A 71707-nucleotide genomic window follows, 5' to 3' on the forward strand; every position below is an offset into this window, starting at 1 on the left:
TTTCCTTGGTTGCCTTTCCAAAATGTAATTATATCTTATGTGAGGAGTTGTTTCATGTGGTCATTTGATGATTTTCAAACATTCATTGAAATCTTCACTGTTTGCAAGGGGTCTTGTATTATCTAGGCCAGAGATGCTGAAGCAAGGGGAGAACCTCACCCTGCTATGTAAAGTGACAGGTTTCTCCATATGTACTAATACTTATGCCTGGCACTGGATCCGCCTGCGGCCTCGTAAAGGCCTGGAATGGATTGCAAAGATACTGGTAGCCTTCTATGGCATAATATACCTAGGGGGATTTGTTTGTTCAGAATCAAGTATACACTTTCAATAGGTCTACTCTGAGTATGACGTAGTCCTGTGGGGTGGTTTTCAACTAAGCTTTACTCAGAAACCAACCAAGACCTGTTTAGCAGTCCTCACAATTCTCACAATGTAGGGGGTAACACATGGGGAAGGGAGTGGGGCTCATACATACGCTGGAAGCTTCTGTCACTTGGCTTAAATTCTATACGATAAAGATGGTTTGCAAAAGATCAGTGGCGTAGCATGGGTTGCCAGCTCCAGGGGCTGCATGGAGGGGTGGGAAGGAGGGAGGGAGGGAAATGGGCTACACTTATACATTAACAGCCTAACAGGGTCTGTGTTACCCAGGACAACCACCCTTGTGGGAGATAACAGACAACGGTGAACAATTCTGTTTTCTGACTCTGTGGATCCTGCCACCTGAAGCAGTTTCTTCACCTTGCCTCTTGGGTGGGACAGCCTTGAAGCCTCCTTGCAATGAGGGCTTTTCATGTCCTTGGTGCCACCCAGCTGTTCTACCCCATGAGCAGCAGCCCTGCCTCAGTCATGACGCAGCATCACATGCCTAAACTATTTCAGTGACAAACCCAGACTTGACACGGTGCGATGCAGGAGTGGGCAACTCAGTTTAAGCTCCCTTGGGCCATGTTGACACTGTATTGTGTAGAAAAGTCCCTTATTTCACCTTATAACATACAAACTTAAAGGAGACATGGTTACCCACATTCCTCTCTTTCCCTGAGAGAACAAGAAAACCTACGGAATGAATTGCCCCAGAAGACTTGAATCATTGAGCCAAGCCACAGGCAATTCCCTTTCCAACCAAACTTCTACTCAAGATTCCACATGTCTGAAGGCTTTTCATCCCATATTAATACTGTCAACTCTTACACCAGCAGATTTATGCAAAGCCGAGTTTGTTTTCTCTTCCTACTTAAAGCCCCAAGTCTCTCACCTCACACAGACTTCCTGGCACGGCACTCAGAGCTCCATTCAGACCCATCCCACCACTATGCCTTCTTTCTTGCTGATGCTCCTGGCACTGGCTGCCTCCTCTTCAAGTGTGTTAAGTCTTGCATTGTAGTTCATTACTTAATTTTGAATTGCTAAGATAATATTTGGCTGATGGTTTCTCCCTTCTTTCCCTCCGCTACCAGGTGTGCTCTCACAGGTGGCTCTGACCCAGACATCAGATCCAGTCTTGAAAAAACCTGCAGAATCCCATAAACTGAGCTGTGCCACTTCTGGATTTGATATTAACAGCTACTGGATGAGCTGGGTGAGACAGAAACCTGGCAAAGGACTGGAATGGCTTGTTTGGTATTATGGTACCCAATCAGGTCAGAGTTATTATTCCTCTGCAATCCAAGGGCGATTTACAGCCTCGAAGAGTGGATCAAACTTCTATCTGCAAATGAATAGCCTGGCAGCAGAAGACACAGCCGTGTATTACTGTGCGAGAGACACAGTGAGAAGCTTCCCGTTGGACCTTAGGCAAAAACCCTTCATTGCATTTCTTTAGTGGGGATTCCAGAGGGGGCACCAAAACACCACAAACCAGAAACTCTCAAAGCAGAACAGACAAAACAAGGGAACAACAATAGCTGTTACTACAGAGAACATCTGTTCTTCTTTGGCCCATCTCCAGCCTATTGGAAGTTGTCCCATGATCTTCTTGTTCTAACCCAAAAGGTCTGTTCAAAGCAATTTCATCTGGCCCATTCCTTTCTTTCTCTCATAGGGCTTCATACTTCCCTCAAAATTTCTATTATTTCAAAAATTCTGATTACAGTCTAAGATATTCAGGAGCATCTTCTGCCACCACCATGTTGTGGTCCTCCTGGACTGGGAATAAAGTATTCTGGAAATACTATGCTCATTTCTTGAGACTCAGAGAAACTTATGTTCTGGTCTAGATAAGTATACGGCAACAGTAATTTAGAGTCCGTCCTCCATCACAGCATAAAGCCCTGGTCTCCTTCATTGTTCCCCCCAGTATGACCCACATAAATCAGGCAGGTAAACCTCCTCTCATCCCAGCTCTTTCCCCCTTGCAGACAAGGTTCTTCCTGGTGAAGTGTGGTGCCGTACATGCTCATCACTCAGCACCCAATTCAGCAGGCTCCCTGCCTGCCTCACCTGCAATAAAAGCTGGTGATGACGGGTGGGGCTTGAATTATTAAAGGGGTCAGAAGAGAATCCCCAATGAGTCAAGCAGATAAAACATTAGGAAAATTATTATACAAGAGATATTAATAAGATGTGCAATTATTTGGCCCAGCACATATGACCATTCCTGTAGCTCATATTTGTTTCTGTCAAGATTCCCTCAATAAGGTGCGTAGCAAGGGAGGGGCGGAGACGGGGCGCCCCTAGCTCCAGTCTGGCAGGGGAAGCGCATGGGGGCAGTGCTGCCAGACCCTGGCCCGCCCCTCACGTCCTCCTGCCGAGAGCGCCAGCCGCCGCCCTCGCCACCGCCCTCACGCGCCACTGTGGATGGACTGTGCATGTGCGGACACGCACATGCGTCACGACGTCCTTCTAGAGCAAAATATACATAGGGGGATTAGTTTGTTCAGAATCAAGTATACACTTTCAGTAGGTCTACTCTGAGTATGACGCAGTCCTGTGGGGTGGTTTTCAACTAAGCTTTACTCAGAAACCAACCAAGACCTGTTTAGCAGTCCTCACAATCATCACAGTTTAAGCTCCCTTGGGCCATGTTGACACTGTTTTGTGTAGAAAAGTCGTCCCTTATTTCACCTTATATCATACAAACTCAAAGGAGACATGGTTACCAACATCCCTCTCTTTCCCTGAGAGAAAAAGAAAACCTACGGAATAAATTGCCCCAGAAGACTTGAATCATTGAGCCAAGCCACAGGCAATTCACACTGCATTCCCTTCCCAACGAACCTTCTACCCAAGATTCCACATGTCTGAAGGCTTTTCATCACATATTAATACTTCCCCCTCTTACACCGGCAGATTTATGCAAAGCCGAGTTTCTTTTCTCTTCCTACTTAAAGCCCCAAGTCTCTCACCTCACACAGACTTCCTGGCACAGCACTCAGAGCTCCATTCAGACCCATCCCACCACTATGTCTTCTTTCTTGCTGATGCTCCTGGCACTGGCTGCCTCCTCTTCAAGTGTGTTAAGTCTTGCATTGTAGTTTATCACTTAATTTTGAATTTCTAAGATAATATTTGGCTGATGGTTTCTCCTTTCTTTCCCTCCACTACCAGGTGTGCTCTCACAGGTGGTTCTGACCCAGACATCAGATCCAGTCTCAAAAAAACCTGCGGAATCCCATAAACTGAGCTGTGCCACTTCTGGATTTGATATTAACAGCTACTGGATGAGGTGGGTGAGACAAAAACCTGGCAAAGGACTGGAATGGCTTGTTCACTATTATGATACCCGTTCTGGGAACAGTCATTATTCCTCTGCAATCCAAGGGCGATTTACAGCCTCGAAGAGTGGATCAAACTTCTATCTGCAAATGAATAGCCTGGCAGCAGAAGACACAGCCATGTATTACTGTGCGAGAGACACAGTGAGAGACTTCCCATTGGACCTTAGGCAAAAACTCTTCATTGCATTTCTTTAGTGGGGATTCCAGAGGGAGTATCAAAGCACCACAGACCAGAAACTCTCAGAGCAGAATAGACAAAAAAAGGGAACAACAATAGCTTTTACTACAGGAAACATCTGTTCTTCTTTGGCCATTCTCTAGCCTGTTGGAAGTTGTCCCATGATCATCTTGTTCCAACCTAGTAGGCCAGTTCAAATCAAATTCATCCTGCCCATTCCTTTCTTTCTCTCACAGTGCTTCATACTTCCCTCAAAATTTCTATTCTTTCAAAAATTCTGATTACAGTCTAAGATATTCAGGAACATCTTCTGCCACCACCATGTTGTGGTCTTCCAGGACTGGGAATAAAGTAATCTGGAAATACTATGCTCAACTTTAAACATGAGGACATAGCCGCACATTACTGTGCGAGAGAGACATAGTGAGTGGAAGTGAATGTAAGCTCAGCCGAAAACTTTCATCTAAAGTCTTATTAGCTTTTCTTTCCTGTTTGTGGGGAATGAACTGGATGGTTCAAGCAAAAATCTGAATAGGGAATTGACACCTTTTCCTAGCTTTGGATTTGAAGTGTGCTGGGGAGGGGAATAGTTGTGAAAACATAACGACCCTCTTCATGTGTTTTTAAACCCTTCCCATGGAATGCGTATAGAATAATATGTTTTCTCCCGAATCTGATCTTCCCATGCTGAGCAGAAAAGTCTGAAGTGGGATTGTAACTGCATTTGACATAACATATAGCATTGGATCATGTATCATTTATTGTGATTGTTACTCACCTTGATTCTGAGGTTAAAGGTCAATCAGCACCCATCCTACATTCATCCTAATTTGTATGTGTGTGAGGGGTGGTGGTGTTGAACACACCTTGCTCTTAAGCATTTGTTCATCCCATATTTTCATGACATATGGCTTCCTCTGCCTACACTCTGCATTTAGACTGAGAGAATAATGTGAAGACTGTGGCTTTAGCAGCAAGCCATATTATCATTTCTTGCTTGCTTCATCTCTCCTTTGCTTCAGAGTCCAATAATATCCGCACGACCCCAACTCTGACAGGGATGGAGTTGACTGAAATAATCAACACACATCGAGGTCCACTACTCCACATTTGTTTTGGGTGTAGCTATATGCATGGTGCTGGTTCTTTCTGTTCAACATCTGTGGAAGGACAACTTACTAGAAAACAAACTCCAAGAACTCTCCTCTTCCTCCTCCTGTTGTAGTATATACTATACCAAATGCCATCAACTGTGACTGAAATAAAATGGTGATCTTACTACAGTTGGTGGCTTCATCCGCAAGGCCAATTATTCCCTCAGATGTTTCCTTGCAAACTATCACTGTATGGGCCCCTTGAGACTTGAACTCCCTGAGGGACTTTCTCACAGTTTCCCTCTCTTTTGGAGGGATCACAATTCATGGCAGAGGGAAATGTAACTGGCCCACACACTTTCTGGCATATAGATTGATGGCAATAATTAAAAAAGCAGCATAAATCCAAGACATGGCAATTGGACAAAGGGCAGGAGCACATGACATTTTGTTCATACATCCATGGAGAAGGCCATGTCTGAAGAAGCCACATGCAGTATTGTGTGCATCTATATGTGTCCAGAAATGGCCTCAGTGGCCTAATTCTCTCCCATTTCAGTTTTTGTTATACCCAAGTCAAAAGTGTGTTCCCCCTCTTTTTTTATCCATTATTTCGTGAACAAATACACAAAAAGTATATATTTAAACTGTACGGTTGTTGTACTTATTAAAACATTTTAAAATTCCTGTGCATTTCAATATAGCCTTTCCTCATAAAATATGTTATTTGTATGTATTTCTTTTCATGTATTTTCTCTCTCTCGACTGTTAAGCATAGTAGGCTGCAGAACAAGATCTGACTGGGAGTTTACCCAAGCATCACTTTTCCCTTCCACTTTCCCCTGGCAAAACCCATGGTTTAGTGCTGAATCAGAACAAATGGCAATCGGTTTTTCTGCGGATTGCTCTTTCTTCCAATTTAGTGCTCAAGAGCGTGTTTTCCAGGGGAATGTGGTATGGCAAAGAAAATACCTCTTGGACACATGCCTGGAAAGCAAGGGATAAACAAAAAATTGCTCAGGCACATGCTTTCAAGGAACAGAGTTGCCTTCTGATCCACAAGCAAATACAGAACATCGGTTTGGTTGAATGATTCTGAAAAGTAGACAAAACAAATTCTTCCTCCATCTCTGCTTCAGCCTCCAGAGATATTGATCATGGGTTTTGTGCAGAATAAATTTATTCTGCATAAACATAGGTTAATTCAATGCCTGGTTCCAGTGAACATGACTTCTCTCTCTATCTTTTTTGCCAATTCTCGCATTTTGCTCTTTTATCCTGAGAGGGATATACAAACCTACTGTGGTAACAACTGCTAAACTGCAAAGAAGCAGCTCATTAGATAGACTAGGCTTGCGTTCAGAGCTATAGTTTGCTAAAGAGCTGTAGTGATGTTTTTACCTTGATACGTATGCAAATTATCAGAGATTGCTTCCTCTTTAAATCCGTCAGACACCCTCCCTTCCTCAGGCACAGGACCCTGAATACCTGGGGCCACAATTTGCTCAACCCTCTCCAGGCATTAGATGGCAAAAATGATCGTTTTGCTTCATCTTGTTTTCTTTTCAGCTGTTTTTGGAGGTATATCTATCCTTTCAAATAAACAAGAATTGGGCAGCCTGACTACTAATAATATGCAGAACATCTAATTGATACCTCTTTCTTTCTAGGCATCCAATCAGAGGTCCAACTGGTTGAGTCTGGAGGGGATACTAAAAGGCCTGGAGATTCCCTCCACCTCTCCTGTCAAGCCTCCGGGTTCACCTTCAGCAGCTTTGAAATGAACTGGGTGAGACAAGCACCTGGAAAAGGCTTGGAATGGGTGGCATACATATCTGGTGGTTCATCTTCCATTTATCTGGATAAAGTGAAGGGGCGCTTCACCGTCTCCAGGGACAATTCAAACAGCCAGCTGTATTTGCAAATGAACAACCTTAAACCTGAGGACACAGCCGTGTATTACTGTGCAAGAGACACAGTGAGAGGCTTCCCATTGCACCTTAGACAAAAACCCTTCATTTCTTTCCTTTAATGAAGTATCCAGAGGGGGCACCAAAGCACCACAAACCAGAATCCCTCAGAGCAGAGCAGAAAAAACAAGCTCCAGGGGCTGCATGGCGGGGTGCATAGCTGCCAAGTCTTCCCTTTTCTCATGAGGAAGCCTATTCAGCATAAGGGAATTTCCCTTTAAAAAAGGGAGAACTTGGCAGCTATGCAACCACCCTTGTGGGAGATGAACAATTCTGTTTTCTGGCTCTGTGGATCCTGCCACCTGAAGAAGTTTCTTCACCTTGCCTCATGGAGCCTAGAAGCCTCTTTGCAATGAGGGCTTTTCATGCCTTTGCTGCCACCCAGCTGTTCTATCCACATGAGAAGCAGCCCTGCCTCAGTCATTACACAACCTCACATGGGAAAACTATTTCAGTGACAAACCCAGACTTAGATACAGGTAGGAATTTTTTTCTATTTTGCTTAAACCCAGACTTGACACAGTGCGATGCAGGAGTGGGCAACTCAGTTTAAGCTCCCTTGGGCCACGTTGACACTGTATTGTGTAGAAAAGTCCCTTATTGCACCTTATAACATACAAACTCAAAGGAGACATGGTTACCCACATCCCTCTCTTTCCCTGAGAGAACAAGAAAACCTACGGAAGACATTGCCCCAGAAGACCTGAATCAGTGAGGCAAGCCACAGGCAATTCACACTGCATTCCCTTTCCTACCAGCCTTCTACCCAAGATTCCACATGTCTGAAGGCTTTTCATCCCATATTAATACTGCCCCCTCTTACACCGGCAGATTTATGCAAAGCCAAGTTTGTTTCCTCTTCCTACTTAAAGCCCCAAGTCTCTCACCTCACACAGACTTCCTGGCACGGCACTCAGAGCTCCATTCAGACCCATCCCACCACTATGCCTTCTTTCTTGCTGATGCTCCTGGCTCTGGCTGCCTCCTCTTCAAGTGTGTTAAGTCTTGCATTGCAGTTCATCCCTTAATTTTGAATTTCTAAGATAATATTTGGCTGATGGTTTCTCCGTTCTTTCCCTCCGCTACCAGGTGTGCTCTCACAGGTGGTTCTGACCCAGACCTCAGATACAGTCTTGAAAAAACCTAGGGAATCCCATAAACTGAGCTGTGCCACTTCTGGATTTGATATTAACAGCTACTGGATGGGCTGGATCAGACAGAAACCTGGCAAAGGACTGGAATGGCTTGTTTGGTATTATGATACCAAATCGGGGAACAGTTATTATTCCTCTGCAATCCAAGGGCGATTTACAGCCTCGAAGAGTGGATCAGACTTCTATCTGCAAATGAATAGCCTGGCAGCAGAAGACACAGCAGTGTATTACTGTGCAAGAGACACAGTGATAGACTTCCCATTGGACCTTAGGCAAAAACCTTTCATTGCATTTCTTTGGTGGGGATTCCAGAGGGGGTATCAAAGCACCACAGACCAGAAACTCTCAGAGCAGAGCAGACAAAACAAGGGAAGAACAATAGCTTTTACTACAGGAAACATCTGTTCTTCTTTGGCCATTCTCTAGCCTGTTGGGAGTTGTCCCATTATCATCTTGTTCCAACCCAGTAGGCATGTTCAAATCAAATTCATCCTGCCCATTCCTTTCTTTCTCTCATAGGGCTATTTCCCTCAAGATTTCTGTTCTTTCAAAAAATCTGATTACACTTCTGCCACCATGTTGTGGTCCTCCTGGACTGGGAATAAAGTAATCTGGAAATACTATGCTCAACTTTAAGCATGAGGACATAGCTGCACATTACTGTGCAAGAGAGACATAGTGAGTGGAAGTGAATGTAAGCTCAGCCGAAAACTTTCATCTAAAGTCTTATTAGCTTTTCTTTCCTGTTTGTGGGGAATGAACTAGACTAATACAGAGCATCGGTTTGGTTGAATGATTCTGAAAAGTAGACAAAACAAATTCCTCCTCCATCTCTGCTTTAGCCTCCAGAGATATTGATTGTGTGTTTGGCACAGAATAAATTTATTCTGCATAAACATAGGTTAATTCAGTGCCTGGTTCCAGTGAACATGACTTCTCTCTCTATCTTTTTTGCCAATTCTCACATTTTGCTCTTTTATCCTGAGAGGGATATACAAACCTACTGCGGTAACAACCGCTAAACTGCAAAGAAGCAGCTCATTATATAGACTAGGCTTGTATTCAGAGCTATAGTTTGCTAAAGAGCTGTAGTGATGTTTTTACCTTGATACGTATGCAAATTATCAGAGATTGCTTCCTCTTTAAATCCATCAGACACCCTCCCTTCCTAAGCCACAGGACCCTGAATACCTGGGGCCACAATTTGCTCAACCCTCTCCAGGCATTAGATGGCAAAAATGATCGTTTTTCTTCAGATTGTTTTCTTTTCAGCTGTTTTTGGTGGTAAATCTATCCTTTCAAATAAACAAGAATTGGGCAGTTTGACTACTAATAATATGCAGAACATCTAATTGATACCTCTTTCTTTCTAGGTGTCCAATCAGAGGTCCAACTGGTTGAGTCTGGAGGGGATACTAAAAGGCCTGGAGAGTCCCTCCACCTCTCCTGTCAAGCCTCCGGGTTCACCTTCAGCAGCTTTGAAATGAACTGGGTGAGACAAGCACCAGGAAAAGGCTTGGAATGGCTGGCATATAGTTATTCAACTACCATTTACTACTCGGATAAAGTGAGAGGGCGCTTCATCATCTCCAGGGACGATCCAAACAACCTGCTCTATCTGCAAATGAACAACCTTAAGCCTGAGGACACAGCTGTGTATTATTGTGCAAGAGAGACACAGTGAGAGGAAGTGAATCTGAAGCCAGGCTAAAACCCTCTTAAATCTGAGCCCTGTCTGTGTATGACTGTACAAGACCTGCTTGCTGGATCATCATCTTGTCATGGTGAGTGGGCTTGTGCATACCTATGACCCTTGTGAGTGAAGCCGTTGGGAGTCTCGTACACCCAGCAGGGTCACCCAAGGCTGTAAGATCAAAGGGGAGGAGCTAGACAAAAAATGATCCAAGCAGTCCTCAAAGGCAGAACAGGTGGGACATAACAAGCAGTATGTTACAATGGCTGTGAAGGTGGATGAAGACTTCAGCAGTTAAGAATCTACTAGTTGTCATGATACTCATGCAATTCGACTGGTGCCTTACTGTGAAGTGTGTGCGTTGGTCAGTGTTCACTGATCTACACACATAAAACAAATTCACACAGAGACGTCTCCCAAAAACCCACCCCAAACCCAAAAAAGTCCAATGGCGAATGGGAAATGGTAATGGGGGCAGGCCCATGAAATCTGGAAGCCCCTAGTCATGAACCAGCACATGAGCGGTGGATACAGACACAGTCATTCTGACGCAAGGAATGAGGCAGTTGAGTAGCTTGACAGCTGTATCCATGACTGAGCAGACCTATTTAAGATCCACTCTGCTCACCCCAAAAAGGGGAAGGGGGCTAGAAAAGGTGTCCTAAATGTAGTCTGCCTCCTTTTTCCCCTGAATGGATTACTGCACCCAGTTGGATCACCACCCAGCGGTCATAAGGGACAATTGAACTTTGGAACATGGAATATACAGACTTTGTTGAATAACATAATGCACATCCCGAGCGCAGGACTGCCATCATTGCAAGAGAGTTGTGACATTTTAACACTGATATTGCAGTGCTTCAAGAAACTCAATGAGGAGGAGAGGGACAACTGAAGGAAGGAAAAGGAGGCTACACATTCTACTGGAAAGGTCTACCTGAACAAGAACATCAAATACATGGTGTATGCTTTGCTATCAAAAAACGATATTGAAACAAAATTTTAAAAATCCTTCCAGTAGCACCTTAGAGACCAACTAAGTTTGTCATTGGTATGTACATGCACATGAAAGCTCATATTAATGACAAACTTAGTTGGTCTCTAAGGTGCTACTGGAAGGATTTTTTAAATTTTGTTTCGACTACAGCAGACCAAAACGGCTACCTACCTGTAACAAAAACAATCTTGTGAAGCTCTTGTCAGAAGTCCCTACTGGCATTAATGAGCGACTTTCAACCCTTCAAATAAAAATCGCCCCAAACCAACAGGCCACTATTCTAAGCACTTATGCACCACACCGGATGTCGATGAAGACATTAAATAAAGAATTTACCATGTTTAACACCTGATTCCACTGTGAATGGTTCACAGCAATCTGCAGAATACCTGAATTGACATTTCCTCTGATTGCACACCAAAGAGCAGCTTTCCACAGGGAAGGTTCTGAAACAAACAAACAAAAGAGCACTGAGATACAAACCTTATGCTTGGAGACAGTGGGACAAAAGAGAAACACAGATAAGGGTAGATCACTCTGTTTCTAGGGTTAATTGCTATAAATGAACCCCCAGCTAGGCGGGGTACAAACCTGCTATCAGAGTGAAAGAAGCTCCAGGAAAAGGCCTGGGATGAGTCGGATATATTTACAGCTCATCTTACATTTACTGCTCAGATAAAGTGAAAAGACGCTTCATTGTCTCTGGGGATAATTCAGTCAGCTTGGTGTACAGTGCTATCTCGATTTACAAATACAATTGGTTCTGGAAGTCTGTACTTAACCTGAAGCGTACTTAACCTGAAGCGCACTTTCCCATTGAAAAAGTATCTGAAGAAGTGTGCATGCACACGAAAGCTCATACCAAAATATAAACTTAGTTGGTCTTTAAGGTGCTACTGAAGGAATTTTTTTATTTTGCTTCGACTCAGACCAACACGGCTACCTACCTGTAACTTTCCCATTGAAAGTAATGGAAAGTGGATTAATCCATTCCAGAAGGTCCGTGGAGTACTTAAACTGAAGCGTACTTAACCTGAAGTGCAATTTCCCATTGAAAGTAATGGAAAATGGATTAATCTGTTCCAGACGGGTCCGCGGAGTATTCAACCTGAAGCGTACTTAACCCGAAGTATGAGTGTAATTGGTTCCGGAAGTCCGCACTTAACCTGAAGCGTACTTAACCTGAAGCGAACTTCCCCCTTGAAAGTAATGGAAAGTGGATTAATCCATTCCAGACAGGTCTGCGGAGTACTTAAACTGAAAATACTCAAACCGAGGTGTACTTAAACCGAGGTATGACTGTATTTGAAAGTGAACAGCCTGAAACTGGAGAATGCTGCTCTGCATTACTGTGCAAGGCATAAGCTGAAAGTAAGGGAATCTAAAGTAAGAGAAAAAGCATCTTTTTATCCTGGCAGCTCTCAATGGACCTCTAGGAAAATTGATTTGAGAAGAAGGCACCTAACAGAATAAAGAACAAAAAGGAAGCTGCCTTTAACTGAGTCAAAATATGGGTCCAGTTTGCTCAATAATATCTACGCTGACGTAACCCTATTAAGCATCCCTTAACTCTCTCTCTCTCTCTCTCTCTCTCTCTCTCTCTCTCTCTCTCACACACACACACACACACACACACACACACACACAGGAAAATGCATGAAACATTTATAACACCCTCCCCTGAAGAAAAAGATCTGCCTCTGAATTTTCCCCTGATATTGTGAACATAAATGGGAAGTCTTCTGCTCTGTTAATTTAAAAATGCATCTTTGTGACTTGATATACCCCACATAACAAATTTCTCCTAGGAATATTCGAAGCTCTAAGAAGATAGGCAGACATTTTGTTTTGATCTTGTTGCCGCTTTCCCCTGCCCAACTTCAATGTAAATCTTGAATTAATGTCATTTTGCACATTAAATATCTTGCCACAAAGCCAGGCCTCAAAACTCTCTCCTCCTCTTTCTCACTAGGGGGCAGGTGTGGTCTGAGGAACACAAAACCATCCATAACTGAAATAAAATGTTGCTCCAAGTACTCTTGGTGGTTTCATCTGTGAAGGTAGTTATTTTCTCAGACGTTTCCACCTGAACCTAGAATGTATGGAGACTTTGGCTTCCTGGGGGATTTCATTACAATTCTCTTTGTTTCCTCGGCTCAATTAACTGTAGAAAAATGAGTTGATTCCCTTCAGAATCTATATGGACTACATAATGAAAATGGAAATTAAAAGCAGTATATATCCGGAATATGCGAATTGGACCAGGGGTGTGATCATTTGACATTCTCTTACATCTAGCAGTGGATAGCTCAGTTGATTTGAGTGTGGTTCTGATAATGCCAAGGTTGCAGGTTCGATCCCTACATATTCCAACTCTGCATTTCTGTGATCATTCATGTAGAAGGTGATGTGTGAAGAAGCTATATAGAACATTGCTTGTCCTTCTTTCCTTCTAGGAGTGGACAGAAGGACTCAGTAATAGGTCTGTTCTCTCCCGTTGGGACAGGTTTCTGGGAAGGTTCATGAGAAGTCCACGTTTATATTGGAGAGAGAGAAAGAGAGAGCTAACATATTTCTTTTCATGTGAAATTCATACTTTTCTGTGGACTCTGTACGAATTTCTCTCCACAACCTTGTTAAGAAATTGTTTGTGACATTCAACACCATCTGTACTGTGAATGCTAAAAGGGAGAGAAATTGCAATGGTCTGTGTTGCATTTTTTTTATCCTGAGAGGCATATAAAACTCTTGTTAAGACGTGCTGATTTTATATCGTAGCAAAGAAGCAAAGTATTACAAACGCCAGACTTCCTTCTAGTTAGAGATCACATGAAATCTCAGTCGGTTCTTTTATCCAGATGGGTATGTAAATCTTCAGAGAGGTCTTCCTCTTTAAAGCAGTCAAACACCCTCCTATCCCCTGCATACTTGGGACCACTTTTTGCTCATCCATCTCAAAGCATTGGACAGAGGAAATGCTTCGATTTCTTTTCTTTTCAGCAGTTTTGGGAGGTAAATCCATCCTTTTAATTAAAGGCAGCTGGTATATTCTGGGTGTTAATAACATGCCACAGGTCTCTTAAAATGCCTCTTTTTCTAGGTGTCCAATCAGCGGTCCAGCTGGTGGAGTCTGGAGGAGATGCCAAAAGGCCTGGGGAGTCCCTCCGTCTGTCCTGTCAAGCCTCCGGGTTCACCTTTAGCAGCTTCTGGATGGAGTGGGTGAGACAGGCTCCTGGGAAAGGCCTGGAATGGCTGGGAGAAATAAATGCACCTTCATCTACCATTAACTACTCAAACAAAGTGAAGGGACGATTCACCATCTCCAGGGACAATTCAAACAGCCTCCTCTACTTGCAAATGAACAACCTGGAAGCTGGAGACACGGCTGTGTATTACTGTGCAAGAGGCACAGTGAAAGGAAGTGAATCTGAAGCCTGGCAAAAACCTTCTGTTGCTCCCAGCTGCTCTCTGGGTTGATTTCACTTTACAGTGCTCAGTAAAAGTATACAGATACGTGAGACAATAATCTGATCCCTCGTAGAATCATAGAATCATAGAGTTGGAAGAGACCACAAGAGCCATCTAGTCCAACCCCCTGCGAAGCAGGAAACACCATCAAAGCATTCCTGACAGCTGGCTGTCAAGCCTCCGCTTAAAGACCTCCAAAGAAGGAGACCACACTCCTTGGCAGCAAATTCCACTGTCGAACAGCTCTTACTGTCAGGAAGTTCTTCCTAATGTTTAGGTGGAATCTTCTTTCTTGTAGCCCTTTACCAGGGCTTCCATTGACAAAGAAAGAACCACCCATTCAAAGAAAGAGCCACCCTCCTGCCGAGGAGCCCCCAGCGTCCCCTCCACAGGCAGGAGGAGCGCGAGCCAAAAGGAGAGCTCAGCGCCCTCCCGCCCACGGTGGGGACGCTGTGAGCTCCCCAGCGGCTGCAGCGAGCAAGCGGCAGGACATGCACTACATGCATCACATATATGTTGTGATGATCAGCACAACATATATGAACCAGACCATCAGTAATACAAACAAACGTTTGCAATTTTTTCACACGTTTACATTTTTAAAACACACTTGTTCCACCCTAACACAAGTTTTCATGGTTGTCCTATTTTTGAAAATCTAATGGCCAGCTCAAGAGTATTCACGTATATTTTCTGCACTGTGGTCATTTTCAGCTATTGAGGATTTGCATAGTTTTGAATTCAATTGTGACACTACCCCCAACACTTCAATATTATTACACCAATGCATAAATATGCATTGCATAAATATATATTTAATTACATGGAAGTTGGATGCAAAATTAATGTAAGTGATATCTAGTTAAGTCATACTTAGAATTAGACTCATTGAAATCAATTTATTTAACATCTCTGCCAATTTCAACAGGTCTGTTCTGAGTATGACTAACAAACCATATCACCATAAATAGCTCATTCCAAACACACTTCTTCAGTAAACAAACAACAAACAAAAAAACCCTCCAACCTTCCAAGCAGAAATAACTGTGATCATGGGAGAAGTGTGTGTCTGTGTCTGTGTCTGTGTCTGAGTGTTTGCAAATGCAATAGAAATAGAAGAGTGATTGTGAATGCACCATTTGAACCCCTCAATGCCAACCCTAAACATTGAGAGGATGTATCTTTAGATGTGTGCATCATCTTTCAACTTGTTTCATTATGCATGGCAATGGTACATTGATGATGGGGGGGGGGAGCTAGCCCCTGATACATTCTTTCAGTTTGTGGACCTAAATCCTTCATTAGTTGTTTGACCAAACTCAGATGAAACAGAATGAACAGAATGCATACTCTGAAATCTCAAACAGCTTCTGAGATGGGTGTTCCAGGAATAATAGTTCATCAGAATAGTAAATGATCTGGGAAGTCATTCCACCGATGAGGAGGCCACCTGGCTGGTACCACTCATGTGGAATGGGGAACGGATCAATTGCAGGGCACTTCACAATATCTATTTTGCATGTGTTTTCAGGCAACAGAAACAGGAGCACCATTGGCCACAACATCATGGCAACAATTTTTTGCTTTTATTTCACACTCTCCTATGCCTTGCCTACAACAACATTCTGGCTTAAGCATGCTGAACAAACTGCATATTCGCTTCGTGAAAGGAAACTCCCCAGGCTTACTTTCAACATCCAGAGAGTTACAAATACTCACAGAGATGGCCAGCACTCTGATTTGAAGCCTTAACTAATCACACAGAAAGTCAGCAATGTAATTGACAGAGCCCTGCCAGCTTCAGGCGTCCAAAGGCACAAATATTTATTTATGACAACTTTTGCTTATTGACGGCATGTTCGTGCTTGAAAGAAAGCCCTGGAGGTTTCACAAGACGAATAATTGGATAATTGCAGGGTGAGATAATGATAGCTGTAGCACTGAGATTTAATAGCAAACACGTTGGTTCTTCTCCAACCCCCAGTCCTACGAGTTCTACTCCATGGTGGGTCAAGGAATGACTTCTAGACTGAGCAAATACCAACAGGAAAGTGGGGGCCTGAGGCAGGGGTGGCCTTTCAGGTATTCTTGAACTATATATTCAATTCTCATTGATGGACCATTGGTTATGCTGGCTGGGCTATGTTGGAAATGAGTATGCAACACCCCAAGGGTCACAGGTGGTGAAATAAGGGTTGTTGTTGTTGTTGTTGTTGTGTTGGGGGAGGGTAACATGATTAAACTTGGAAAAAACCTTGCTGATAACTTGAAAGGGAAAAAAATCTGCCCCTGGGAAATTTAAGAAATTTGTCATTCCATCCCAAATTAGTGCATCTTCTCCATGAGAGAATGTGAAGGTGCGAAGGCAGTATTGTGTTTGCACTATTTCAGCACAGAATGACAGGAGTTTATTCTGTTTGTCTCTTGTGTATAAGTATTTATTCAAATAATACATAGTTCCGCTATGGGATTCAAACCCAAAAGAGGCAGAGCTAATCACCAACTTGGATTACTTTAAAAGATTATTGGACCAATCCGCAGATGATAAGATTAGGCAATATGCATACAGTCGTACCTGGGAAATCGAATGGAATCCGTTCCATAAGTCCGTTCTACTTCCAAAACGTTTGGAAACCAAAGTAGAGCTTCTGATTGGCTGCAGTTGTTGGTAATGTACTAGTTGTTGGAAAAGTACTACCGTAGTTGTTGGATAGGGCAGGAGTGGTGTTTGCAAGCTCTCCCATAGGTGCCTAATTAGCCACTGTAAGATGTTCCTTCAGGTGTAAAGGGCATCCTATCCCTTAATTTGATAGCATATAATAATAATAATAATAATAATAATAATAATAATAATAATAATAATTTATACCCCACCCATCTGGCTGGGTTTCCCCAGCCACTCTGGGCGGCTTCCAACAGAAAAATAAAATAATCTATTAAACATTATAAGCCTCCCTAAACAGGGCTGCCTTCAGATGTCTTCTAAAAATCTGGTAGCTGTTTTTCTCTTTGACATATGATGGGAGAGCGTTCCACAGGGCAAGTGCCACTACCGAGAAGGCCCTCTGCCTGGTTCCCTGCAGCTTGGCTTCTTGCAACGAGGGAACCACCAGAAGGCCCCCGGTGCTGGACCTCAGTGTCCGGGCAGAACGATGGGGGTGGAGACACTCCTTCAGGTATACTGGACCAAGGCCATTTAGGGCTTTAAAAGTCAGCACCAACACTTTGAATTGTGCTCAGAAACGTACTGGGAGCCAATGTAGAACTTTCAAGACCGGTCTTATGTGGTCTCGTCAGCCACTCCCAGTAACCAGCCTAGCTGCTGCATTCTGGATTAGTTGTACTTCCTGGGTCACCTTCAAAGGTAGCCCCACATAGAGCGCATTGCAGTATATTATATATCATATAATATATTGCAAACATGGTTCCTGTAACATAAAACACTACATTACACCATTCATTTGTACATTTAAATTTCAGTCATAGGACTCTGCTGTGTTAATAGTTAACTAAATATGGCAGTAGTTAATATGGATTGATGGGTAAATGGAGCAGCAAAAGAAACTTGATGGGGAGACATGTATATAAAAATGATCTATAATAAGTGTTGTTGTATAACAACTTTACCCCTACTAGCTAAATTAATTGGAGGCAGATTATTTAATTCTTTGTCCTAATTAGTTGGTCTCTGCTGTTCAACTCTGGCCTGAACACAACGATGTAGTATTTAGGGGAAAATATGCAACCCAGTAACCCAGCACTGGAGGCCAAGATGGAGAAGATCTCCACAGCAACCATCTGTTTACCTCTTGAGCTCAGGTAGGTTGGAACAAAGGACAACCAAACACTGCAAAATGCAAGTATGCTGAAGGTAATGAATTTGGCCTCATTAAAACTATCTGGTAACTTGCGGGCTAGAAAGGCCACAATGAAGCTGACGATGGCCAAGAAGCCCATATAGCCCAGGACGCAATAAAACATGGCAGCTGACCCTTCATTACATTGCACAATGATTTCTCCAGCTACCGAGTGTATGTCTAAATCAGGGAACGGAGGAGAGGTTCCCAGCCACCCAATACAAATACTTGCTTGAATAAGGGAACATGAAAGGACAATGGCTTGACCCAATCCTTTGCCCACCCACTTCATCAACCTGGAGCCTGGCTTTGTGGCTAAGAAAACAAGAACCACCGTGATGGTTTTAGCCAACACACAAGAAACAGCCACTGAGAAGATGATGCCAAAAGTAGGTTGACGGAGAAGGCAGGTCACTTTCCCAGGTTGTCCGATGAACAGCAAAGAAGAGAGGAAGCAGAGCAGGAGGGAGACCAGGAGAATGTAGGTGAGGCCTCGGTTGTTGGCTTTGACAATGGGAGTATCTTTGTGCTTAATAAAAGTTCCTAGTACCAAAGCTGTGATTAGGGAAAAGACTAGGGCAACTGAGGCTAAACTGATCCCTAAAGGTTCCTCATAAGAAAGGAAATTTCTAGATTTGAGGATACAGCCATCTCTGTAATTGTTTGGATATTGATCTTCTGGGCATTTGAAGCAGTCAACCATATCTGAAAAATAGAAAAAGGTTAAATTTCAGTGTCAATCCATGTAATTTGGGGAAGCATTACTTTGCCTGAAACACATATGTTTCTGTAGGTGGTCATATAAAAATGAATTTAATAGTCTCTTTATCCAACTGATTGGCTAAGGGTGAAGTGTGACAGATGTGTGTGACAGTTATAGAGAAATGAGTTCTCAAGGGAGAGTTAAAGTGTAGCTCGTGTGAGAGTTGAGGAGTTGTTAGGCAGGATAGGATTAGGAATAGGACCAAAGGCATGGGCACATGTTAAGACATATAAAATATGCAAACATTGTTACTGAAACAAATATTTCAAGCATATAGTTATTAACAGATATTTGTTGAATCAAACCACATCTCATAATTTGCCAAGCTATCCAGGCTGTTAGAAAGTCAGCTAGAAATATTAGTGTCTTGTTGGCAGCATGGGAAAAACTATGAAAAGATGACTTAAAATTTACAGCATCTTATACACTGAAAGAAAATTACATGTAGATGATGTACCGTTGGTACTTAACACCCAGTAAGTAAGCAAAAATGTATAGTACAAACTCAAATGTATGTTGGAAATGTAAGGAAAAAGAGGTCACCTTTTATCATATGTGGTGGAATTGTAAAAAGATAAAAGTATTCTGGCAAATGATATATAATGATCTTTTTAAAATGTTTTAAAATCATTTGTTAAAAGACCAGATGCCTTTCTCCTAGGAATTATAGGTGCAGATACAGGTGAAACTCGGAAAATTAGAATATCATCGGAAACTGCATTTATTTCAGTAATGCAACTTTTTAATTTTTAATTTTTCTTTTAATTTTTACAAATGCTTTCTTTTGGAAATTCCACAGTAATAAAACAAATAGTTACAATAATACAAAAATAAACATCGCTATTACATTTCATTAATTACATTCCATTTATAATTGACCCACATAATGACAAATAATTACAATTACAACAAATAAAGGCTTGACATATCTTGCTTTGCATGTCATGCATCTATCTCATATACTGGTTTCACCTTTTAAGTTGCATTACTGAAATAAATGCACTTTTCGACGATATTCTAATTTTCCGAGTTTCACCTGTATACCGAAAGATTTGAGAAGACTTTTCATGTATGCAACTACAGCTGCAAGATTGCTGCTTGCCCGGCATTGGAAAATCAGAAATCAGGAGGATCAAAGCTTCAATAGGGAACGGGACAAATATAATTGCATTTAAAACAACACTGTAATCATTTGAGTTCTTTGGCAGGCTTTCAGTAACTTGTAACGTTAAAAAGACTTTGGATATCTTGGAGGACCATGATGTGGAATATCTATAATATGCAGTTGATTTAGACATTTAAAGGAGCCATGGAGGGGAGGAGGGAAGTCCTAAGATTCGGAAGAAATTTATTTTGTAAAAATCAATAAAAAATATTTCAATAAAGGAGAAAGATTAGTGTCTATATCAGGCACCCCCAAACTCAGCCTTCCAGATGTTTTGGGACTACAACTACCATCATCCCTAGCTAACAGGGCCAGTGGTCAGGGATGATGGGAATTGTAGTCCCAGAACATCTGGAGCACCCAGTTTATATGGTGCCTGAACCAGACTGGGGAACCCTATAAGGCAAATGGGAACCAAAGCAGGCATAGAGAACATTTACCAAGCAAAAGAGATTTCAAATAAAGTACTGTCTTATTCCTAAGTGGTGAGTTTGGGCAGGGATATATATGACACAAGGGCATTCCACCGTGCTTGGTCAGTGATAGAAAATACCCATTTTCCTGTCCCAGCCATGTGATATTCTATAGGCTTGGTGTGCTGTCATGAATTACATTACATAACAGTATGACCGCTTGGCCAAGTGGTTACATACATGGTGTGGGCAATTTATCACTGGTCATAGGGCACAAAATCTGAATTAATCCTGGGTGTGTGTGGGGGGGGGGGGAAATAGATTTCTACATCACCTACCATTCTGTTTTGACATCTTCCCCTCTGGGCATGGAACACAATCATAACAGCAAAATTCCCCCCCTTCCTTCTTTTTCTTCTGTTGACCAGGGTGGCAATGTTCATTGCACACAGAGACAGGCCGCACCTATCCAGGAAAAGCGGGTTGGATGATTATAAGTACACATTCTGTCTGTAAAGCCACATATACATCCATACATCCATTGTTGGTTTACACCAGCATAGCTGAGTAAGGCAGATCTGCTATGCTTCCCTATTAAACAATACATAGACCTACATTGTTCAACTATGGAGCTACGGATCAACAAGCAATTACCATATGCCTAGAAACAGAGAATGTCAAATTGTGCTCACTGAGGAAATATTATGTGGATTTATCCAGAGCTCTGCCATATTTAATAAATACATGCTTAATATTTATAATATATACTGAAAAGATGGCTTTCAAAAAAGGAAGAAAAATATTCACCACTTGAACTTGATTTTATACAAACTCACTTGAATGATTCATCTAGAGCAGGCATGTCCAACAGGTAGATCACTGTACGTCTGTGGTAGATCACCGGTAGATCAGTGGGCTCTCCCCAAAGAAGCTAAAAAACTTTGGTTTCCCTAAAAAAAAAGCTCAACATCTTTGCCCTGCACCCCTAAAATGACCTGAACCACCCAAAACAGGGCTTTCCTTCCTAAAAAAGAGCTCAATGTCGCTTTCCTCTTCCCTAAAGAAGTTCAACAACTTTTACATGAACTCCCCTAAACAGGGCTTTCCTTCCTAAAAAAAACCCTCAACAACTTTGACCTGAACCCCCCAAAAGGGGGTAGATCACTGCCAGTTTTTAACTCTGTGAGTAGATCGTAGTGTCTTGGAAGTTCGCCACCCCTGATCTAGAGCAGTAGTTTTCAACTTTTTCAGATCCAGGACTCGCCTCTCCCCCACGCATGTAATCTGGCACCCAATTCTTAATACCTACCATACTTTTGTAGCATCATAGTGCTGCTGTTGTGACCCACCTTTGTTTAGAGAATGACTAATGAGCTGACCCATCAGTAGAAGACTAATGATCTAGTGCTGAGAGTAACTCCCAATGATACTCTAAAATCTCCACCTGGTTGAAACCTCTGTGCCACACAATTATGTCTTCATTAAGGGTGAATCCATTTCCTTGAAGAGCTTTGAGATCCTCCATTCTTCCAACTTTCACTCTATGGAAGGATGTGTTTGGGAATATGACCATGTTCATTATTTCAAATCCACCACCCATTTCCTCGTTTCCGTTAAAGGACATCATTTCTGCAGCCGAGTTGTTGAATGAAATGCTTTTAAGAATCAAATGGAGCTAATTGAAAAAGCAAAAGAAATAAAGGGTTTTGAAACAAACAAGAAAGGGATGGATACATTGTTTTGAACTTAAAAGTGTGCTCATGGGTAGTGGAAAATATGGCGTTGGAAATTTCAGCAGCCAATTCAGGCAAAGAGCAGTTATATCCATTCACTCTTCTTATCATCTCAAGAATATAGTTTCTGCTTGTCTTTCCCACAATCTGTGATTGGGTCAACTTGATCAGTACAAATAAAATTATTTCATTGTGGAGGAAGAAGTTCACCTGTCCTGTATTACAGAAACCTGAGTGGAGGGAGCTCTTTTCTCCTACATCAGCCCTCATTAAAATTCAGTGAACAGGGATCAATTTGGTCTATAGAAATCCAATTCCCCACTTCCAGGCTAACTATCCATTTGAGTGCCAGCCTTGAGTGCTCTGAGCACACAGGAAATATTTGGAAATTTATGGTGAGCCCTCTATCCTGCTGATATCTCTGCTTCAGGTAAAGGAGCAGCTCTTTAAATGTTCTTTAAATGTGTGGGTGTGGCCCGAGAAAATGTATCTATGCAGTGATAGAATCTAATTATAGGACAAATACAATTTGACAATGAACAACCTCACAATTTCATGCCAGTTATAAATAAATTGTTGTTGTTGTTGTTTATTAGAGTTACATACCACCTTTCATCAAAATATATTAGGGCAGATCACCTGATAAAAATGCAAGATAAAAATGCATATAAATAGTTAAAACAAAAACAACAAAACAGTACCCTCACTGTCAGAGGGTCGTCGTGGCTACTCTAGAGTAACTCCGCCTGAGTCCAGTTTGTCTTCAAAGAAGTTTGTTGTGCTATCTATTTACAGTGTAGAGACAGCTTAAAACATGACCTCTCATCCCAAATCAGAATCCGGCAATGGCGTACGTCTGTTCCTTCGCCAGCAAAGTAGTCTGGGCACCCCAAAGAGCCGCCCCCTTGACCTGCGTTGTGGTGCTCTCCTCATTTCTGGCGCCGGAAGGAGCGACGCCCTTTCAGTTTCCTCCCTCAGCAGTCGGTTCCCTGGCTCTGCAGTATCCCCAAGTGTCTGCCTGCATCCCTCCACCTCCGAGCTTTCCCATTGTTCCTCACTCTGATTTCTCTCCCCCTCCGAGTCTCTCCCTCCCCCTCTGGATGCTTCAGAACCACTGGTGCTCTCTGTACTTGATGAGGTGGATGTTAGGATGATGGGGGCTGGCTCCCTGTAGAGAGTCCCCCTTACACTCACAGACAACAGCACGTTTAAAAGGCTGTAGAATATTAATCAGCCAAAGACCTGGTTTAAGAGGAATGTTTTCACTCAGCACCTTAAGATATATAATGAAGGTACTAGACAAATTTCTCTCGGGAGAGAATTCCACAAATGAGGAGCCTCTGCAGAAAAGCCCTGTTCTTGTGTTGCCACCCTCCAAACTTCACGTAGAGGAGGCACATGAAGAAGGGCCTCAGAGGGTGAGTCCAGGTTGTTTTATATGGGGACAGGCGGTCCTTGAGGTATTGCTATGATTGATTATAGATTCATCTTGTAGCATTTTTACAGTACTATGTAAAAAGCATGCTTAATTGCAGAACCATTACCTGCCAGGGCTGGATATCTTGAAGATCAAATCTTCTGCTGCCCACCGTTGCTCTGTGCTCAGATCTTGTTGAGTAAATGGCATGCAAAGCATGAGCAACAGCATAGACAGCATTATAGATACTGTAGCTGTGGCCAGTCATGTCCATCTCAAACAATTGCCTGGGAAGACTATCTAGTTTCTCATCTCCACTACACGTCTCATTGTCTTGCACTGTCATGTTTATATCTGGAAATGAACAGTCAAATGCTTGCGCCCAGAAATCCTTGAGGAAACCATCTCCTTTGTTCCATCGAGGTTTTATGCTCTGAAGAAATTCCTCGAATTCTGGAAGCTCTTTTGTGTGAATGGTGAAAGAAATGGCGCCTTGGAAGAGCTGGAACCCCCAGTTTCTTTGAATGCCTGTTGCTAAGAAATCAAGCTGAGTTGTCATAATCCATACTTTGGTAAATGATAGCATCTCTACATTTCCTGGGTTTTGCATAGTTATACATGCTCTCAGCCATGCTAATGTCAAGGACTCTCCATTGATGATGCAGACATTGGTTCCATAATCTTTGAAAAATATATGAATATTTGAGAATAAATCCATAATTCCAACAAGGTCATCCCAGTGGGCTTGCGCTGGAAGCCTTAGTGTGAAAGCTGAACAGATTCCATGCTGGGAAAACAACGCTTCCAGGGTCTGTAAGAATTGTTCTCCACTATCATCATCTGCAGCAAATAGGCCTACCCATGTCCATCCGAAATGTTGAAGCAAGTGGACAATTCCACTGTACTGATGGGCTTCATTTGGGACCATGCGGTAAAATGATTGAAACTGTGTCGTCTGTTTGTCCTCTAGAGGAAATGAGCCATAGGTGAGCTATAAAGTAATATTCGCATTTAATAGAGAGAACTTAGGTGCCATCCATGTGCATGACTATAAAACAAATATATGGTGAAAGATTTTGTAGCTTTGGAAAGATTTAGAGTCAATAACTCTTCTGGGTGGTTTTTCTCAATTTATTGGCATGCAGTATATTATATATCTTTTTGGGATTTTTGGGATTTTCCTTCAGGAACTTTGCATTCAACTGTGTTTATTCATAGAATCATATAGAGTTGGAAGGTACCCGAAGGATCATCTAGTTCAACCTCCTGCAATGCAGGAATCTCAACTAAAGCATCCATGAACATTAATTTCATTGGTTCTACTCTGAGCAGGACTGTTATTTGTTATAAATCAGTATTTAGAAACGGAAACCTATTCCTGGGAAAATAAACAACAGAAGAAGTAGTAGAAGAATTATTTTTATTAATTATACCTCAGCAATCTGGCTGGGTTGCTCCAGCCAATAAGTTATGAATTATGAACAGACTTATTGTTTCTGCTCTTTGATTATGCAATTCTTTCAATGAAAGATTTGACAATGGTAATCCATTTGTTAACAAATTGCATAATTATATGCTACAATGCGGAGTGCGACAAAGTCACATGCTACAAGGCTGAATTATTAATGTCTGTAGACAAATGCAGTTTAATTAAGCAACAACAGATTAAAAACCAGTAATTTATTTATTGAAAAATTGACTTAATTTGATATGAATTGGTGTAGTCATTATTAACATCATTTCAACACCAAGTAAACTTAGACTCTGTATCTAGCAAGCAACTAGTAAGTTGAAAAGTCACTGTATTACTAATGCACAACTTTGTACTCCATGTTCGTCTTTTAATTTCCCCTCGCCCATGCAGAATTTTATTCTAACCACTGCTGACCCACACATTCTCTCCCCCCCCCCTGAATTTGGGCATCCCCAATGCAATTGATGTAGCTCTCCTCTTCGGATATTCCGAATCTCATATCCCTCCTAATTGCCTACACGCGGGCACACACACCAAAGAACAACAACTTACTTTCATAATTACAAGAGAAGAGTGTAGCCGGTGGATGTCTCCACACTCCCTTCTGCATATCCTACCTGAGGAATCTTGTAGAGACCTAGACTTTCTGTCATGAGAAAAGAGGTGTCGAAGCCAAGCCCCCCAATGACAGCCATGAGGTTTTTCTGGGTGTCACATTTGTAGTTGGCGACAAATGTGTGCGATTTGAAGAGCAGGTCCAGAGTGGCACGATAGGTCATCCTTGGATTGGAGTAGCTGTCAAGGATGTGGAATCCAAGTGTGACATTGGTCAGGATGTTGGGGTTCTTGTTGATCTCGTTGATGGTGTATGCCAAGGCTAGGGCATGCTGGTAGAACTTGATCACCCAACTGCCAATAAAGTGAAATGACTATTTAGGAGGACAGCTCTTCAAAGGAATGAATTTCTTATCATTTGTTTATCACAACAATTTATACAACATTTAATGCCATGGTTTCTAAGTTCTGTAAAAGCCTTGTTCTGTGCCCAGTAAGCACAGGACGCCTTTGCCCAGCGTCGCTGTTGCCCATAGATTACAGCAAAATACTGGGCAAGGTTTTGCCCAATATCTTGCCTGTGTGATGGGCTCATGGGAAAAAGCTGTCCCATGAGCCCTTGCAAAGGAGAGGGGAAAGCAGAGAAAAGCTGCTTCAACTTAAAGACATTTCTCAATCCTCAGAAAGATTCATATGGTGTTATATTTTCAGTGGGAGACAAAGTCCTTTTTTAAAAATTTACCCAAGCCCTTTAGAGGGAATTCACTCATTTTTAAATTCTTCTTCTGTGATCTTGTAGTCTTTTAGTTTATTATTACTGTTTATTGTGATTATTCTTTATTAATACTGTTATTTTTGGTTACATATTAGTTGTTTTATTTCTTCTTCTAAGCCACCCTGGGAACACGATTGAAGGGCCATGTTAAAATACCTCTGTTGAATACCTACCTACTTACCTACCTACCTACTGAAACATATTTTTTCAGAGGCTGTGCAGCATCTTTTAGCCACTACAGAAATCAGAAGTGCACTTTGGAGGTTTGTGGAAGCTTATGGTACACTTTATTAGTTTTGCTTAGTTGGGAAATCAACAGATACAGAAAACATGGAGAGTGCACTTTCTGGTTTTTAAACCGTTTCTCCCAAATTTTCAGTTTTGGGCACTGAATCACAATGTGTACTGCTGCACCATAGACAGACAGCAATATACAGTTCGGTGCATCTAGCCACAACATATAGAATTTTTAAATTTTGTTTCGGCTTTAAAAAGGGTGGTAATAGTACCACTGTATTCTGCTCTGGTCAGACCTCACCTGGAGTACTGTGTCCGCGGACACGGAGCAATGGATTCAAACTACAAGAAAGAAGATTCCACCTAAACATTAGGAAGAACTTCCTGACAGTAAGAGCTGTTCGGCAGTGGAATTTGCTACCAAGGGGTGTGGTGGAGTCTCCTTCTTTGGAGGTCTTTAAGCGGAGGCTTGACGGCCATATATCAGGAGTGCTTTGATGGTGTTTCCTGCTTGGCAGGGGGTTGGACTGGATGGCCCTAGTGGTCTCTTCCAACTCTATGATTCTCTGATTCTATGACCAGCTGCTGGAAACCACGGGAGGGGAGAGTGTTTTTGCGCTCAGGTCCTGCATAGGCATTTTCTTGGCTACTGTGAGAACAAAAAGCTGATCCAGTAAGCTATTCTTAAATTCACAATGAACACAATTATCTCAGGCTCATTGATCTCAGTAGGTGTACTCTGACCAACTCCATGTCATACCCACTGAAGTAAATTGCTTTAATGCACTTAAGCCCGTTTCTGTCAATGAGTCAGCTCCAAGCACAATCAAAACTGAATATCACCCCAAATCTCATACTCCTCTTATTTAAAAAGAAATACAACTATGCAAAGAAATAACAATTACTGTTATGGAAGAACAACAATCTGAAACGATTGTAATCTTAGTAACATGCACAAGACTGAAAAAGCTATTGAAAGCGCACCAACGCCATGTCCTCGCACTAATTCAAACCCCTTAATTGGTTGAGAAGACCAGCCCTAAACACTGAAAGGGTGCATCAATAGGTGTGTACACCACCTTCCAACATATTTCACCGTGCATTTCAATGATGTCATGATAACAAGGAGGGACTAATATGTGGAGCCCCAGAAAATCCTTGATTTATTATTTCATTGGAGGGGGGCAGGGGGTTTTTCACCTGAACCTCATATTAGTTATCCGTCTAAGCTCAGATGAAGCAGAAGGAACAAAATCCATACTCTGAAATCTCAAACAGCTTCTGAGATGGGTGTTCCAGGAATAATAGTTCATCAGAAGTGTAAATGGTCTGGGAAGTCATTCCACCGATGAGGAGGCCACCTGCCTGGTACCACTCATGTGGAATAGGGAAGGGATCAATTGCAGGGCACTTCACTGTTCCTGTTTTGCATGCGCTTTGGGGTAATAGGAGCAGGAACGCCATTAGCCACAACATCCTAGCAGCAAAGCTTCTCCTTAACTGCAGGCTCTCCTGTGTCATTTCTAAAGCAGCTTCCTGGGTTTTAGAAAGGTAATCAGAGTCTGCATATTCACTTCCTAAAAGGAAACTCTGCGGTCTTACTTTCAACATCCAGAGAGTTACAAAGGCATGCCTTGAATACTAGCTGGGATGGCCAACACTCTGATCTGAAGTCTTAACGACACAGGCTGTCGTTGATTAAAGTGACAGAGCAATGCCAGCCTCTTTTCCCTACTCCCAGCTTCCAATAGTGTAAGTAATTATTTATGACAACTTGTTGCTGATTTACGTGCCTTCTGCAAAGCCCTGGTGATTTGGCCAGGTGAATAATTGAACAATAATTGCAGGGTGTGATAATAATGTCTGCAAGACTGAAGGTCTCTGTAGCATTCTTTGCAACAAGCATCTTGATTTCTCTCTCTCTCTCTCCCCCACCCCCTGAATTGTATCACATGCCTGCTCTGCCTCTTAGTGGGTCAAATCAATGATTCGTTTCCAAGAATCCAAAGGAAAGTGATGTCCTGAGATGGGACAGGGGAACCTGTGCACCACCAGTTGTTGCTGGGCTACAACTCTCATCATCCTTCACTGACCATTAGCTATGTTGGCTGAGGCTGATGGGAGATGGGAGTCCAATAATTTCAGGAAACCCTGATCTCATTGTGGAAACAAGAATTAATTTTGACAGGAAGGTGAGGCCTACATAAGTGTTGAGCTAGCAAGGGAAGTCATATTTTCCCCAAGCATACCTATTTCCACACATGAATTGTTGCGTGACTTGACCTCAGAGAAGAGTAAAAAAAAAATGTTCCCCATGGGGGCAAGACAAACAGCAAAAGATATTTTTTTTCATTATCTACATATCTATAGATATACAGTGGTACCTCTACTTACGAATAACTCTACTTACGAATGTTTCTACTTACGAATGGAGCTCCATCTGCCATCTTGGATGTGGTTTAGATAGGATTTTTTCTACTTGCGAATTTTTAGATAGGATTGCTTCGACTTACAATTTTTTTCTCCCAATGCATCCCTATGGGATTCTACCCTGTTTCTCATATTTTAAGACATACCCATAACATAAGCCATAGCAGGATTTTTAAGCATTCAAGGAATATAAGCCATACCCCGAAAATAAGACATAGTGATAGGCGCAGCAGCAATGCCGGCCACAGCAGGAGGAGGAGGAAAAAAATAAGACATCCCTTGAAAATAAGCCATAGTGTGTTTTTTTGAGGAAAAAATAAATATAAGACGTGTCTTATAATATGAGAAACACATTTTTTTTTACTTACGAATGTGTGTTCAGAACGCATTAAATTCGTAAGTAGAGGTACCACTGTATGCATGTATGTGTAGTGGAGTTCATCACAGTCTCCCTGTGCGCTTCTTCATTGGTTCAACACTTTATGACATAGCTGCCAAGTTATCCCTTTTTTACAGGGATTTTCCCTTATGCTGAATAGGCTTCCTCGCGAGAAAAGCGAAAACTTGGCAGCTATGCTTTATGATAGAAACTAAGGGTCAAGTAGTGTCAGATAGGAGCTGCCTTTGCTTTCTGAGCCACCTTCTCCAAATATTGACTGGAGAGAGAAAGAAAGGTAGCTTCTCTTTGACCACAGTAGCTCTTTGCAGATATACCTCCAGCTCCTTTGATGACCCATGGAAGAGGAGGGTGCATTCTAATGCTGCATGTATGAAGCTTCATAAGGTGAGAGGTGGGACTGGGTCTCTCCTCAATGCACATCTCCTCTAATGCCTCCTGAGCTATCTTCCCTGAGCCTTTGTCATTATGGTCAAACAAATGAGCCACAGGTTTAAGGGAAGACCTGGTTGGAGTGGGGAAGCTATATCCTGAGACCAGCTGCTGCCACTACTGGCTATTCTCCTCTTCCTCAACAAGCCTGGAGACACACTGTTGTCACCACAGTCCAGGCAGCCAATTAGGATGAAGGAGTAGTAGTGCAGAGATGAAGAAGATGGCCAGAAGTGGTGTTCAGCAAGCCTGCTGATCCACAGGACAACTGCTGGAGACTTATCCTGCCTGTTCTTCTGTTGTTTGCAAGATCTATGGCTTGGCCAAGGAGGTGGTTGCATGAGCAGAATTAAACCACAGCTGGATGGAGGCAGGGAGGCAGTCAGGGAGGAAAAGAACTGCTCTAGATGAGCAAGCTTAGATTTTCTGCTTCCCCAGCATTCCTATTGTCACAAGCAAGTGGTGCATAACGTAGTAGAGAAGGTATCCCCGTTATCCCCCACTATCAAGTGAGCAGAAGCAAAGTCCATGTAGCTGGGAGCAAAAATTAGAAGGAAGTGTACAGCCCCTCGCCCTTTGAGGCATGCATAACACACAAACAGTTCTTTAAAAGCATGGGGGGGGCAGTAGACTGCCCAAAAGCTCACAAACACTCTACTCCACAGTAATAAAGGGAGAAATAATGCAGCTCCGTAGCATAAAGCAATGCGCTGCTTCCCTGATCGGCTTATGTACAGGTGAAACTCAGGAAATTAGAATATTGTCGAAAAGTGCATTTATTTCAGTAATGCAAGTTATGATTATTTTTTATTATTTTAATTTTTCCAAATGCTTTCTTTTGGAAATTCCGCAGTAATAAAACAAATAGTTACAATAATACAAAAATAAACATCGCTATTACATTTCATTAATTACATTCCATTTATAATTGACCCACATAACGACAAATAATTACAATTACAACAAATAAAGGCTTGACATACCTTTGCATGTCATGCATCTATCTCATATATTGGTTTCACCTTTTAAGTTGCGTTACTGAAATAAATGCACTTTTCGATGATATTCTAATTTTCCGAGTTTCAACTGTATATTAAATAAATTGAAAACAAATACGGTAGATTCTTTAATTCTTTCTCCGTATTAGTTGTTCTCTGTTGTTCAGCTCAGGCCTGAGTACAATGATGTAGCATTTAGGGGCAAAGATGCAGCCCAGTAACCCAGCACTGGAGGCCAAAATGGAGAAGATCTCCACAGCGACCATGTATTTCCCTCTTGTGCTCAGGTAGGTTGGAACAAAAGACAACCACACACTGCAAAAGACCAACATGCTGAATGTAATGAACTTGGCTTCATTAAAACTATCTGGTAGCTTGCGGGCTAGGAATGCCACAATGAAGCTGACAATGGCCAAGAAGCCCATATAGCCCAGGACACAATAAAACATGGCAACTGACCCTTCATTACATTGCACAATTATTTCTCCAGGTACCGAGTGCATGTCTAACTCAGGGAATGGGGGAGAGGTTTCCAACCACACCAGGCAAATACTTGCTTGAATAAACAAGCATGAGAGGACAACCAATTGGGGCAGTTGTTTGCCCAAGTACTTCATCAATCTAGATCCAGGCTTTGTGGCTACAAAAGCAAGAACTACAGTGATGGTTTTGGCCAAAACACAAGAAATTGCCATGGAGAAATTAATGCCAAATGTAGGTTGACAGAGAAGGCAGGTCACCTTCCCAGGTTGTCCAAGGAATAGCAAAGACGAGAGGAAGCAGAGCAGGAGGGAGACCAGGAGAATGTAGGTGAGGCCTCGGTTGTTGGCTTTGACAATGGGGGTATCTTTGTGCTTAATAAAAGTTCCTAGTACCAAAGCTGTGATTAGGGAAAAGGCTAGGGCAACTGAGGTTAAACTGATCCCTAAAGGTTCCTCATAAGAAAGGAACTTTCTAGATTTGAGGATGCAGCCATCTCTGTAATTGTTTGGATATTGATCTTCTGGGCATTTGAAGCAGTCATCCATATCTGAAAATTAGAAAGAAGTTCCATTTCAGTTTCAATTCATGTGTAATTCAAGGGAAAGTGTTACCTTTTCTTGAAAACAGGGGCGTAGGAAGATAGGGGTGGTAGGTGCGGGCTGCTCCCAGCAGTGGACTCCAAGGGGCGCCATTGCGGGCGCCCGCCCCGCCCCCAAAACCTGTGCCGTGCTCCCAGGAGGCGCACCCTGGCCCTGGAACATGAGCCCCTCCCCTCTGGGAGGTGCACCCCATCCCCAGAACGGGCACCAGCCCCGCCTCCGCCCCCGGTGTCGGAGCATGAAGCTCCACCACTGCTTGAAAACATACGTTTCTGCAACTATTCACATGAAAATGAATTTTAATAGTCTCTCAATCAAACTTATTGTCATGATTATTGGGTTCTGTATAGATTATTGTTGTTTTTTAAATTAGATCATGCACAATAATAACCTTTCATGACTTCCTGATGACAACATCTGAAGGCTTCGTCTATGTCGAGGAGAAATTTAAATGTGAATTAAAGGAGAATGTAATGATAACTTCTGTTGGTACAGATTTACAAGATGTTGCAAGCAACTGGTGCTTCATATGCAGGAGATGAAAGGGCATTTTACAGCTCTGGGGCAATGGCAGAAAATGCCCATTCTCTGGTCACCACTCTGTGGTATTTTATAGGTTGGGAGTTTTGCCATTAGTAGAATTGCATGACAGTATTATTGTTTGGACAAGTGGTTACATGCACACTGGGACAAATTATCACTTATAATAAGGATAAGGATAATTTTACAGTGGAACCTCTACTTACGAATTCAATCCGTTCCCAATGCACATTCATAAGTAGAACCATTTGTAAGTCGAAACAATGTTTCCCATAGGAATGCATTGGGAATGGATTCATTCGTTCTGGGGCCTTAAAAAAGGCACTTTAAAGGCCGGCGGGAGGCTTCCGGCGGCTGCAAGGGCCCGATCCGGCATGAGGCCAGCAGATGTAGCGGCGGCGAGCGTGGAGCAGCGAGGCCGGCAGAAGGCCTGCAGAGCAGCGGCGGCAGCGGTGAGGGCCCGATCGTAAGTCGAATAAATTTGTAGCCGAATAAATTTGTATGTCAAGTTGTTCGTATGTCGAGGTACCACTGTATTTATACCCCGCCCATCTAGCTGAGTTTTCCCAGCCATTCTGAGTGGCTTACAGCATATATTAAAACATTCCCAATTAAAACTTCCCAATACAGGGCTGCCTTTAGATGTCTTCTAAAAGTTGTATAGTTCTTTATCTCATTGACATCTGAAAGGAGAGTGTTCCACAGGGAGGGCGCCACTACCGAGAAGTAGTGATAGGGCTGAGTGATAGGGTGGAGATGCTCCTTCAAGTATACTGGGCCAAGTCCCAATGATCATTGGATATGAAATCTGCATTAAGGTTGTGGGTTAGGAAAATGGTTTCAACATCACCTACCATTCTGTTCTGAAATCTTCCCTTTGGGGCATGGAACACATTCATAGCAACAAAATTTCCCACCTTCCTTCTTTTTCTTCTGATGGCCGGGGTGGCAGTGCTCATTACACAAAGAAACAGGCTGCACCTATCCATAAACAGGAAGGGGATTGGGGCAGAAAAGATATGTGCAAGCTCTCACTCACTCTCTCATTTATCTGTCCTTTGATTCACACCAGAGTAGCTGAGAAAGATGGATGCTGAAATGTTTCCCTATTAATTTTTTTGCTTTTAAAAATGAATCTGTTTTTCTCAGTCACTGTAATAGATAGAGATAAATATGTAGAGCCCTACAGAAACTGTACTTATTATTCAGCTGCTCAAGAAACTGATATCTCAAGCAATTACCATATTCTATACAAGCAGAAAGTACCAAAATATGTTCTTTGGGGAAATCTTACATGGATTCTTCCAGAGCACTACTATATTTAAGTATTCTTAAAAGGGTACAAAAAACTTTGCTTTCAAAGTAGGAGTGGAAATATTTAGCATTTAAACTAATATTATAGATCTGGATAAGCCACTACAACCTCAGATTAGTCATTCACCTGAATGATCCATGTAGAGAAGATTTTTTTTCAGATCAGAGATGCACCTTTAACCAAACATGGATCTTGGTACCCATTTCTTGATATTCTTAATATTTACCATGTTTTTGTATGGTGGTAGTACTGCTGTTGTGACCCACCTTGGAATAAACAGTGACTCAATGGTGGACCTGACCCACCAATAGAAGTCCAAAGATCTAGATAAGAGAGCAGCTCTCAAGAACACACAGATACCCCCACCTGGTTAAAGCCCGTGTGCCACACAATTATATCTTCATTAAGAAAGAATCCATTTTCTCCAAGAGCATTGGAATCCTCCACTTTTCCAACTTTAACTCTCTGGAAGGATGTGTTTGAGAATGTGATCATATTCATTATGTCAAATCCACCTCTCACTCTTGTGTTCCCATTAAAGGAAACAGTTTCTCCAGCTGAATTGTTGAATGACGTACTTTGAAGAAATAGATGGAGCTAATTGAAAGGGGAAAATGCAGGAGTAGATATGTGGGTCATTAGCATATTGCCGACAATGTACAGAACTCTGGATGTTCTCACCCAGTGGTTTCATGATATGTTAAACAACATAGTGGATGAAACTGATCCCTGAAGAACCCCACATTGAAGGCTCCATGGGGCTGAACAGAACTCCCCAAGTATCACCCTCTGGAAGCATCCATCCAAGTAGGACCAGAAGCACTCCAAAGCACTTCAAATCTTGATTGAAAAGGATCTAGAAATTCAGTTTCCTCCAAGTCAACACACTCAGCTTTAAAACATTAGAGAGTATAACAGATGTAACTTATTTCTGCAGGCCATCAAATTGTCATATAAACAGGGTTTATATATAAATGAATGAATGAATGAATGAATGAATGAATGAATGAATGAATGAGAGTGTGCTTTGGATTTTGGAAGTGAGTAACAGATTGGAGTTTTAAATGGGGATTTTGAATGCTGGTGAAGTTGCATTTGGAGTAGAAGAGTGTTGGAAAGGTTGTGGCAGAGTTAGTGAGACATAGTGGGGTCAGCAGTATTGTAATGGTGCTGCTGAGGCTACTCTTGAGTAAAGACGCCCAAGTCATCTCTGCCTTTAAGAGTTTTATTGTGCATAGTATTTACAGTGCAGAGATAGCAGAAAACATGACCTCTCAGTCACTCGCAGAATCCGGGAGTGGACGTTTCCTGTTGCGTGACCAGCATAAGAGTTTGGGCACCCTGAAACGCCTCCTCCCGACTTTACGTTTGGTGGCACACCTTAAGGGGCTGGCTGTTCCCCTCCACCTCTTGGTCATGGCAGTGCAAGGGCTCTCCAACATCACTGAGCCCTGACACCTCCGTTCCGCTAACTTTCTGATTCCCTTCACCTGACCCACTGCTGCTGCTCTCACTGGGTGAAGTGCTGGTCAGCAAGAGGAGGGAGGTTCCCTGTAGGAAGGTCCCCTGACAATTATTAATGGTAAATTATTTAGGACAGGGTGGCCAGCTCCCAAGAGGCTGCAATCTACTTTCTGAATTAAAGTCTGGCAGTGATCTACCCCCATCTTTGGGGGGTTCAGCTCAAAAGTTGTTGAGCTTTTTTTAGGGAAGCCAAAGTTGTTGAGTTTCGGGGGGGGGGAACCAGTGATCGACCACAGATGTCCAGTGCTCTACCGGTAAATCATTATCTAGCTGTTGGCCACCCCTGATTTAGGAAAAATTTTGAGGGAAGATTTTGTTTAGGTATATTCAGAAGAGTAGAGTAGGTAGGAATGTTTCTATGAACAAAAGTAGCATCAAAAAGTATACAATGGAAGCCATATAATTCTGTGCACTGAATAATTACTTAGGCTTTCAGTGTTTCCTCATACCCATATGCCTCTCACTCTAGAGGAATTAATCATTCAGAGACTTTGCATTTGTGGGGTCAGTGAAGGAAGTTTAAAAATCCTCTTCCACTAGTGCCATGCCTCTCACTGACAGGCATTAGTGTGTTGTGGAGGGGGGAGTGTAGCAAAAGAAGCCATATTCTTTAAATGTAAGGTGTTGATGTCACCATATAAAAGGAAGAATCTATGCAGTGAGAGACAAATCATCTCCACCCCACCCCCCACCCCCACCCCAAAATACAGGATGAAATAAGATTCCACAGTTTCATCCCCATTCATAAAGGATTGTAGTCTCAACTTTTACAACATTGTATCTGTACAAAGCTATACAAAAGTTTAGATGTGGAGATATTACCTGCCAAGGCTGGATATCTTGAAGGTCAAATCTTCTCCTACCCACCATTGCTCTGTGCTCAGATCTTGTTGAGTAAATGGCATGTAAAGCATGAGCAACAGCATAGATGGCATTATAGATATTATAGCAGTGGCCAGTCATGTCCATTTCAAACAGAGGTCTAGGAAGACTATCTAGTCTCTCATCTCCACTACATGTCCCATCAGCCTGCACTGTCACCTTCGGATTTGGAAATGAACAGTCAAATGCTTGCTCCCAGAAATCCTTGAGGAAACCATCTCCTTTGTTCCAGCCAGGTTTTATGCTCTGAAGAAATTCCCCAAACTCTGGAAGCTCTTTTGTGTGAATGGTGAAAGAAATGGCACCTTGGAAGAGCTGAAAACCGAAGGCTCTCTGAAAGCTCGTTGTTATGAAATCAGTCTGTGTTGTCATTATCCACACTTTTCTAAATGTTGATGTCTCTGTATTTCCAGGATCTTGTACAGCAATAAAAGCTCTCAGCCATGCCATTGTCAAATACTGTCCATTGATGATGCATGTATTGGTTCCATAACCTAAGAAAGATGCATGGATACTTGAGAATGTAGCGACAACTTCATCCAAGTCGTTCCAGTTGTTATGTGCTGGAAGCCTTAGTGTGAATGCTGAACAGATTTCATGCTGGGAAAACAACGCTTCCAGGGTCTGTAAGAATTGTTCTCCACTATCATCATTTGCAGCAAATAGGCCTACCCATGTCCATCCAAAATGTAGAAGCAAGTGGACAATCCCACTGTACTGATGAGATTCATTTGGGACCATGCTGTAAAATGATGGAAACTGTGTCATCTGTCTGTCCTCTAGGGCAAATGAACCATAACTGAGCTACAAGGTAATACACATGTTTCATAGAGGTAAGTTTCGAGTCCACCATTAAATTAAATTAGAGTCCATTAAATAAAATATGATAAAAGACTTTAAAACTTTAGAACAATTTAAAGTTAATAACTCTTTTGGATGAATTTTTCCGAAGTTATTCACATGTGGTAGAAATTTAGTATTTTGCTACTTACTCATATTCCCTTTCAGAAACTTAGCAATATTCCAGAATGATAATTAAAATTAAGGGTTGCAGCCAAATAAGTTTACTTAATATAGAGCCATTAAAATCAACAGACCTATCATTGTCATAATGACCATTTGTTTCCATGGCTCTACATTGAGAAAGCCAGTATTTGACATAACCCAAAATGCAGAAATTAAACCTACTCCAGAAGTAATAGATGAACCTAGACTTTTGCAGGTCAGCTGCATCTGCAGGAGTTCCAGACAGATGTAATTAAGTTCATTTTCTATTAATATTGTTGGCTCTACTATTATTATTATTTTTTGTTTTTTGTTTGTTTTTCTGTGTATTACTTATGTCAAAATTAAAATAATAATAAAAATTAAACCACAACACAAGAACAAGAACAGTTTTCTCTCAGAATTTCAAGAGAACATGTAGCTTGGAAATGTCCCCACACCGTCATCTATATATCCTACCTGTGGAATCTTATAGAGACCTAGAATTTCTGCCATCAGAGAAGAGGTGTCTGGATTATATCCCCCGATGACAGCTATGAGGTTTTTCTGGGTGTCACATTTGTAGTTGGCGACAAATCTGCGTGACTTGAAGAGCAGGTCCAGAGTGGCACGATAGGTCATCCTTGGATTGGAGTAGCTGTCATGGATGTGGAATCCAAGTGTGACATTGGTCAAGACATTGGGGTTCTTGTTGATCTCATTGATGGTGTATGCCAAGACCAGGACATGCTGGTAAAACTTGATCACCAAGCTGCCAATAAATTTAAAATACTATTTCAGAGGACAGTTCTTCGGTATCAGAGGGAAGGATCTTTGCCAAACCACAATTCTTCTCCAAAGAGGATATAAAGTGTATTGTTCTGGGGAGGACGTCTGAAGGCAGCCCTGCATAGAGACATTTTTAATGTTTGATGTATGTCTTAGTGTGTTTTTATATTTTGTTGGAAGCTGCACAGAGTGGCTGGGGCAACCCAGTCAGATGGGCAGAGTACAAATTAGAAAAATATGGTGGTGGTGGTGAGACAACCTAGAGACCCACCTCAGCTAAAAGCTTTCTCGGTGATAGTGTTTGAATTTGCTTTTGTATAGGGAAGTTTTTTTTAATGTTTGATGTTTGTTATAAGAATTCTAAGGTCTCAAATATGGAATAAATATCCACAAATGCTCACATATATAAATATATAAACCATGTGTCTGAAATAGTACAGGAGAGCAATCCTGAAGCCATTTTGACTCCCAATGACCTCAAATATTCCTCTGCAGTAAGGGAGGCAAATAGGAAAAGCTTTCCCATTGTTTTTTCACTTACAAATCCTTCAAATATTGTCTTAAGGTCATGTCTGTGTATGAATAGGGCGAGTCTGTGACCTGGATTCAGGAGCTAAAGTATTAACCATCACACAAAAAATGGTGTCACTGCACTGGTAATGCAATCAGCGACCACTACCGGTATCAGATATCCTGTCAGACAGGATTTCCGTTGTAGACCGCCTCCTATGATGTATGGATGATGTTTTTGAGGTGGTTTTTGGCTAACAGGCTTGGGCAATGTCAAAAGTCTTTAAAGGCTCCTGCACACTTTTGTTAAGGGTCTCTCCCTCCTTGGAAGGAGGGGAGGGAACTCTATTGCAACAGAAAAAAATAAATACCTGCCTTGCTTTCCACTGGATCCGGCCTCCATCCTTTCTTCTCTGACCAATCATGGACTTAGGGGACTCAGAGTCCCATGTAGAGTTGGACAGCAAAAGCCAAATCCCAATCCAATTTTTACATCAGAGGTCAACAAACTTTATCAGCAGCGGGTGGTCCACTGTCCCTCAGACCTTGTGGTGGGGCTGGCCTATATTTTTTGGGGGGGGGGGGATGAACGAATTTGTATGCCCCACAAATAACCCAGAGATGCATTTTAAATAAAAGGACACATTCTACTCATGTAAAACATGCTGATTCCTGGATCATCTGCAGGCCAGATTTAGAAGGCGATTGGGCCGGATCCTGCCCCCGGGCCTTAGTTTTCCTACCCATCATGGCCTATTGTGTTTTTGATAATCTGTTGCAAGCTCTCCAGAGTGGCAGGGACAACCCAGCCAGATGGGCAGCATATTATTATTATTATTATTATTATTATTATTATTATTATTATTATTATTGAATACCAGCAGCTGGAAACCACAGGAGTGGGGAGCTCTTACTTCTGGGCTTCCCTTAGACATTGGGTTGGTCAATGTGAGAAGATGTCATTGTTCTGATCCAGCAGGTCCTTTGTATATTTTTAATTGGCATGGTTAACTTAGGTTCATTAATCTACTCTGATACAACCCAAAGTTGTAGCCATTGAAATTTATTGATTTTACTTAAGTATATTTCTTTCAGTGGGTATTCTAAGAGTATGTCCAACACTGGATATCATCCTAAATCTATCATCCATAATAATAATAATAATAATAATAATAATAATAATAATAATAATCCAACTTCTAAATTAGAAGCACCAATCATCAGGGAGAATGACATATTAGTTATCTCTTCAAGCAGACATGGAACGAAAATAACAAAATTCATACTCTGAAACATCAAATAGCTTCTGAGAAGGGTGCTCCTGGAAGAAAAGTTCCTCGGATATGTAAATGATATGGGAAGCAATTTCACCTATGAGGAGGCCACCTGGCTGGTACCACTCATGTGGAAGAGGGAAGGGATCATTTGCAGGACATGTTTTGCATTCTCTTTTAGGCAACAGAAGCAGGAGCACAATGAACCACAGCATCCTGGGAGCAAAGCTCCTCTTTGTGTTCTCTCTCTCTCCTGTGCTGTCTCTCCTGTGGCTTATTTAAAGCAGCATCCTGGCTGGAACAAGATAAACAGACTTTGCACATTTACTTCCAAAAAGGAAACCCTGCAGTCTTACTTTCAGCATCCAAAGACTTTCAGATGCATGCAGGGATGGCCAGCACTCTGATTTGAAACCTTAACTAGTTACATGGACTGCCGGTAAGAAAGCTGCAGAGCCCTGTCAGCCTCTTGTTGCTACTCCCAGCTTCCAATAATGCTCATCTGGAGAGCCCTGGAGGTTTGGCCAGATGGATAATTGCAGGAGGTGATAATGATACCCTCAGGGCTGAATCTCTGAGTAGCACTCTGAACAGAAAACATGTTGGATCCTCCCCACCTGCTGATTGCAGCACAAGCCTGCGCTGTCCCTTAGTGAGACAAGGAGTGGCTACCAGGCTGGGGAGGGGGGGGGGAAATCAACAGGAAAAGGAGGCCCTGATACAGGGGTGGTTAACCTGTGACCCTCCATATGTCGCTGGACTACATCCCATCACCCATGACTGACTATTTACTATGCTCACTGAGTATCATGGAACAATTTCACTATCAGGAAGTAAAACATTTGAAGTTTTGTGGGAGATTTTAGCTTATTTCTGTGGTTCCTTGCATTTATTTTTATCCTTTCCTGCATACTCCAAATTGTCTTAACTTATTCTTTTATTCGTCTATTTTGATATATCTCTCATATGTATATATTTAAACCTGCAGGTTTTTTACAACAATCCTGCCAATGTCTTGATTTGTTTACAGTTTGTTTGGAAATACACAATAAACCACTTCAAGAGAAAAGCTTATATTTTTTATGAATGTTATCTTAAATATCTTTTTCAATTCATTATATTATATATAATTTCCCAGTAAGCTTTTCACCTTGTTACAAGACCACCACATGTGAAAAAGGTGCCTTCTTCTTTCTCTTTACATTTCCAACACTTATTTGGTTTTGATTTATACATTTTTGCCATTCTACTACGGTAGGTGTTTGGTACCATCTATATAACATTTTCATATAATTTTCTCTTAAACCATAACATGCTGCAGAACTTATATCTGTATTCCGTAATTGTACTCATGCTTCCATTTCTATATTATGGCCAACATCTATCGGCCAGTGTATCATTGAAGATTTCACATGTTCATCCTTTGTCTCCCATTCCGAGAACATTTTGTACATTGTAGACATCACTTCAACATTACTATTTAAAAGGTCTTTCTCTAACATTGAATATGTTAATGATCTGAGGAGGAACCCCACTAATAATAATAATAATAATAATAATAATATTTATACCCCATCCTTCCCAGTCAAGACCGGGCTCAGGGCGACTAACAACAAAAATATCAACACAAGTATAAAAGAAACAATTCAATTAAAATGCAGATTAATACAATGTTAAAATTCATTTTTAAAATTAAAAATCTACAAGTAAGATAAAACCATTATAAGATAAAACCTTAGGGGAGGGTAACCCCGGGGTCAGACTGCGTCAGTCCAAAGGCCAAGCGGAACAGCTCTATCTTGCAGGCCCTATGAAAAGATGACAAATCCCGCAGGGCCCTAGTCTCCTGAGACAGAGCGTTCCACCAGGTCGGGGCCAGTACTGGTCCTGGTCGAGGCCAGCCTAACCACCTTGTGACTCGGGATCTCCAGTATGTTATTATTTGTAGACCTTAATGTCCTCTACGGGGCATACCGGGAGGCGGTCCCATAGGTACAAGGGTCCTAAGCCGCATAAGGAGCGCACATGGCTGGTACCAGTCATGTAGAATAGGGAGGGGCTGATTTATACAACAAACTATTTTGCTAACTAGGGGAGGTAGCAGCAGCAGCAGCAGCAGCAGCAATGCTATTAGCCACAGCATCCTGAGAGAAAGTTTTCACAAAGATGTGTCATATGTCCACCTAAAGCAGCTGCCAGCCTCGAGGAGTTTATATTGGATGATGTCTGTGACTTGTGAAAAAGAACCTTATTGGTCATACTTTTAGCATTAACATGGTGACAAATGCATGCCTCAAAAATTAACTGAGGTTGCCAAAGCTGCTTTTGAAATCTGGTTTATAACATGAAAAAGCGGCTCTGGGGCAAAGTCTGGCCGCTCAGGAGCTGGTTTGGCCAGCAAAGCGGGATGGGGCTGCCTGTAGCCCACCAGCTAATAGAAGAGAGGCTGACTCATCATGATCGCTTCGGTGCTGTGCTTTCAGAGGGGGGCGCTGGAGGGAAGTTTGTGCCGCGGCGCTGGATGGGCGTAAGACGGCCCTGACTTCTACACTTGCTGATTGATTGTTTCCATATATATATATATAAATTTTCTGTTTTACAATTTAGAATACTCAATTAAAAATCCTTAAAATATCAATGACTTCCCTTCTTTTCTTTCCATGGTTCCTTTTACATATTATGAATCCCTGCATATTTTACATAATAATAATACACAAGCACTTGACAATATCTTCCAATATTTTATTTATTTATTACAAATATAGCTTTTTCAAATAATATCTCTCACAATTCAGACGAAACATTCACAAACATATAAACCATAAACAATATTAAAGCCAGGGTAGAATCAAAGAGCTCATCAGAGCAGAGGAAGGAGTATGGGGTGGAATTAGGCTTTCCAGGCCTCTATATGTTCCTAGGTCACACTCTTCCCTGACCCAACTCAGAACCCCAAGCGCTTTTGCCCTTCGGCATTTTACCCTTGAAGTTCTAATAAGTCCTCTTGCTTGGATGGAGGATAGACAGCAGCCTAAAAGTGTGTGTAGAAAATAGCCTGCTATACAAATATCAAAATATGTGCTTAATGTGCATAAAATGTGATGTTTGTAGCATTTTGCAATGACTGGAATACAGACAGCTTTTCAATAAAACCTATTGGAACAGATTCTTGTGGTGGAGCCTACTACTCATGTCTACTCTGCAGAGGGTCTAAATCAAGAAATTCATCAGAAATAATTAATGCAAGTGGCTATGTAAATATTTCCCCACCTCAAAAAATTGCAATATTAGTAAAACCATCACAAGCTATTATGACTATGCCAGAAAAGAAAAGAAAAAGGTCACTGAGTAGCCATTAAATGCAGCAGTAAGTAGGGAGGTATTTGGGGGGATGCTATATTAGTAAAACCAGCACAAAGTATTATCATTATGCCTGAAAAGAAAAGATAAAAGGTCACAAAGGGGCCATTAAATGCAGCAGTAAGTAGGGAGGTATTTGGGGGGATGCTACTAAGTATGGTGTAGAGGTAAGGGTCTTGTGGAGGAGGGTCTTCTCATCTGGGCAGCCCATGAGTTCCATATACACTGCCCAGGCTTATGCCCCAGAGAGGTTACATTGGTGCTACAAATACAGCAAAAACAATGAGGGAGGCAACAACCAATCCCCTCCTAGCAGAAGGAAAACAAGGAGGGAACCAATCTAACTTTTCTATGCCGGAATTTCCAAAGTCTGTGAGCAGCCACCAAGAAGGCCCTGAATGGAAAAGTAATGTATTTGCTCCTACACTAAACATCCAGGTGGAGAAAGAGAACTATATTATTATAAAATAAAAATAAAATAGAAAAATTCCTTCCAGTAGCACCTTAGAGACCAACTAAATTTGTCATTGGTATGAGCTTTTGTGTGCATGCACACTCCTATTTTTCTATTTTATTTTTATTTTGTTTCGACGGCAGACCAACACGGCTACCTACCTGTAACTATATTATTATCTCTTCCGTAGTTGCTCCTTGCTGTTAAGCTCTGGCCTGAACAAAATTATGTAGCATTTCGGCAAAAATATGCAACCCAGTAAACCAGCACTGGAGGCCAAAATGGAGAAAATCTCCACAGCCACCATGTATTTCCCTCTTGTACTCAGGTAAGTTGGAAGAAATGAAACCCACACACTGCAAAACGCCAGCATACTGAAGGTAATGAACTTGGCTTCATTGAAAGTATCGGGCAACTTGCGGGCTAGGAATGCCACAATGAAACTAGCAATGGCTAGGAGCCCCATGTAGCTCAGGACACAGTAAAACATTGCAGTGGACCCTTCATTACATTGTAGAATCATTTCTTCTGTTACTGAGAACATGTCTAAATCAGGAAAAGGGGGAGAAGTTGCCAACCACATAGTACAAATACTGGCTTGAATAAACGAGCAGGAAAGGACAATAGAGTTGGACACATTTTTCCCCACCCATTTCTTCATTCTGGATCCAGGCTTTGTGGCCATGAATGCTAAAGAAACAATGGTAGTCTTTGCCAGCAAACAAGAAACAGCCACTGAGAAGACGATGCCAAAAGATGGTTGGCGAAGAAGGCAGGTCACTTTCCCAGGTTTGCCCAAGAACAGCAAAGATGAGAGGAAGCAGAGCGAAAGGGAGACCAGGAGAGTGTAGGTGAGGTCCCGGTTGTTGGCTTTCACAATGGGGGTATCTCTGTACTTAATGAAGATTCCTAATACCCACAGTGTAATCAGGGAAAAAGAAATAGCAAGGAAGGCTAAACTGATCCCTAAAGGTTCTTCATAAGACAGAAAGCTTTTTATTTTGGGGATGCATCCATCTCTCTTCATGTTGGAATATTGATTCTCTTGGCAGCTGAAACAGGAACTTATGTCTGAAATATAGAAACAGATCCTATTTTGGTTCCAATTCATTTATATGTTATGGGTATTTCTCAATCTGCATTACTTTTGTTTCCTATGCAGACTTGTACCTGCTAGTTTGAATTGTAATGGAATTACATTAAAGGATTGGGATGTATAGCTAGCGAGTCCCACAGCCCGTTGCCCAAGAACATAGAAATACAAGTTATGTTCTTACCGTCCTCTTTTTATTCTGTATTTACAGAGAGATGTTGTAAAATCCACCCTCTTGGAAAATGGTGTTGTCCCGCGTGAATCTCCACCACACACCCCACCTCTTCCACTTCCTACTTCATCAAGCTCTATGTCTCTGAGAAGTTCCCTCTGTCTTTGAGCTCTTTGCTCTTCTACTTTCAAGGCTCCCTGGGTTCTGGGAGGGGGGGGGAGGCTGGAATGCTTTCCAAAGACTCTGTGTCCGTCAGCTCCCCCCCCCCGTAGTGCTTCCTCTTCCTCCTCCTCTCTCATTATTTCTCAAACCCCCCCACCAGCCTCTAGGTTGTGAACTCCATCAAAACTGTCTTCCTCTGGCCCGGAAGGGTCATTCCTCCTCTGCCCAGTTCCTGACGATGACAGAGTATTATAGGGAAATATTGGGAACATCTGGGAAGAAGGGCAGGGAGTCAACTTTTAATATTTGCATTAGATCTGAAATAGTTTTATATTGATTTGTTAAAAAATATGAAAATCAATAAAGATGAATAGTCAAAAAATGAATTGTACCCATAGTGATTAGGAAATCGAGTTACACTTGCAATTATCATTGTTATCTCTTTTAAATCAGAACCAGTGAATGTCCTGTGTGAGTGTCTGGAGGCGGTTGGAGGATGGATGGCGGCTAACAGATTGAGGTTGAATCCTGACAAGACAGAAGTACTGTTTTGGGGGGACAGGGGGCGGGCGGGTGTGGGGGACCCCCTAGTCCTGAATGGGATAACTGTGCCCTTGAAGGACCAGGTGTGCAGCCTGGGAGTCATTTTGGACTCACAGCTGTCCATGGAGGCACAGGTTAATTCTGTGTCCAGGGCGGCTGTCTACCAGCTCCATCTGGTACGCAGGCTGAGACCCTACCTGCCCGCAGACTGTCTCTAGTTATTTCCTGCTTGGACTACTGCAATGCGCTGTATGTGGGGCTACTTTTGAAGGTGACCCGGAAACTGCAATTAATTGAGAATGTGGCAGCTAGATTGGTGACGGGGAGCGGCCGCCAAGACCACATAACACCGGTCCTAAGAGACCTACGTTGGCTCCCAGTACGTTTCTGAGCACAATTCAAAGTGTTGGTGCTGACCTTTAAAGCCCTAAACGGCCTCGGTCCTATATACCTGAAGGAGCGTCTCCACCCCCATTGTTCAGCCCGGACACTGAGATCCAGTGCCGAGGGCCTTCTGGCGGTTCCCTCACTGCGAGAAGCAAAGCTACAGGGAACCAGGCAGAGGGCCTTCTCGGTGGTGGCGCCCGCCCTGTGGAACGCCCTTCCATTGGAGGTCAAGGAGATAAACAACTACCTGACATTTAGAAAACACCTAAAGGCAGCCCTGTTTTTAATCTGTAATATTTTAATGTATTTTTACACCCGGCCAGATAGGTGGGGTATAAATAATAAATAATTATCTCCAAATGATAATGGGCTGGTGTTAAATAATTTTTGTCTTTGGTTTCATAGTAACTTAAAGTAGTCTCCCCCAATTTGGTGCTTTTGTGCTACAACACCCATCATACACAGCATGCATGGTCACTGGACATCTAGAGGTCACCTGACTGGGGAAGGCTAAACCAAAGCATAATTAACAGCAATCAAAATTGTAACTTTACTCATATGCCTCACTACATTAAGTGGATTTTCCTTGTGTCAAGTAAGTTTGCCTTGGTCTGAATGCTTCTTGTACTCTGATTTCTGAAAGATTTCTGGAAACAGTCTGATTCCATGACTGACTAGCTTGCCAGGGCATTATATTCGTAACAACGATAATTTAACCATTGGAAATGGTGTTCCAGAATTGTTCTGAATTATTCAACCCTGTACAATGGAAAAAGTCACCTACCAATCTGGTTTGAAATCTTCCCATCAGGGCATTGCTCACAGTCATAGCAGCAAAATTTATGCCCTTCCTTCTTTTTCTTCTGATATCCCGGGTGGCAGTAGTCATTGCACACAGAAACAGGAAGCATCTATCCATGAACAGGAAATGTGTTAAAATTGAATTTTAGAAACAAACAAACAAAACATCAAAACGTAAATAATCTGAAATTGTCTCCTAACTGAGAAAAGTGGCTGGTGGGGCATAAAATGTTTGCATCTAGGTCCCACTGAACCCAACTACAGTGGTACCTCACAAGACGAAAATAATTCATTCCGCGACTCCTTTCTTCTTGCGGAAATGTCACCTTGTGAAGCGCAGTTACCTGAAATTGGGGGGAGGGGGTGGAAAAAAACCCGGCAAAAAACCTTCATCTTGCAAAGCGTGGCCACAGAAACCTTTGTCTTGCGAGATGCTTCGCGCAACGCGCAACGCAAAACGCTTTCGTCTAGCGAGTTTTTATATCGTGTGCGGCATTCGTCTTGCGAGGTACCACTATATATATAATATATATTCAAAGTGTACCCAAACATCCCACCTGCTTAAATGTTCTGTGCCACATTATTATATCTTCATTAATGATGAATTCTTTTCCTCCGAGGTCTTTGGGGTGCACATTTCCAACTTTCACTCTCTGGAATGACCTGTTTGCGTATATGACCATGTTCACAATGTCAAATCCTCCTTCTACTTCCCTTTCATCATTGAAAAACATTGCTTCTCCAACTGAGTTGTTGAATGAAATGCCTTGAAGAAATGGGTAGAGCTAACAGAAGGAAGAAAAATAATAAATTTTGAAGAGATGACAATATTTTGGAGACTTCATGCCAATATTTGAGGCCCGGGATTTTCAACTTGAGCTGTAGATGACACCTAGCTCAATTTCTCAGGTGAGACCAGTAGAATTTGGAACATGAAACAGGCCTCTGTGATTTACTTTGACAAGGGTGAATACATAGAATCTGAATCCCAATAGGGTATTTTCAGGTTTATAAGTAGGATGGGACCCTATTATATTCACTCTTAGAGACCTGCACAAGCTGCCAATTTGTTACCAGCTTATACCTGAGATTTTATAAATAAGATGTAAAGCTATACAGATCTTTGGACCTAGGTTCTTGAGGGACACCCTCTGCCCATTCAAGTTGTTTGTGTGTGCCTTTGCAATAAGTTCCTGATTTAATATGTAATCACATATTGCAATAGTCCAGTATACCTAAAGGAGCCTCTCCACCCTCATCGTTCTGCCCGGACACTGAGGTCCAGCTCCGAGGGCCTTCTGGCGGTTCCCTCATTGCAAGAAGCCAAGTTACAGGGAACCAGGCAGAGGGCCTTCTCGGTGGTGGCGCCTGCCCTGTGGAACGCCCTCCCATCAGATGTCAAAAAGGAAAACAGCTACCAGATTTTTAGAAGACATCTGAAGGCAGCCCTGTTTGGGGAGGCTTTTAATGTTTAAGAAATTAGTATATTTTAATGTTTCTGTTGGAAGCTGCCCAGAGTGGCTGGGGAAACCCAGCCAGATGGGCGGGGTATAAATAATAAATAAATTATTATTATTATTATTATTATTATTATTATTATTATTATTATTATATATTACATTCAGTGAAATGATAATAAAACAAACAAACTTTGAGACACTACCTGCCAAGGCTTGAGATGTTGAAGTTCGAAACTTTTGCTAGCCAATATTGGCTTGTGATTGGATTTAGATTTGTAAATAGCATGCATTGCATGTGCTATACTATACACAGCATTGTAGATGCTGTAGCTGTGGCCTGTCATGTGCATTTCAAAGAGAGCATCAGGAAGACTCTCAAGACCTTCCTCTCCCGTACAACTGTTTTCTGTTGGTATGCCAGGATTGGGAAGGGAACAGTCAAATGTTTGCTCCCAAAAATCTTTGAGAAAACCATCTTCTTTGTTCTTGTATGGTTTAATGTTTTGGAGAAATTCTTTGAAGCCTGGGGGGTCTTTTGAATGAATGCTGAAGGAAATGGCACCATTGAACTGCTGTAAATCCATGTTTCTTTGAAAGCCTGATAATAGAAAATCAACCTGGGTTGTCAAAATCCAAACCTTTCCCAACAATGTGGTTTTCCCCTTGTGGGGGTCTTCCAAAAAAAAGAAAGCAGTCACCAGCCATGTAAATGTTAAATTTTCTCCATACAAAATGAAAACATTAGCTGTATGTTTCATGAAACGTGAATATATATCTAAGGCAAAATAATAAAATTCATCCGTGAGCTTCAGATTTGCTTGTTCTGGGATTCTCTGTGTGAAGGCTGAACATATTTTATTCTGGGAAAAGTAATATTCCAGGGTCTGCAGGAAATTTTCTCCAGTGGCACCATCTACAACAAAGAGTCCAACCCATGTCCATCCGAAATGCTGAAGTAGCCAGACAATCCCCATATATTGTGGGGCTTCAGGGGGGACCATGCGGTAAAAGGAGGGGACGTGACCTGGAGTACTCTCTTCTGGGTGATATGTGCCATACATGAACTGAAAGAGAATTTACAAAGAGAGATATTTTAGGACCAGTGTTTAAATGTTAGGTGTTTTTTATGCAACAAGTAATTGTTGAAGGTATTTGTAGGTTTAGGAGACATTTTCTCCTCCAAATATTAAATCTAATATTAAATATTAAATCTGATCAAGGAAGGAGCTCACTTACATTAGTACAGTCATATCTCGGTTTAAGTACACCACGGTTTGAGTACTTTCAGATTAAGTACTCCGCAGAACCGTCTGGAACGGATGAATCCACTTTCCATTACTTTCAATGGGAAAGTTCGCTTCAGGTTTAGTTCACTACAGGTTAAGTACGGACTCCCAGAACCAATTACACTCATACTTCGGGTTAAGTACGCTTCACGTTGAGTACTCCGCGGACCCGTCTGGAACAGATTAATCCACTTTCCATTACTTTCAATGGGAAAGTTCGCTTCAGGTTAAGTACAGACTTCCAGAACCAATTGTGTACTGAAACCGAGGTACCACTGTACCTGCATTATGTTCTTGGTCATTCTCTGTGATAGGTGGCAAACTTTATACCCCTAGACCATAACATTTGGATGATGTGATCCTTTTGTGCAAGCCATGCTGACCCACTTTATAGTCAACATCATATATGATGCCAGTGGTGTGGTCAATATAACCTGGATCAGGATGTAAATCACTATGCAAGGTATTGAGCAAGAAAGTCTGGATCTATTGCATACATTTAAAGTATATCCAAAACACATGTAAAACACATGACTTCCCCCAAAGAATCATGGGACATCTAGCTTCTTAAGGGTAGTGGGAACTGTAGGCCTGTGAGGGGAGAAGCTAAAGGTCTGAAGACCCTTTGACAAGTGATGGGTTTTAAATGTATAATGTGGAGTGGCCGACTTAAGAAAGGTGTTTCTTAAGTGCATTTCACAATGAACTCTGCTAAGTGTTCTGCAAAGTGCCAACTCGGCAAGAAAGCCACCTGATGTCACCGGTCAAACAGGGTCCATGTAGAGCACGGGAGACAGTGATCTAGACTGCACCCCCACTCCATGACTTAGGAGGAGAATATGTGTCACCAGGAAGGGGAGGATTCCTTCTCGATTTTGGACGAATCCCCCCCCCCCCACAGATTTAGAATACATGGTAGGCTTTCTGAAACAGGCAGTTGCTCTCCAACACATGAAGGATAACCAGGAGTGTGACTAAGAGGACATGTTTAACACAAACATCCCATCTTCCTACACCACATTATTAACATCACATTGGCATACAAATACCTAAATAGGGTTATGGTGAAACACTCTTCCACGAGGATTTTCTCTGAATTGTGTAGTCCCTCCACCCTTCACCGGACATTCTGAATCACCAGAACACTCCCAGAACATCAGTGAAAGACCCATTCAAATACTTGCCTGTGGTATCTTGTAGAGACTTAAGATGTTGTCCATGTGGAAGGTAGTATCAGAGCCAAGTCCCCCAATAGCAACGATGGGGTTTTTATGGGCATCACATTTGTAGTTAGGGGAAAAGCTGTGTGATTTGGAGAACACATCCAGAGTGGTACGGTAGGTCATCATTGCATCAAAGAAGTTGTCATATATGTGGAATCCAAGAGTGACATTGGGCAAGATCTTGGGGTCCTCATTTATCTCATTTACAGCAAATGCCAAGGCCAGGGCATGCTGGTAGAATTTTATCATAACCCTGCAAATAGAGCTAAATTAATCTTTCACCTAACTTACAAATTGCTGTGGAGTTTAAGGACATTCTTTTACTTGTTACATATGTTTCACAGCTGATAATTTACTTTATTCTTCAGTTTAGGCAAAATTAGGTTTACTGAATTCATCTTTGTGTTCTAGACGTCCTGAAATGATTTACAAGAAGAATAAATGCAGTAATAAAAATACATAAGCATAAGAAAAAACATAGTCAGAGTAAATGCATTCAATCATTAGTGCTGCCAGAATGTGTGGGGAAATGAAAATGCCATTGCTCGAAGGAGAAATGAAGATAAAGTTGGTGCCAAGCAGTCCTCCCAGCGGAGATGGGGCGATGCAATAGAAAACTTAGGGTACAGTAATTTCTTTCTGAATTGTATAGAAAGAGATGTTATCATAACAGAGGATTTATTTATTTATTTCTAAAGTTTTTAAGAGAGAAACAATTAGAAAAAAATCATAAACCTTTATTCATCTCTCCTAAGAGCTGGACCATAAAGAAGGCTGATCGCCGAAGAATTGATGCTTTTGAATTATGGTGCTGGAAGAGACTCTTGGGAGTCCCATGGACTGCAAGAAGATCAAACATATCCATTCTGAAGGAAATCAGCCCCGAGTGCTCACTGGAAGGACAGATCCTGAAGTTGAGGCTCCAATACTTTGGACATCTCATGAGAAGAGAAGACTCCCTGGAAAAGACCCTGACGTTGGGAAAGATGGAGGGCACAAGGAGAAGGGGACGACAGAGGACGAGATGGTGGGACAGTGTTCTTGAAGCTGCGAACATGAGTTTGAGCAAGCTGCGGGAGGCAGTGGAAGACAGGGGGCCTGGCGTGCTATGGTCCTTGGGTTCACGAAGAGTCGGACACAACTAAACGACTAGACAACAACAACAAATCATGATCGTCACATGGAATCTACTGGATCAGTGACAACTTATTTCTGAATTCTACTTTCCTGGGAACAATATGGGAGAGCAATTATTGTGCTCATATAGTTATTTGTGCTTTCTATAGGAACCTGGTTGCCTATTGTAGGAAAGCTGAATTAGGCTGGATTAGATAGACATCCATGTGCTTAAGGCATTAAACACTTAATTAAACACTCTGCTAGTTCCCCAAATTATTCAGGGCCAAGATCTGGGTCATTTCCAGATGATCAGCCACTCCAAAGTTCTTGATCTTGCCCCAGTTGTATTTGGTGGAGATGCACAGCACTGATTATTTATAAAACATGCACTCAAGAATTGTGTTTGAAATCTTCTTGAGAATTCATTTTTCTTCCTGGAGCTCTCACACTTTCCCTCTCCCTCTCTACTGTTGTTGTGGTTTACAGTTTTTTCAATGTTTCCCTCATTTCCACACGTACTTAACTAAGTTTGATAGTATTGAATTTTCAATATATTTTCTTCGTCTTCATTTACCGTGATATTCACTTCTGTACTCTCATACCCTCCCTCTAGAAATAGGAATCATGTTGCATGCAAATATGATGCGACCTAAAATCCTCTACACACTTACTTGGGAGTAAGCCCCATTGGACTCAGTGAGGGTTTTTTTTTTTGGCTCAGTAGACATTCATAGCATGCTGCTGAGAAATTGCATACCACTAAAATGGTATGTTTAAAATTCTACAAGGCAGGCTTAAGCAGTATGTGGACCAAGAACTCCCAGAAGTGCAAGCTGGAGTTCAAAGGGACAGAGGAACCAGAGACCAAATTGCAAACATGCACTGGATTATGGAGAAAGCTAGAAAGTTCCAGGAAAAACATCTACTTCTGCTTCATTGACCAAGCAAAAGCATTTGACTGTGTCGACCACAGCAAACTATGGCAAGGTCTTAAAGAAATGGGAGTGCCTGATCACCTCATCTGTCTCCTGAGAAATCTCTATGTGGGACAAGAAGCTACAGTTAGAACTGGATATGGAACAACTGATTGGTTCAAAATTGGGAAAGGAGTACGACAAGGCTGTATATTGTCTCCCTGCTTATTTAACTTACATGCAGAATTCATCATGCAAAAGGCTGGACTGGATGAATCCCAAGACGGAATTAAGATTGCCGGAAGAAATACCAACAACCTCAGATAAGCTGATGACACAACCTTGATGGCAGAAAGTGAGGAGGAATTAAAGAACCTATTAATGAGGGTAAAGAGGAGAGCGCAAAATATGCCCTGAAGCTCAACATCAAAAAAGCTAAGATAATGATCACTGGTCCCATCACCTCCTGGCAAATAAAAGGGGAAGGGGAATGGAGGCAGTGAGAGATTTTACTTTTTTGGGTTCCATGATCACTGCATATGGTGACAGCAGTCACGAAATTAAAAGACGCCTGCTTCTTGGGAGAAAAGCAATGACAAACCTAGACAGCATCTTAAAAAGCAGAGACATCACCTTGTCAACAAATGTCCGTATAGTTAAAGCTACGGTTTCCCCAGTAGTGATGGAAGTGAGAGCTGGACCATAAAGAAGGCTGATCGCCGAAGAATTGATGCTTTTGAATTGTGGTGCTGGAGGAGACTCTTGAGAGTCCCATGGACTGCGAGAAGATCAAACCTATCCATTCTGAAGGAAATCAGCCCTGAGTGCTCACTGGAAGGATAGATCCTGAAGCTGAGGCTCCAGTACTCTGGCCACCTCATGAGAAGAGAAGAATCCTTGGAAAATACCCTGATGGTGGGAAAGATTGAGGGCACTACGAGAAGGGGACAACAGAGGACAAGATGGTTGGACAGTGTTATCAAAGCTACCAACATGATTCTGACCAAACTGTGGGATGCAGTGGAAGACAGGAGTGCCTGGTGTGCTCTGGTCCATGGGGTCACGAAGAGTCAGACACGACTAAATGACTAAAAAAAAAAAAAATCAAAGGGTCATTTTTTACAGGAGAACAACCCTGTGTGTGTGCTACAAAGGACAAGAGATCAAAAAAGAATATTCTTACACCAAATTAAGTATACATGCACTTTAATTGAATATATTCTCACAGGCATAAACAAACCTTTCTGATTGTGCTGAGGTCAGGCAACACAAAGAGGAAAATAATAATAATTTCTTACACCGGTGTATCAAACAGGTTCTGAGAAGGTGGCTCCTCAAATGAAACTTCACTGATCAAACTAACGATCTGAGAAGTACTTCCACCAATGACCAACCCTCCTGGCTGATACCATTCATTTACAACAGGAAAGGGATCACTGACAGGGCAGGGTACATCACAAATTATGTTAGGCAGCAAAAACAGCAATTCTAGAAGCCAAAGCATTCTGGTGCCAAAGTTTTCATATAGATCCATCATATGTTCATCAAAAGCAACTGCTTGTGTTAAAGAGCTGACAGCGGATGATGCCCTATTTTTTGCATCAACATAGTTACAAACATATGCCTTGGAAACAAATGGAGATTGCCAACGCCCTGATTTAAATTCATCTCATAACATGAAAGAAGGGGGAAGCAGGGAGAAATTACATTGCCTCCTTCTTGCTCCTACACCCGTCTCTCAATGATCTATAAGCATTTTCAGACTTTCTTATGGCATGTTTTTTTTAGTGTTTACTTGGGAGAACCTTGAGATCAAGTCATGGTGGAGTAGATAATTGCAGAGGGAGATAATTGTTTCTTCCTGAGTAACATTTTAATAACAAATATCTTAGGTCCCGTCCCTCCCCCAAATACACACACCATGTTGACCTCAAAGAGGAGTGGGAAGTCTGTTCCAAGTTTTTGTGATGAGCAAACACCAAAGGGGAAAAGTTAAGTTCCCACCTTGACTACTGCAATGCGCTCTACGTGGGGCTACCTTTGAAGGTGACCCGGAAGCTACAGCTAACCCAGAATGCGGCAGCTAGACTGGTGACTGGGAGTGGCCGCCGAGACCACATAACACCAGTCCTGAAAGACCTACATTGGCTCCCAGTACGTTTCCGAGCACAATTCAAAGTGTTGGTGCTGACCTTTAAAGCCCTAAATGGCCTTGGTCCAGTATACCTGAAGGAGCGTCTCCTCCCCCATTGTTCTGCCCGGACACTGAGGTCCAGTGCCGAGGGCCTTCTGGCTGCTCCCTCGCTACGAGAAGCTAAGTTACAGGGAACCAGGCAGAGGGCCTTCTCGGTAGTGACACCCACCCCGTGGAATGCCCTCCCACCAGAGGTCAAAGAGAACAACAATTACCAGACCTTTAGAAGGCATCTCAAGGCAGCCTCATAGTTACAGGTAGGTAGCCGTGTTGGTCTTACATAGTCAAAACAAAAATAAAAAAATTCCTTCCAGCAGCACCTCAGAGACCAACTAAGTTTGTCAATGGGTATGAGCTTTCGTGTATTTCAGTGTAATATGAAGAAGTGTGGATGCACACGAAAGCTCATATCCAATGACAAACTTAGTTGGTCTCTGAGGTGCTGCTGGAATATTTTTTTTTATTTTTGTTTTCCTCAGATATCAACAAAAGGAAACATTATATTTCTTGTCTTACAAGGATCATTCTATATCTGCCAGGAGATGTTTGGTGTTCCAAATTCTCTTTAAATATTTTCTTTCTGTGTTTTTGTTTGGGGTGACCTCTAACTCTCCCTGTCATCATGGCCATCTGCAGGTATTCTGTCATTAGGACCTGCCATGCGCTTAAAATGGGTATTTTTTCACTTTTCCAGCTTCTTGCAATTGAAATCCTGGTTGCTACTGTTGTATACATGAAAGTGGTCTAATTTCTTTTTTTTAATTTCTGTTGACATTATTCCTAGGAGGAAGATTTCAGGCTTTTTCTTAAATGAAAACTTAAATAGTTTTTTTTTTAAAAAAAAAATCATTATAGATATTATCCCAAAATTCTTTAATGGCTGTGCATTGCCACCACATGTGCACGTATGACCCTATTCCACCTTTGCACCTCCAGCAACTTGGTGATCTATTTTTGTACACCTTCGCAAGTTTTGCTGGGATGTGGTGCCACCTGTATTGCATTTTCATAATATTTTCTCTTAGGTTGTAGCACACCATAAATTTGATATCCTCCTTCCAAAACTTCTCCCACTGATCCATATAGATGTTGTACCCTAGATCTTGAACCCCTAGATGGTTATCCCAAATAGAGATAATTACCACAAAAAAATTAAACACAGAGGGTGTATGGGGAAAATACAAAGATTTATTAGAGGGAAAAGAGGGGGGATTTAAATTAAGGAAATATGAGGAGATTAAACAACATTTAACGGGCAGGCTCCAATATCACCAAATATATAGTAGATTTAAAGAGGATAATGCTTTCAGGATAAAGGTTTCAGGATCGAACCCTCTCTATTAGAGAAGAACTTGCTGCAGAACAGTCGGGAAAACATCTCTAAAATGTATAGCATACTTTTGGAATGGGAGGTTAAAGATGAAGTGGTTAAGGAAACCATGACAAAATGGGCAATGGACCTAGGGAAACCCATTCAAATGGAAAGCTGGGAAAGGCTCTGGAAGGTATCATGGAAATTTACGGCGTCAGAGGGAATCAGGGAAATTTGATCAAGATGTTTTATAAATGGTACCTGATGCCAGATAAAATTCACAAGATGTATAAAACTAGAGATAATCGGTGCTGGAGATGCCAAATAGAGGTTGGGACTTTCCTAAACATATGGTGGCATTGTGAAAAAGTAAACCCTTTTTGGAATGAGATATTAGAGGAATTGAAAAAAAAATTAAATATAATATTTTAAAAAACTCCCGAGTCTCTCCTATTAGGAATGGTAAATGAAGAGATATCTAAACAAGATGAAAAGGTATTTTTGTATGCAGGGGCAGCGGCAAGAATGTTAATTGCCAAGTTATGGAAAAAGCAAGAAATCCCTAGTATTAGAGATTGGCAAGAAAAGGTGATAAGTTACGTAGATTTGGCAAAATTGACGAATTCAATTGGGGGGGGGTAGCAATAAGAAATTTAATTATAATTGGGGAAAATTTGGGGAGTATCTGAAAAGACTTGGGTTTAATTCTAATATTCTGTAGTTATTCCAAGATGGAAAGTTAAGGAAAGCAATATATAGGTAGATGAATTAACAGAATGAATTAACAAAGACAAGTGGAAGTCTATTTATAGAAGATTCTGCAAGATGTTAAAAGATAAGTAATGATAAATATTACGATAAGATTTAATCAAAGTAGATATATGTGCTTGATACTTGATAGAAGATTTTTATTTTTGTTGATTTTTGTTGATATTGTTAATATTGGTTTGTTTCATGATGTTTAGTATTTTATTTTCATTTGCTTGTATGTTTTTAATCTTAATAAAGGTATAAAATTTAAAATAAAATAAAAAAAGATCTTGAGCCCATTTTACCATTGCTCCTTTCACCGTTTCTTCCTTCACCTCCCATTCTAGGAGAAGGTTATAAATTCTTGAGATATATTTTCCAGGGCTTCTGGGCACTTACTCAGACTCAGGATCTGTGTTTCTTTTTGGAAACACAGCGGAGACTGTGGTAACTTTATGATAGATGGTGTATTTACATGTATATACAGCCTGAGCCTATCCATTCTGAAGGAAATCAGCCCTGAGTGCTCACTGGAAGGACAGATTCTGAAGCTGAGGCTCCAATACTTTGGCCACCTCATGAGAAGAGAAGAAGAATTTGAAATCTGGTTTATAACATGAAAAAGAGGAAACTAGGCAGAAATTAAATTAGCAGAGCCCTGACCAATTCTTTCCTCTAATGCCATTCCTCGGTGGCACAAAGGTTGATTCAAAATCACTTCTACACTTGCTTATTGACTGTTTCCTTTTCTATATATATAGTTTTTTATTAAATTTTCTGTTTTACAATTTAGAATATTCAATTAAAAATCCTTAAAATATCAATGACTTCCCTTCTTCTCTTTCCATGGTTCCTTTTACATATTATGAATCCCTGCATATTTTACATAAACTAAACCATTCAGTATTTCATTATTAAATCCATCAAAACTATTTTACCCTATTGAATTTATCTTAATTTATGCCAACGTTTCAAGTGTACACAATTTTTGCCCTCCCCCCATATATTCCATAAACATTTTCCAATCTTCTTTAAACTTATGTTCTTCTTGTTCTCTTATTCTGTATGTTAGGTCCATGAGCTGGGCATTTTCCATCACCTTAAGTTAACCATTCTTCTTTAGTTGGGACCTCCCTTATTTTACATTTTTGGGCTAACAAAACATGGGCCGCAGTAGTGCCCTACATAAAAAACCTTCTTTTGGCACCTTGAAATCTACATCTGAATTTTCTCCAACAAACAAGTTTGTTTCCTAATTCTTTCATGAGTAATAGTGGATTAGATAATTGCAAGGGGAGATAATTGTTTTGTCAGAACTAAAGGCTTATCCATGCTTTGTCTTGTTCTGCTGCTCTTCCCTGGGGAAAACTGCTCTTTAGCATTCAAATAGGAGCAAACAGCAATTCAGGTTTCCCCTGGATTGTATTTTGCTACATATTTTGGTTGGAAAAGTGAAAAAAAAATAGGTCGCTTCTCATTAAAATGCAAACAAAATACTATCCCATACTCATGAACACATTTCTGGATGTGACTCATGGTCCTGGTTGAAGAGACTTTTCCCTATTCAGCTTTTTGCTTATTAAGTAAGATGACAAATTTCAGGAATGCTCTATCTGCATTTTGGAGCTATGAAATAAACACAGCACCCCATGGATAATCATTTTTATGAACACTATACGGAGGCACCAAGAATTGAACTTGTGTCCTTTTTTGCATGTCTATGGATGGAAGGAGTTCGGCTACTGTCCAAATCAGGAAGAGACATGTGATGTTACTTGGTGACTCTTTGCTGAGAAAGCCAATCCTACTATTTTCAGACCAAAGTAAAAAAATAAAAATAAAAATCTGTGCCACAATAACATGATTTTTGGAGGTGTGTTGTCTTGCATGTGTGGATATCCAGGATGTATTGGACGGCTTATCATCAATCTTATCGGCCATTATCTCCTGCTGCTAATTCACATGGGGGGGGGGGAGAGAGACTGCCAGGCATTGCTTGACATTGCTGGACTTTGCTTAGTGCATTGATGGTGTTGCTCCTACTTTTTGAAGGCTTTGGCCTAGAATGAGAGAGGGAGGGATGTGCATGACCTGCTGCGTCAATAGCGTAGTTAGGAAAAGCTAGGAATTTAACTTTTTAAGACAGCATCTTAAAAAGCAGAGACATCACCTTGCCGACAAAGGTCCGTATAGTTAAAGCTATGGTTTTCCCAGTAGTGATGTATGGAAGTGAGAGCTGGACCATAAAGAAGGCTGATCGCCGAAGAATTGATGCTTTTGAATTATGGTGCTGGAGGAGACTCTTGAGAGTCCCATGGACTGCTAGAAGATCAAACCTATCAATTCTTAAGGAAATCAGCCCTGAGTGCTCCCTGGAAGGACAGATCGTGAAGCTGAGGCTCCAATACTTTGGCCACCTCATGAGAAGAGAAGAATCCTTGGAAAAGACCCTGATGTTGGGAAAGATTGAGGGCACTAGGAGAAGGGGACGACAGAGGACAAGATGGTTGGACAGTGTTCTCGAAGCTACGAACATGAGTTTGACCAAACTACGGGAGGCAGTGCAAGACAGGAGTGCCTGGCGTGCTATGGTCCATGGGGTCACGAAGAGTCGGACACGACTAAACGACTGAACAACAACAAGGAATTTAACTAACTAATTAATTAATAAGCCACCCATCTAACTGGGTTGTCCCATACTGGTTGTTCTAGATAAATTCCCCCCACAAGGAATGTTCCAAGCACTGCATAGATAAGTCCATTATTCCTGATCCCTTCCCTTAGAAATTTATAAAAAGGTAAAGGTAAAGGGACCCCTGACCATTAGGTCCAGTCATGACTGACTCTGGGGTTGCAACGCTCATCTCATGTTATTGGCCGAGGGAGCCAGTGTACAGCTTCCAGGTCATGTGGCCAGCATGACAAAGCTTCTTCTGGCGAACCAGAGCAGCGCATGGAAACACTGTTTACCTTTCCGCCGGAGCGGTCCCTATTTATCTACTTGCACTTTGATGTGCTTTCGAACTGCTAGGTGGGCAGGAGCTGGAACTGAGCAACGGGAGCTCACCCCATTGCAGGAATTTGAACCGCCGACCGTCTGATCAGCAAGCCCTAGGCTCAGTGGTTTAACCCACAGCGCCACCCGCGTCCCTAGCACTGCATAGCTAAGTCCATTATTCCTGATCCCTTCCCTTAGAAATTTATAGTCAGTCCTAAGATTTTAAACCACTTAGTCACTACCTATGTAAATATTTTAGTATAAAGTGAGACAGGAATGCTAGTGTGAGGGACAAGGGATACAGGGAAGTCCCTCCCATCTTAAGTTCCAGCCCATCACCAAGCGCTGGAGAGAGTAAGGAGAGCTCTGCCTCCAGCGGAGAGTCAGGAAGTGGTGTCCGAGGCTCAGGCAGGGTTGTGGAGCCCATGCCTCAGGTGGGACAGGAAGTTGGACGCACGGGGGGGGAGGCCAATCCCCCCAACTCCCGAATTGCGACGCAAACGTAGGGGGAAGAGGTTGGGTCTGCCAAAGTTGTGGTGCTGGAAGAAAACGCGCCAATCGCCATTCGGGAGTTCTGACACCTCACCTTAAGGATGCATTTTTACTGCTCTGAACACTGTAAATAGTCAGCACTTAATAAAAGCCTTAAAAGACCATGCTGGAGTCGTTACTCTAGAGTAGCCATACCAGGCCCTCTGACAGCAACTCCCGAATCTTTTTTGGCTACTTTGGAGTGCAGCGATGAGCGCTCAAGAGGCTGAGCATTGGAGGCTGGAGGCTGAAGCAGCGAAGCAGGAGCTACAGACCCTCACAGCGCACGCACAGCAGCAATTGCATGCCGCTCAGGAGGAAGCGCGAGGGGCGCAGGAGGAGCTGAACAAGCTGGTGGACCAGGTGAGGACAAAAGAGGAGACTGAGAAACAGCTAAGGGTGATGGTATTAGACCTGCAGAAAAAGTTGGAAGAGGAGAAAGCCGCTAGAGGTGGGGGGGCACCCCAGCCGCAGCTAGTCCAAGTGAGAAGGGGACAGAGCCTAGTCACCAAGTTCAGCGGAGACCCGAGGGAGTACCTCGGATTCGAGACTGAGATAAATTATGCGCTGGAATTGCATGCAGCAGAATTCCCAGATGACGCGCACAGAGTCTACTTTATCATAGAGCATTTGACGGGGGCCGCCCGGGAATGGGTAAGACCGCTCATCGCGCAAAAAAATCCTTGCATGAAGAACGCAACTTTATTTCTAGAAGCTTTAAAATTAATGTACGCTAGCGACAGTGAAATGGAGGCCACTAAACAGGAGCTTCATGACCTAACACAAGGAAAATCGACAGTTAGAGACTACTGGGCGAAATTCACCATGCTGGTGCACAAACTGGGGTGGGATCTGAACAGTGAGCCAGTGAAATCAGCCTTCTACCTAGGTTTGCATGCAGACGTTAAGGATGAGCTGGCAAGAGGTCCTAGACCGCAGACTATGGATCAGCTCAGCAAAGCGGCGCTAGCGGTGGGGGTGAGGCAGGAATCCAGATGGTATGACAAACAAGCGACGCGCGCAGCAAAACCTTGGTTCCCACGCTCTCAGGACAGACCACATCACCAAAACCCACCCCAGGGACCGCCCCCAGACCCGCCCAGACCAAGCCCAGAGCCGGAACCGATGGAGATCGGGGGAGCGCGCGCGCGGGCTTTTCAAACCCCGGCGGCGCCAAAACGCAAGGAGGGAAGAGGAGGGAATTGCTTTCTCTGCAACTCCCCCCGGCATCGCGTCAGAGACTGCCCTCATCGCAGGGAGTGGCAAGGAAAGGCGGGAACGGTTGTACCTTCCCCCACTGACGTAGCACCACAGCAGGGAAACGAGACAGCCTGGCTGCAGGAGACAAGGGGCAGCAGCCAGGCACAGTCAGCAGTGAACAGCCCCAGCCCGCCCACCCGCACAGAGAGGAGCAGAGCCAGCCCACCCCTCCCAGAGCAGGAGTGGTTCTAGAAGTCACGCTGACGCTCCCAAATGGCTACCCCCTGTCAGTCCTCGCCTTAATTGACAGTGGGGCATCTGCCAACTTCTTCTCGAGAAACTTTGCAGAAGAGCACCAAATCCAACTTCTGCAGCTGGATTTTCCCCTGCATGTGGCCACCATTGATGGCAGAGAGTTGCTGGGAGGGGCCATCACTCATCAAACCCCCCCCCATGAGAATGACGGTGGGAAGGCACTCAGAGACACTGGCTTTCAACGTCACGACCATCTCAGACCCCCCCATCGTTTTGGGAATGAGCTGGCTGGCGCGCCACGACCCTTCCATAAGTTGGCACCAGAGATGCATCACGTTTGGGTCGGACTTTTGTCTGGAACATTGCATGCAGCACCAACCAGGGGAGGGGCCTCCGATAGCCACGGTGGCCACCATGCACGTCAAAGGGGGTGAGGCGATACCCAAGCCGTACTGGGACCTGCAGGAGGTCTTCAGCGAAGCGGAGTCCGACCACCTACCCCCACACAGGCCTTTTGACTGCCAGATCAACCTGGTGCCGGGGGCAACTATACCCCCAGCCAAGCTGTACGCCATGTCAGACCAGGAACTGGAGGATCTGCGTGCTTTCATCGACAAGAACCTCAAGCGGGGGTTCATCAGAGAAAGCAAGGCAGCAGGGGGCAGCCCGGTCTTCTGGGTGGACAAGAAAGACACGCAACAGCGCCGCCTGGTGGTGGATTTTAGACGGCTGAATTCGGTGACAGAGCCAGTGGCTTTCCCCATGCCCAGAGTGGATGATCTCCTGACAGCGGCACGCAGGGGCAAGATTTTCACCAAGCTAGACCTGAGGGGGGCGTACAACTTGATCAGGATCCGGGAAGGCGATGAATGGAAGACCACGATGTTCACGCCTCTGGGCTCTTTTGAATATCTGGTGATGCCCTTCGGGTTGCAAGGGGGCTCAGCCTGCTTCCAGGCCTTCATGCACCACGTCCTGGGGTCCCTCCTCTTCAAGAACTGCCTGGTCTTTCTGGATGACATCCTTATCTATTCCAATGACCCAGTGCAGCATGTGAAGGATGTCAGGGAGGTGTTGCAGCGCCTGAAGGACAACCACCTGTATGTGAAGCTGGAGAAGTGCAAGTTTCACACCAAGGAGGTGGACTTCTTGGGCTACAAGCTGTCAGACAAGGGACTGGCAATGGACAAGGACAAGGTGCAGACCATCCTGGACTGGCACAGCCCCAGGACGCGCAAAGATGCCCAACGACTACTAGGCTTCGCTAACTTCTACAGGAAGTTCATCCAGAACTTCTCTCGGGTCACGGCTCCCATCACCGACTGCCTGAGAGGCAAGCAGAAGTTCAGGTGGACACCAGAGGCACAAGCAGCGTTCGAAAGCCTCAAGAGGGTGTTCGCGTCAGACCAGCACCTGTTCCACGTGGTGCAGGATGCGCCCCTACGCCTGGAGACAGATGCTTCTGATAAAGCTGTGGGAGCGATTCTGTTGCAACTGGACGCCAACAGAGAGTGGAGACCCTGTGCCTTCTTCTCCAGGAAGCTGACCCAGCCTGAACGCAACTACACAGTGTTTGATAGGGAACTTCTCGCGATCCACGCGGCGTTCCAGCACTGGCGACACTTCCTGGTGGGCGCCAAGCACCCCATCCAGGTGTGCACAGACCACAAGAACCTGGAGTTCTGGAGAACGGCCAGGGTGCTCAACCAGCGGCAGATACGGTGGGCAGAGTTCTTCTCGAACTTCAACTTCTCCATCCACTACATCCCGGGGGAGCAGAACGTCAGGGCGGATGCCCTCTCCCGCAAGCCAGAGTACATGGAGGAGGAGTTGCCACCAGCACCCAGGCACGTTTTCCCCCCATCTGCATGGTCATGCGGTGCAGCAGTGGTGAGCGAGGCAGAACTCACAGCACTGACGGCAGCGGATGAATTTGCCACCCGCATCTTCAGAGACCTGAGAGGGGGGAGGGAGCAGGCCAAAGACTTTGAGGAGAAGAGGGGTTTGCTTTTTTACAGGGGAGCCCTGTACCTCCCGACCAAACAGCTGAGAGGTAAGGTTCTCAAGCAGATGCACGACAACCCAACGGCGGGTCATTTCGGAAGGGACAAAACCACTCACCTAGTCATGAGACACTTCTGGTGGCCAGGGGTGCGGGAGGATGTTCGGGATTATGTCAGGGGATGTGACACCTGCCAGCGAGCAAAGGTGGTCAGAGCGCCACCAGCAGGTTTGCTGGAGCCATTAGCCACACCGCACAGGCCGTGGGAAGTAGTGTCCATGGACTTCATCACAGACCTGCCGTCGTCCAGGGGCAAGACCGCAGTGTTGGTGGTGGTGGACCTCATGTCCAAAATGTGCCACTTTATACCGTGTGCCAGGGCGGTCTCGGCAGAAGAGACGGCCAAACTGTTTGTGGACCACGTATTCCGACTGCATGGATTGCCTTTAAGAGTTATTTCGGATCGTGGCCGCCAATTTGTTTCCAGGTTCTGGCGACGGCTCATGAACCTCCTGCAGGTGGAGGTCAGCTTGTCGACGGCTCGGCACCCGCAGACCAATGGACAGGCGGAGCGGGTCAACGCCATTCTGCAGCAGTACCTGAGATGTTACGTCAGCCAGAGGCAAACGGACTGGGTGGATCGCCTGCCACTGGCAGAATTTGCCTACAACAATGCGGTGCACGTCTCCACAGGGGTGTCGCCCTTTAAGGCCAACTATGGGCGCGACCTCAGATCTTTCCCGGAGAGGGAGGGGGAGGAGGAGGAAGAGGGCCCACAGGCCGAGGAGTGGGCAGAGGACCTGGAGACGGTGCACCAACAGCTCAGAGAACACTTGGAGAGGGCCAAGGAAGCGTATAAGAAGGGGGCAGATCGCCACAGGCGGCCGGGAGAGGTCATAAGGGTGGGGGACAAGGTTTGGTTATCCTCGGAAGGTCTTCCCACCAGGGGGCGATGCAGAAAGTTAGCACACAGGAGGCTGGGCCCCTTCACGGTCACGCAACAGGTCAACCCGGTAGCCTTCAGGCTAGCACTGCCGGAGGACATGAGAGTGCACCCAGTGTTTCATAGATCACTGCTGTCGCCGTACAGGGAAAGTACCAGGTTCAGGGACAGCGATCAGCCTCCAGAGGGAGGGGGGGAGACGGGAAACGCCCGACAGCTCAATGAGGCAACTGAGATTTTAGACTCAAGGAGAGGGGTGAGAGGACTGGAGTACCTGATAGCATGGGAGGACACTCCGCCATCCCACAATGAGTGGATACCGGCCACGGAAGTACCTGAGGAATTTTTAGTGGAAGAATTCCACGCCCTGTTCCCCCACAGGCCCAAGCCCTGGCACATGGAAAGGGAGGGAGAGGGGGAGGAGCAGGAGGAAGGGATAGCAGGCAGCAGCTCCCCATGGAGATGGGAAGCGGAATTTGAGGACACGGAAGAAGAGGTGTGGGTTTCACCGAGGTCAACGACGTCAGAGGCAGGAGAGGACTGGCAGAACATTTTTACTCCCACCAGCTCTGATGCCACTGACTTCTTGGGATTTCCGTCTTCTCAGGGGGAAGGAGAGAGATCGCAGGATTGGGGGGAAATTTTCACACCCACAGGCTCGGATGCCACAGACTTCTTGGGATTTCACTCGTCCCCAGCAAGCAGAGAGCCACTGGGGAGGAGGAGAGAGGAGCCTGGGAGGGGGGTGGATGTGAGGGACAAGGGATACAGGGAAGTCCCTCCCATCTTAAGTTCCAGCCCATCACCAAGCGCTGGAGAGAGTAAGGAGAGCTCTGCCTCCAGCGGAGAGTCAGGAAGTGGTGTCCGAGGCTCAGGCAGGGTTGTGGAGCCCATGCCTCAGGTGGGACAGGAAGTTGGACGCACGGGGGGGAGGCCAATCCCCCCAACTCCCGAATTGCGACGCAAACGTAGGGGGAAGAGGTTGGGTCTGCCAAAGTTGTGGTGCTGGAAGAAAACGCGCCAATCGCCATTCGGGAGTTCTGACACCTCACCTTAAGGATGCATTTTTACTGCTCTGAACACTGTAAATAGTCAGCACTTAATAAAAGCCTTAAAAGACCATGCTGGAGTCGTTACTCTAGAGTAGCCATACCAGGCCCTCTGACAGCTAGGCTATATCGAAATAAAACATAAGCACTTGACATACCATAATCCTACAATTTTCCCCAAATCTTTATGTATTTATTACAAATATAGATTGCTTTTCCGAATAATATTGCTCACAGACAACACAGTCTTTAGCATATGCAATGTCGGGGTGCAAAGATCCGTCCAGCGCCCCCAAATTTAGTTTACCCCCCAAATTAACTTTTATTATGCTTATGTCAGAAACCACGCTTATGCCTTATCTCTTGTTTACAAAAGAATGGAGGAAAAAGAAACAAACTGTTTTATTTGCTCATTTATTTACATTATACTTAAGTATACAACACCACCACACTTAAACTTATAAGTATTGTTTAGGCACCTCCTTAGGAGAAACATCAGTCGTGTCAAAGTTGCTGCTCACCCTGCTGCTCAATACAAAACAATACGTAACATAATATTTTGATGTAAGAGTTAATTTCACGTGCACAGCACCGTTGAGAATGATAAGCGCTGCCGTTGTGAATGACAAGCGCTGCCGCTAGTGCAGCACATCTTTGGTAAATGAGTGCACAAAGTCGAAAGTCCTTTAGTGAAACAGTAGGTATACATTACGGTAATACCTAGGTATATATGTATTTTGTTTTTCTAGCTTGATCAAAATTATTTATTATTTCGTAACAGGGTAGATAGTTAAGAGCTTAGGTGGCTTCAGCGGCGGGCGCCTGGCAGCCCCCAGAATTCAGCGCCCAGGTGCCCCACACCCCTTGCACCCCCGGGTAAAGATGGCCCTGCTCACAGAGTAATTTAGACAAAACACTCATAGTTGTTGACCTTTTTTATAGGATTGAAGTTGTTCAGCTTTTTAAAGGATTTAGCGACAAAGTTGTTGAACCTTTTTCTCTTTTTTACAATTTTATGCCAGAATAAGCCATAAACAATGTTGAAACCAAGATAAAAACAAACAGCTCATCACAGCAGAGGAAGGAGTTCCAGAAGGGATTAGGCTTCCCAAGCCTCTCTATGTTCCTAGGTCACGCTCCTCACTGACCCAACTCTGTACTCCAAACGCTTTTGCCTTTCTGCATGTTACCCTTGAAGTCTAATATGTATGTGTCACAGTGGCCTGGGTGGGCTACTTCAGAGTAACGACTCCACACAGCTCTGCATTTTATCCTTTTATTAGTGCTGTGTATTTACAGTGCTGAAAGCAGTGTTATTTACAGATAGTGGTACATGTTGTCAGTCTTCCACAGTACCTCTGAATGGCGATTCGCGCGTTTTCCCCCAGCAAAGTAATCTTGGCATACTGAATCTCCGCCCCCTGTGCTTTTTACGCAATTCCGGAGTAGCTGGGATTGGCCTCCTTCCCACCGTCTCCCTGCTTCCCTGTTCCTTTCCCCGGCGGTGCCTGTGCTCCGCTAAGGTACTCGAGCTCCTGTTTCCACTTCCTGAATCGCCACTCGAAGTCTCCCCCTCCCCACTGGGGGAGCAGCTGGTATTCAAGATGGGAGGGGGCTGCCGGTACCTCTTATCCCTCACAGTATGGATGGAGGATAGAGAGGAGCCTAAAAGTGTGTGTAGAAACTAGCCTGCTATACAAATATCAAAATCATAAAATATGTGCTTAATGTGCATAAAATGTTATGTTTGTAGCATTTTGCGAACAAAGGTTTGCATTAGGTAAGGAGGTTTAATTGTAGGGGAATGTGGCAATGAGAGGGGGGAATGTTTTCCATCTGAGTTTTTCAGCCTAATTGAAAAATGATCGCGGAAATACAAGCAGCCATTCTTATTCATGTCTACACTGCAGAAAGTCTAGATCAATGAATTCATCAGAAATAATTAATGTTTTCCACTTCTTCCTCTAGCATGTGGCTCTGAGATGTTTGGGAATGTGGTCATTGCAATATAAAGATTTCCCCACCCCTGAAAATTGCAATATTAGTAAAACCAGTGCAAAGTATTATCATTATGCCTGAAAAGAAAAGATAAAAGGTCACAAAGGAGCCATTAAATGCAGCAGTAAGAAGGGAGGCATTGGGGGGGGGGGGTGTTACTATGTATGGTGTGGAGGTAAGGGTCTTGTAATGTGGGGTCTTCTCATCTGGGCAGCCCAGGAGTTCCATATACACTGCCCAGGCGTCTGCCCCAGAGAGGTCATTTTTGTGCTGCAAAGACAGCAAAAACAATGGAAGAGGCAGCAACCAATCACCTTCTAGCAGAAGGAAAACAAGGAGGGAAGCAATCTATCTCTATGCCGGAATTTCTGAAGTCTGTGAGCAGCCACTAAGAAGGCCCTGAATGTTAAAGTAATGTATTTTGCTCCTACAGTAAATATCCAGGTGAGGAAAAAGAACTCTATTATTATCTTTTCCTTAGTTGCTCCTTGCTGTTAAACTCTGGCCTAAACAAAATTATGTAGCATTTCGGCAAAAATATGCAACCCAGTAAACCAGCACTGGAGGCCAAAATGGAGAAAATCTCCACAGCCACCATGTATTTCCCTCTTGTACTCAGGTAAGTTGGAAGAAATGAAACCCACACACTGCAAAATGCCAGCATACTGAAGGTAATGAACTTGGCTTCATTGAAACTATCGGGCAGCTTGCGGGCTAGGAATGCCACAATGAAACTAGCAATGGCTAGGAGCCCCATGTAGCTCAGGGCACAGTAAAACATTGCAGTGGACCCTTCATTACACTGCAGAATGATTTCTTCTCTTACCGAGAGCATGTCTAAATCAGGGAAAGGGGGAGAAGTTGCCAACCACATAGTACAAATACTGGCTTGAATAAGGGAGTAGGAAAGGGCAATAGAGTTGGACACATTTTTCCCCACCCATTTCTTCATCCTGGATCCAGGCTTTGTGGCCATGAATGCTAAAGAAACAATGGTGGTCTTTGCCAGCAAACAAGAAACAGCCACTGAGAAAACAATGCCAAAAGATGGTTGGCGAAGAAGGCAGGTCACCTTCCCAGGTTTGCCCAAGAACAGCAAAGATGAGAGGAAGCAGAGCAAAAGGGAGACCAGGAGAGTGTAGGTGAGGTCCCGGTTGTTCGCTTTGACAATGGGGGTATATCTGTACTTAATAAAGATTCCTAACACCCACAGTGTAATCAGGGAAAAAGAAATAGCAAGGGAGGCTAAACTGATCCCTAAAGGTTCTTCATAAGACAGAAAGCTTTTTATTTTTGGGATGCATCCATCTCTCTTCATGTTGGAATATTGATGCTCTTGGCAGCTGAAACAGGAACTCATGTCTGAAATATAGAAACAGATCCTATTTGGGCTCCAGTTCATTAATAAGTCATGAATATTCACAGCAATCAAAAGTGTATCTATACCCATACGTCCCACTAAGTTAAGTGGGTTTTCCTTGCGTCAATAAACTTCGTCTAGGTTTGAATGCTTCTTGTACTCATAATTTCTGAAAGATTTCTGGAAACAGTCTGATTCCATGACTGACTGGCTTGCCAGGGCATTATATTGTAACAACGATAATATAACCATTGGAAATGGTGTTCCAGAATTGTTCTGGATTATTTAACACTGTACAATGGAAAAAGTCACCTACCAATGTGGTTTGAAATCTTTCCATCAGGGCATGGCACACAATCATAGCAGCAAAATTTTTCCCCTTCCTTCCTTTTCTTCTGATATCCAGGGTGGCAGTAGTCATTGCATACAGAAACAGGAAGCATCTATCCATAAACAGGAAATGTGTTTAGAATTGAATTTTACAACAAACAAACAAATCATCAAAGTGTAAATAGTCTGAGGTTGTCTCCCAATTGAGAAAAGTGACCGGTGTGGAATAAAATATTTGCATCTGGATCCCACTGAACCCAATTATATATATCTTCAAAGTGTACCCAAACTTCCCACCTGCTTAAATGTTCTGTGCCACATTATTATATCTTTATTAATGATGAATACTTTTCCTCTGAGGTCTTTGGGATGCACACTTCCAACTTTCACTCTCTGGAATGACCTGTTTGCGGATGTGACCATGTTCACAATGTCAAATCCTCCTTCTACTTCCCTTTCATCATTGAAAAACATTGCTTCTCCAACTGAGTTGTTGAATGAAATGCCTTGAAGAAATGGGTGGAGCTGACAGAAAGAAGAAAAATAATAAATTTCGAAGAGATAACAATATTGTGGAGACTTCATGCCAATATTCGATGCCCGGGATTTTGAACTTGAGCTGTAGATGACACCTTGCTCAATTTCTCAGGTGAGACCAGTAGAATTTGGAACAGGAAACAGGCCTCTGTGATTTACTTTGACAAGGGTGAATAAATAGAATCTGAATCCCGATAGGGTATTTCCAGGTTTATAAGTAGGATGGGCCCCTATTATATTCACTATTAGAGACCTGCACAAGCTGCCAATTTGTTTCCAGCTTATACCTGAGGTTTTATAAATAAGATATAAAGCTATACAGATCTTTGGACCTAGGTTCTTGAGGGACACCCTCTACCAATTCAAGTTGTTTGTGTGTGCCTTTGCAATAAGTTCCTGATTTAATATGAAATCACATATTGCAATGGTACATTCAGTGAAATGATAATAAAAGAAACAAACTTTAAGACACTACCTGCCAAGGCTTGAGATGTTGAAGTTCAAAACTTTTGCCAGCCAATATTGCCTTGTGATTGGATCTAGATGTGGAAATAGCATGCAGCGCATGTGCTACACTATACACAGCATTGTAGATGCTGTAGCTGTGGCCTGTCATGTGCATTTCAAAGAGAGTGTCAGGAAGACTCTCAAGACCTTCCTCTCCCGTACAATTGTTTTCTGTTGGTATGCCAGGAATGGGAAGAGAACAGTCAAATGCTTGCTCCCAAAAATCTTTGAGAAAACCATCTTCTTTGTTCTTGTATGGTTTAATGTTTTGGAGAAATTCTTTGAAGCCTGGGGGGTCTTTTGAGTGAATACTGAAGGAAATGGCACCGTGAAACAGCTGTAAATCCATGTTTTTTTGGAGGCCTGATAACATAAAATCAACCTGGGTTGTCATAATCCACACCTTTCCCAACAATGTGGTTTTCCCCTTGTGAGGGTCTCCCAAAAAAAAGAAAACAGTCACCAGCCATGTAAATGTTAAATTTTCTCCATACAAAATGAAAACACTAACTGTATTTTTAATGTAATGTACATATATATTTGAGGAAATGGAATAAAAATCATTTAAGTCCTTCAGATTTGCTTGTTCTGGGAGTCTCTGTGTGAAGGCTGAACATACTTTATGCAGGAAAAAGTAGTGTTCCAGGGTCTGCAGGAAATCTTCTCCAGTGGCACCATCTACAACAAAGAGTCCAACCCATGTCCATCCAAAATGCTGAAGTAGCCAGACAATCCCCATATATTGTGGGGCTTCAGGGGGGACCATGCGGTAAAAGGAGGGAACCTGACCTGGATTACTCTCTTCTGGGTGATATGTGCCATACATGAACTAAAAGAGAATTTACAAAGAGAGATAGGTTAGGACCAGTGTTTAAACGTTAGGTGTTTTTTATGCAACAAATAATTGTTGAAGGTATTTGTAGGTTTAGGAGACATTTTCTCCTC

At 42.9% G+C, this 71707-nt stretch overlaps 4 protein-coding genes and 1 gene segment (V, D, J or C); 2 read left to right on the forward strand and 3 right to left on the reverse strand.

The window, feature by feature from the left end:
• Positions 1–5456: 5456 nt before the first annotated feature.
• On the forward strand, positions 5457–9605 carry LOC118095744 (immunoglobulin mu heavy chain-like). Its single transcript, XM_060281362.1, has 5 exons — positions 5457–5490; positions 6635–6994; positions 7796–7957; positions 8054–8364; positions 9492–9605. The coding sequence occupies exons 1-5, from the start codon at positions 5457–5459 to the stop codon at positions 9603–9605; spliced, it is 981 nt and encodes a 326-aa protein (XP_060137345.1).
• A 4109-nt stretch (positions 9606–13714) lies between these two features.
• LOC118095745 (immunoglobulin heavy variable 3-21-like) lies at positions 13715–14285 on the forward strand. The segment is given in 2 exon segments: positions 13715–13820; positions 13909–14285. Coding segments are annotated over 2 exon segments (414 nt in total).
• Positions 14286–17936: 3651 nt separating this feature from the next.
• Positions 17937–28006, reverse strand: LOC118095746 (vomeronasal type-2 receptor 26-like). The gene is made up of 7 exons (XM_060281363.1): positions 27927–28006; positions 25716–26007; positions 23912–24615; positions 23752–23815; positions 21919–22149; positions 20813–20939; positions 17937–18838 (listed from the first exon to the last, which is right to left on the reverse strand). The coding sequence occupies exons 1-7, from the start codon at positions 28004–28006 to the stop codon at positions 17937–17939; spliced, it is 2400 nt and encodes a 799-aa protein (XP_060137346.1).
• A 3044-nt stretch (positions 28007–31050) lies between these two features.
• On the reverse strand, positions 31051–33444 carry LOC118095747 (vomeronasal type-2 receptor 26-like). The gene is made up of 2 exons (XM_035136979.2): positions 33399–33444; positions 31051–31952 (listed from the first exon to the last, which is right to left on the reverse strand). The coding sequence occupies exon 2, from the start codon at positions 31948–31950 to the stop codon at positions 31051–31053; it is 900 nt and encodes a 299-aa protein (XP_034992870.1). The 5' UTR covers positions 31951–31952; positions 33399–33444.
• Positions 33445–43811: 10367 nt separating this feature from the next.
• LOC118095748 (vomeronasal type-2 receptor 26-like) lies at positions 43812–51012 on the reverse strand. Its single transcript, XM_060281364.1, has 4 exons — positions 50725–51012; positions 47352–47579; positions 46778–46904; positions 43812–44707 (listed from the first exon to the last, which is right to left on the reverse strand). The coding sequence occupies exons 1-4, from the start codon at positions 51010–51012 to the stop codon at positions 43812–43814; spliced, it is 1539 nt and encodes a 512-aa protein (XP_060137347.1).
• Positions 51013–71707: the final 20695 nt, after the last annotated feature.

This window comes from Zootoca vivipara, chromosome 13 (assembly GCF_963506605.1).
Source record: "Zootoca vivipara chromosome 13, rZooViv1.1, whole genome shotgun sequence".
In the NCBI taxonomy this organism is placed as follows: Eukaryota; Metazoa; Chordata; class Lepidosauria; order Squamata; family Lacertidae; genus Zootoca; species Zootoca vivipara.

Coding starts and splice junctions, on each gene's coding strand:
- LOC118095744 (XM_060281362.1), top strand. CDS start 5,457: ATGGAGAAGGCCATGTCTGAAGAAGCCACATGCA. Junction 5,491..6,634: donor GTCTGAAGAAGCCACATGCA/GTATTGTGTGCA, acceptor AATAATATGCAG/AACATCTAATTGATACCTCT. Junction 8,365..9,491: donor ATTACTGTGCAAGAGACACA/GTGATAGACTTC, acceptor CTTTCTTTCTAG/GTGTCCAATCAGAGGTCCAA.
- LOC118095746 (XM_060281363.1), bottom strand. CDS start 28,006: ATGACTTCCCAGACCATTTACACTTCTGATGAACTATTATTCCTGGAA. Junction 26,008..27,926: donor AAGCTGTTTGAGATTTCAGA/GTATGGATTTTG, acceptor CTTTATTGGCAG/TTGGGTGATCAAGTTCTACC. Junction 18,839..20,812: donor GAAGATGTCAAAACAGAATG/GTAGGTGATGTA, acceptor TCTATTTTTCAG/ATATGGTTGACTGCTTCAAA.
- LOC118095747 (XM_035136979.2), bottom strand. CDS start 31,950: ATGGATGACTGCTTCAAATGCCCAGAAGATCAATATCCAAACAATTAC.
- LOC118095748 (XM_060281364.1), bottom strand. CDS start 51,012: ATGATAAAATTCTACCAGCATGCCCTGGCCTTGGCATTTGCTGTAAAT. Junction 46,905..47,351: donor GGCACAGAACATTTAAGCAG/GTGGGATGTTTG, acceptor GTTCATGGATAG/ATGCTTCCTGTTTCTGTGTG. Junction 44,708..46,777: donor GAAGATTTCAAACCAGATTG/GTAGGTGACTTT, acceptor TCTATATTTCAG/ACATAAGTTCCTGTTTCAGC.